Source organism: Lactuca sativa, chromosome 3 (assembly GCF_002870075.4).
Source record: "Lactuca sativa cultivar Salinas chromosome 3, Lsat_Salinas_v11, whole genome shotgun sequence".
Taxonomy (NCBI): Eukaryota; Viridiplantae; Streptophyta; class Magnoliopsida; order Asterales; family Asteraceae; genus Lactuca; species Lactuca sativa.
The window spans coordinates 64,613,806-64,685,894 of record NC_056625.2 but is presented as its reverse complement, the minus strand read 5'-3'; the positions used below and the strand labels follow the sequence as shown (position 1 = coordinate 64,685,894).

Genomic DNA, 72,089 nt, shown 5'->3' with positions numbered 1-72,089 from the left:
TATCGCTCTACTCCTGACCGAGTATCCTCTAAATAATACTCCCGCACAGATCCCGACAAAGATCCGGAATGATAACGGTACACGCAGAACCCACTCTACAAGATGTGTCCCTCTGTGGGTTCATCAAGGACCTTCCGGCATGTAGGATGACATATATGATCCTTGATAACCCAAACACTAGCAGAAAACCGACCCGAGATCTGACTTATCCAAACTTACTCACAATCCCGAAGTGATACGTATCCCCAAAATTCATCTATCAGCAGAAGAAGATGACATACTCACAACATCTGGAGGAATAATGATCACCTTCAGCTGACATGATCAACCCTGACACACCTGTAGCGGCCTAAACCCTTGGAGCGACAAACTCCCTTGTGCACTTTCTCGCACGTGCTGCACTAACTCCATCCCTACTGGCCTTTCACCCGATGATCAGAAGTCATGGGTCTCTCCCCGGGACCCACTACTATATGCACCTAGCACGAACCTCTCTTCTCAAAGTGCTCCAAATCGATCTTGTTTCCGCAAACTCATGGAAGTCGTATCCTTCAGGGTCTGACACCTTATCACGCTCACTAGCTCACTTTCCAATGGCTAAGGTGCAACAACTGGAACATCCTCTGTCCCCAAACCGAGTCACAAACTTCTCCCGGAAGCTTCTTAGATTCTCCAGGATTCTCACCGATTCGAGTATGGATCCTATGCTTTCAGTAGTACGGGCCCAATACTACCTTCCACACCTATCCAAACTTTCCTCAAAAATCCTCTCGGATCCTCCAAGTCACTTCCTCAATCTCATACACCTAAGTCTCACTAAACCTCGCTTCTAACCCACTGAAACATATCCTAGGCTTTCCTAGGTTCCCAAATTCACCCAGTCCTCAGCTACTGAAAGATTCCCAATAATGTCAACTAGCTACCTTATTAATATTGCCACATGTAACAGAGATCAGATAATCCTTCGAGTAAGATACCCATCCCTAGAACGGTTGGACTCAGACAAGAGTTGCGCAATAGGTCAAGTCCATCACTTTGAGATTATCCAGCCTGTGTCCCATGTGACTTAGCATATTCACTTAGTAGCTAATTCACATCACTAAAAGTCCCACAAGGCACAAACAAAACAACATTCATACAATGGAAAATCTAACCATCATATTCCAATCAAACCTTTCTATCCTCTAATCAGAAATTTGTACATGCATTTCAAAGGCTCATACAATCAGGCATAACCTAAACAGGTCATCCTATAACTGACTGATCAGTACTAACATGCAAGTCTACAAGCACATACAATAGGCATATAAGGCATCCTTCCTAGATCATTAGCCCTAATCTAGCATGCAGTTCTCATAATCATATCATAACATAAGATGTATGTGTTGATGGGTTTTAGCCATATGAACATTCCTATGTGCACATGCAACCCTAATGCTTGGATCTAGGTTTCTCTAATTGAACATACATTGAATCCAAGACTTCTAATGTCTAATAGAGTATAATAACAATATGAAATCAGAGATTAGAAGTTTACCTTGAATCACTTGCTTGATCTTCTTGTTCTTGGAGCTTTAGAGTCACAATTGTTACTCCTCTAATGGCTTACAAACACCAACTAGCAAGAGGATGATTTAGGAGAGATGAGAGGGGATCAAATCAGCCAGGGTTTCTTCTCTAAGCACAAGTGTCGATTTCGCTTCACCCTTGGGGTCTATTTATACTTGTAAGGCTCCTAGGGTTTCACCCTTAAACCCTAATTGGATAACTTAGGCACTAAGCAATCCAATACCCTAATAGATAACCCCTTGGACGAATTCTAAGCTTATCCTAAGCCCTAGAAATCGTCCACTATTATCCTTAAGGGATTTATAGCCCAAAGTCTAACTATCATACAATTGACAGTTTATACCCCTTTGTTTAATTAATCTCTTTAAGTCACCAAATTAATTCCTAATTAATTTATGACTTATATTAATCAAATAACAATATTATTATTCCTTATATTATTCTCATAACATATTAATAATATTTCTTCTCTCATAATAAATCATCCTGTCAAGTTGCTATGGTGAAGGTAACCCAAAAGGACCATGCACAACCGGGTCAAATACTTGCCTAATATAGTTTCAGCCTTAGACACTATTCCAACAGTCTCCCACTTGCATAAGTCTAGTAACTATATACAAGTATATTCCGATTAGCAATCGTAGCTCTCAAAGACGCTGTCAAACTCTGATCTAATCAATCTTGTCCTTCAGATAAGGAATCTTACAGTCCTCTGTTTAGATATCATGTTGACAATTCTATGGAACTAATTTGTCTAGCATTTGGTTTCTCGATCTCCGATTTATTTGACATAGAACTTAATCGAACACATCAATTCAGTTCTGACCGGTCCCGGCACATAAGTCAAATCAAATCATCGAGCGGCCGAGATATCGCTTTTACCCTCTTAGGATAAAAGTAACAGATAAACTTCGACTTATATGCATTTACTTATTCATTAATCAACTATGCACAACAATGTGTTTTATAACATCAAGTTACTGATGTGGTTTCACATTATCAATGTACAACCAATTAACAAATAACAAACCATATATCTTGGTTTTAAGACCATATGATATTATCGTCTTGCGATCACCCTTTTATCACATTCCATAAGGTGATTCCAGCAAGCGCGGGTTTGTTCCAATGCTCAAAACTAGTTCATAAGCACTCATGAACGTCGCAGTAACCTTTTGCTATGTCTAATACCATTTAGACAGTCTACACACCAATTCATGACAATCTTCATTCATACCTACTTCCAACATATGACAGATTGTGGACAATTTGAATAATTCGATTATTCTTAATAAACTCAATTATTCTGGAAGTCAAAACATGCAAAAAAATGAAACAACAGGTAAACAATTAACACAAGACAGTAACATTACTCATAAATAATACTCCTCTATTTAATCATCAAATGTTAATTACATTTATCTATTACACATTTCTAATACTGTCTAATCTATACTAATATCATCCTTCAGCCCAATACTCCTAGCATGCTGCAAGTGCTTAACCCAGCTCAGTCCCTACGTAAGCGGATCTACTGGGTTATCTTCTGATGATATCCTCTTCACCACGAGTTGTCCTTCTTCTACTCGATGTCTAATAAAGTGATATTTTCTGTCGATATGTCGTGTAACAGCCCGGATTCCCAGGTATTATTCATTTATTTATTTTGGTAATTTGTGAGGAGACTCGGCGATTTGGAGCCTAGACTCGCCAAGTATGATCGCGGATTTGGACGCGGGTTCGCGTCCGGACTCGGCGAGTCCAAGAGTGGACTCGGCGAGTCCACGCTGTTTAATGAAACCCTAATTTCTCGGGTTTGAGGCATATTTAAAGGGCCTTATGGCCGTCATTTGCACTCATCAGTCCCCAGAGTGAAACCCTAGAGCAATTGAGTGATTCAAGTGAGGGAAGGAGCCATTATTGATCTTAGAGTTGTTGTCTAGCAAGGAAAGAGGAGATCTAACTAAGAGGAAGCAAGAGAGGGGTGGACTCTTGAAGATTTGAGGTCCAGAACATCACAACTGAGGTACGATCTCGAATCATTCTCTGTTATTGTGATGTTCTGGTAGATTTAGGGCTTTTGAACCCATTTGTGGCTAGATCTAGTGTCCTCATGGTCCCTTAGCGAGTTAAGGTCCTTGATCTGGACCCATAGAGGTCCAGAGCACCTCTTTACCAAAGCTTTGTATGCATCCATGGAGGTATTGGCTTGGGATCAATGTATTTGAGGCTAAAACACCATTCATGAGCTATTCAATGCTTGATGAGCATCAAGACTTGAACTTTACGTAGTCAATAAGCTTAAGGAGGCTGGATCTATAAGTTAGTGAAGCGGATCTGACCTCAGAACGTCGTTTGGGGTTGTGCATGGAATGCACTCGCCGAGTCCATTCCCAGACTCGTCGAGTTGGTGCGGGTTGTTCAGTGATTACGAACCAGGGGTGGAGTAACCGAGTCGGGTGAGTGACTCGGTGAGTCGGAAGAGATTCAGAGGGATCGGGTTCCCGTAGGGACTCGGCGAGTCCACGCCAGACCTGGCGAGTCGGGTCAACCGTTGACCGTTGGCCAGAGTTTACCAGTGTTGACTTGATAAGGGTAGTCAACCTTAGTTGAGAAAGTGTTAATTAGAGATCTATGGTGTTATAGGAGGATTATAGCTCGGAGGATCGAGCGCGAGTGATTTCCGGGATTTGCGAGTTATCGAGATACGCGAGGTGAGTCTTCTCACTCTACGTTACCTTGAGTGGTAGTATTGTGTGACCGGAAGGTCGTATGTGCTTACATTGAGTATTATGTTATCCTATTGTATGTGACATGCTATGCATTATGTCTTTGTGATTTATGCTATGCGGAGTTATAGACCGGACCGGTGGGTCCAACGATTCAGATCGGGCCAGAGGGCCCAACGAGCTATGACTGGACCAATGGATCCAACGAGCTACGGGACTGGAGGGTCCCGCTGAGACACACCGACCGGAGGGTCGTACTGTAGCCTCGAGTGGCGTATGTGTTGTATGCGGTAGTTTGGGGAACTCACTAAGCTTCGTGCTTACAGTGTTTTGTGTTGTGTGTTTCAGGTTATTACAGTATCACGGGACGGCACCGGCTCGATTGTACACACCAGAGAATGAGTCATGTTTTGAGGATCCTGGTTTATCATGCAAGTGGAAATGGAGTTATGTTTTGTAATACGATCATGAATGAGACTTAAAACAAAGTGTTTTTAAGAATTGAACGATTATTTTAAATGAAAAATTGTTTTGAAATTTTCGGTGTTACAAGTTAGTATCAGAGCCTTGGTTTGAGGGATTCGGATGCGCCTTCGGGTAAATCTGGACTCAAACTGAGGAAGTAAGAAAATTTTTCAAAGAAATAATTTTCTAAAGCGAATAAGAGTTCAAAGAGAAAACGAGAAAGAGCAGTGTGAACAATCAGCCAGAGCCCGAACGGTGATTTCCCAAAATACCCTTACTTTTGTGACATGAGATATTTATGATGCACTTTATGAGAAATTATTGCATGCTAGAGACAGGCTAGGTATTTCATATCTTAGGACTAGAGTGGCCTGATTTGTGATGCCTTAGCCTAGGGATTGCTGTTATATGCGATGTGCTTTTGAGTATGTGATGAGTGAGAATATTTAGTTGGAATCCTTTAGGGGATTTGAGTAGAAATCTAGGAGAGATACCTAGATAAGTACCGTGGTACTTAGAGAATGAATAGTTAGAACCCGCGAGGGGAAGAGTTGTAGAGTTCGGTGGTACTTTCGAGGATGAGCAGAGCAAGCGGAATTATCACCCAGAGTGAGTCATATATATTCTTCGATGCTCAAATGCTGCTTGCTTTGTGCTTTGTGGAACTCTCGATGATGGGAGTCAGCTACCAAGCGAATATGACGATATTCGGGAGGTAGATGGCTGGCATCATTAGGAGCTCTTCAGCAGCTGATGGTAGAGAAGTGTAGGAATCTAGGAAGAGCCTAGGGAGTAACCTTAGCCAGATGAGTGCGCTGGCAGAGTAGAGAATTTCGCTGGGGGGCGAGCGCGCGAAGGAATTGGTGAACGAGAAGGTCGAGCAGCTACTTAGGAGCTCTGGGGTAGTCCGTGTGGAAAGTATGGGTAGATGTGGCAGGTAGTATGGGCCCGTACTACTGAAAGCAGTGGACCCATACTTGATACAGGGGGTATTCTGAAGATTCTAATGAGCAGATTGAGGAGCGATGTTATGGTTCGAGCACCATACATCGGAGCGGATTGAGGAGTGATGTTATGGTTCGAGTACCATACATCGAAGCGTATTGAGGAGTGATGTTATGGTTCGAGTACCATACATCGGAGCGGATTGAGGAGTGATGTTATGGTTCGAGTACCATACATCGGAGCGTATTGAGGAGTGATGTTATGCTTCGAGTACCATACATCGGAGCGTATTGAGGAGTGATGTTATGGTTCGAGTACCATACATCGGAGCAGATTGAGGAGTGATGTTATGGTTTGAGTACCATACATCGGAGCATATTGAGGAGTGATGTTATGGTTCGAGTACCATACATCGGAGCGGATCGAGGAGTGAAGTTATGGTTCGAGTACCATAAATCGGAGCGGATGAAGGAATGATGTTATGGTTCGAGTACCATACATCGAAACAGATGGAGGAGTGATGCTATGGTTCGGGTACCATACACCGGAGCATATTGAGAAGAGATGTCATGGGATGAGTACCATGGTTCGTAGTGAATGATGCTTGAGGTTCTCCGGTTATCCGGTCACGATTGATGAGGTAGAGATTGGACGCTACGGGTTTTAGGCATGTGGGCCATGATTGAGTTCGAAGAGGCATCCTTTGAGAGGGAGGTTGAGAGCCTATCAGAGTATTTTTGGTAAGGAGTTAGAGGGAGGGGAGAATTTCGGTCTGAGTTGAGCAATCAGTCGATAGAGGAGATGTCACCTTCGATGACCTGAGTGATGCTACGGGGAGCCGTAGTATTCGCCAGTCAGAGGGTGTTGTGATGCTACAGGGACCCGTAGTACTCACAAGACAAAGAGAGAGAGAGAGTAGTGATGCTACGGGGAGCCATAATAATCGCCAGTCAGAGGATGTTGTGATGCTACGGGGAGCCGTAGTACTCACAAGTCAGAAAGAGAGAGAGTCGTGATACGACGGGGAGCCGTAGTATTTGCCAGTCAGAGGGTGTTGTGAAGCTACGAGGAGCCGTAGTACTCACAAGTCAGAGGGAGGGAGTCGTGGTACTACGGGGAGTCGTAGTACTCACTAGTTAGTTGGCGTTGTGATACTACGGGGAGCCGTAGTACTCACAAGTCAGAGGCTGTCGTAATATTGTGGGAAGCCATAGTACCCACTAGATGACAAAAGAGTGTGTTGATGGAGTGTTATCCGATAAGTGCATGATGCAGAAGAGATTTAGGCTTGAGTAGCCCTAGTGTTGAGTTTTTGGAGCCTGGTGGTTAAAACCGGGGCGAGACTGGGTCTCTGTCTTTGTCGGGAGGATCAACGAGGCATGGGAGAATATGCACAGCAGACGCCAGAGGTTAAAGCTAAGTAGATCTTCGATTGGATTGTATTTATTTATGAGGAATAGGGAATTTCGTGACTTGCGTGTCACTGGGCCGTGATAGTGGTCACGGGGAGGAAGTTAGTGAGATGTTTTGGATCAAGTTATGTGTGACCTTTGGAGGTTCAGCTGTGGGGCCAAAAGCGGACCTGGTGCTCGGTATCGAAGATGAATATGAGAAATGAGCTAGAGTTTACCATGGTGATGTCTGTGGACACTTCAGAGCGAGCGAACGATTCAGATGCTCGAGGATATGCTTCGGGCATGTGTATTAGATTTCGGGAGGAAATTGAGGCCCGTATTTGCCCTTGACAGAGTTTCCTACAACAACAGCCATCATTAGTGCATCAGTATGCCGCCCTTTGAGTTGTTGTTGGGGAGGGGGTATTGGACCCCATTTGCTGGGAAGAGTTAGGGCAACGTGTGATGGGAAGTACAGAGATCGTGCTTCAGATGTCAGGGCAGATACAGTAGGTCAGACAGAGGTTGTTGACCGATCAGAGTCGCCAGAAGAGTTAGGCGGACAGGCGCCGGTCTGAACTCGAATTTTTGGTCGGTGACCTTGTACTCCTGAAAGTATCTCCTTGGAAAGGAGTGATCCGATTCAGGAAGAGGGGCAAGTTGGGGCCCCGATATATCAGTCCTTTTCGGGTGATCGCGAGGGTGGACAGGGTAGCATATCGCTTGGAGCTACCCGCGGAATTGGAACGGATTCATAATACCTTCCATGTGTCTCAGTTGAGGAAGTGTACAGCCGACGAGTCGGCGGTAGTGCCGTTAGAGGACATTCAGGTGGATGCGAGCCTGAACTACGCGGATAGACCAGTTGCGATTGTGGATCGAAAGATCAAGGTTCTGCGGAACAAGGAGGTGCCCTTTGTTTTGGTTCAAAGGCAACATCGGAGGGGGGGTCCGAGATGACTTGGGAACCGGAGTGTGAGATGCGTGAGCAGCATCCGGAGTTATTTGCAGAGCGAGACTTCGAGGGCGAAGTCTAGTTCTAGTGGGGGAGAATTGTAACAGCCAGGATTCCCAGGTATTATTCATTTATTTATTTTGGTAATTTGTGAGGAGACTCGGCGAGTTGGAGCCTAGACTCGCCGAGTATGATCGCGGATTTGGACGCGGGTTCGCGTCCGGACTCGGCGAGTCCAAGAGTGGACTCGGCGAGTCCACGCTGTTTAATGAAACCCTAATTTCTCGGGTTTGAGGCATATTTAAAGGGTCTTATGGCCGTCATTTGCACTCATCAGTCCCTAGAGTGAAACCCTAGAGCAATTGAGTGATTCAAGTGAGGGAAGGAGCCATTATTGATCATGGAGTTGTTGTCTAGCAAGGAAAGAGGAGATCTAACCAAGAGGAAGCAAGAGAGGGGTGGATTCTTGAAGATTTGAGGTCCAGAACATCACAACTGAGGTACAATCTCGAATCATTCTCTGTTATTGTGATGTTCAGGTAGATTTAGGGCGTTTGAACCCATTTGTGGCTAGATCTAGTGTCCTCATGGTCCCTTAGAGAGTTAAGGTCCTGGATCTGGACCCATAGAGATCCAGAGCACCTCTTTACCAAAGCTTTGTATGCATCCATGTAGGTATTGGCTTGGGATCAATGTATTTGAGGCTAAAACACCATTCATGAGCTATTCAATGCTTGATGAGCATCAAGACTTGAACTTTACGTGGTCAATAAGCTTAAGGAGGTTGGATCTATAAGTTAGTGAAGCACATCTGACCTCAGAAGGTCGTTTGGGGTTGTGCATGGAATGCACTCGCCGAGTCCATTCCCAGACTCGGCGAGTTGGTGCGGGTTGTTCAGTGATTACGAACCAGGGGTGGAGTAACCGAGTCGGGTGAGTGACTCGGTGAGTCGGAAGAGATTCAGAGGGATCGGGTTCCCGTAGGGACTCGGTGAGTCGGAAGAGATTCAGAGGGATCGGGTTCCCGTAGGGACTCGGCGAGTCCACGCCAGACCTGGCGAGTCGGGTCAACCGTTGACCGTTGGCCAGAGTTTACCAGTGTTGACTTGATAAGGGTAGTCAACCTTAGTTGAGAAAGTGTTAATTAGAGATCTATGGTGTTATAGGAGGATTATAGCTCGGAGGATCGAGCGCGAGTGATTTCCGGGATTTGCGAGTTATCGAGATACGCGAGGTGAGTCTTCTCACTCTACGTTACCTTGAGTGGTAGTATTGTGTGACCGGAAGGTCGTATGTGCTTACATTGAGTATTATGTTATCCTATTGTATGTGACATGCTATGCATTATGTCTTTGTGATTTATGCTATGCGGAGTTATAGACCGAACCGGTGGGTCCAACGATTCAGATCGGGCCAGAGGGCCCAACGAGCTATGACTGGACCAGAGGGTCCAACGAGCTACGGGACTGGAGGGTCCCGCTGAGACACACCGACCGGAGGGTCTTACTGTAGCCTCGAGTGGCGTATGTGTTGTATGCGGTAGTTTGGGGAACTCACTAAGCTTCGTGCTTACAGTGTTTTGTGTTGTGTGTTTCAGGTTATTACAGTATCACGGGACGGCACCGGCTCGATTATACACGCCAGAGAATGAGTCATGTTTTGAGGATCCTGGTTTATCATGCAAGTGGAAATGGAGTTATGTTTTGTAATACAATCATGAATGAGACTTAAAACAAAGTGTTTTTAAGAATTAAACGATTATTTTAAATGAAAAATTGTTTTGAAATTTTCGGTGTTACATGTCAAGATCTACCATGATCCCTCGGTTCCTTGGTCAAGGCAACCGCTCCTTCATTATCACAGAAAATTTCCATGGTCTCCTTTATGGCAAGTACAACTCCAAGATCACCGATGAAGTTCTTCAACCATATTGCCTCCTTCGACGCTTCACTCGCTGCAATGTACTTTGATTCACACGTCGAATCAGCTACGGTTTCCTGCTTGGAACTTTTCCAACTTACTGCTCCTCCATTCAGGGTAAAGACCCAGCCCGACTGTGAACGGTAGTTGTCCCTGTCGGTCTGAAAGCCGGCGTCACTATACCCTCGCACCTTCAAGTCATCACTCCCTCCGAGGACTAAGAACCATTCCTTCGTCCTCCGAAGGTACTTAAGGATATTCTTGACCGCAATCCAATGGGCTCTGCCAGGGTTCCTTTGATATCTACTAACCATGCTCAAAGCAAAGGCTACATCAGGGCGAGTACAAGTCATAGCATACATGATTGAGCCAACTGCGGAAGCGTATGGTACTCGGCTCATTTCTGTTATTTCAGCTTCGGTACTCGGACTTTGAGTCTTATTTAATTTGGCATTACTTTGTATCGGTAATTCTCCCTTCTTCGAGTTTTCCATACTAAAACGTTTTAGTACCTTTTCTAAGTAAGTGTTCTAACTAAGTCCTATTAGTCTCTTACTTCGTTCTCTCACTATCCTTATTCCCAAAATATAGGAAGCCTCTCCGAGGTCCTTCATAGCGAAGCACTTCCCGAGCCAGGACTTAACCTCTTGCAGAGTCGGGACGTCGTTTCCTATGAGTAGTATGTCATCGACATACAGAACGAGGAAGCTTACTATATTCCCACTGGCTTTGACATATAAACACGATTCATCTTCACTTCATACAAATCCAAAATCTTTGACTTTCTCATCGAAGCAAAGATTCCATCTGCGAGATGCTTGCTTAAGTCCATAAATAGACTTCTCAAGCTTACACACTCTATTCGGATGCTTCGGATCGACAAAACCCTCTGGCTGAGCCATGTAAACATCCTCAGCCAACTTCCCATTAAGGAAATCGGTTTTGACATCCATTTTCCAAATCTCATAATCATGAAATGCGGCAATGGCCAGCATCACTCTAATAGACTTTATCTTCGCAACTGGTGAGAAGGTCTCATCATAGTCAACTCCAGGAGTTTAAGTAAAGCCCTTCGCAACCAATCGCGCTTTATATGTGTGTACGTTTCCATCCACGTCGATCTTCTTCTTGAAGATCCATTTGCACCCAACGGTCTTACGTCCGGGCACATTATCAACCAAATTCCAAACTTGGTTGTCATACATGGACTGGATTTCGCTGTTCATTGCCTTTTTCCATTTTGCAGACTCCGGGCCTGCCATGGCTTCCTTATAGCTATTAGGTTCATCAAGGTTTATTAGTGTACCATCACTAATATACGTATCCGCTTCTGTAGTAATATGAAAACCATAAAACTAGGGTTGAACTCTAACTCTTTCGGAACGTCTAAGAGGTAAGGACTCGTCAATCGGTTCAACCGGAGTTTCCTCCTCGGGTTGAGTTCCAACGGTAGAGGTTCCTTCATCTATCGACTCTTGAATCTCTTCAAGCTCGATTTGCCTCCCACTGTCTCCTTGGCTTATAAGTTCTCGCTCTCGGAAAACTCCTCTCCTCGCAACAAAGACAACATTGTCCTTCGGTCTATAGAAGAGATATCCAAAGGATTTCTGCGGGTAGCCGATGAAAATACATCACTCACCACAAGGTTCAAGTTTATCGTGAGTATCTCGTCTTATGAAAGCCTCGCAACCCCAAACCTTGATATGTGCTAACGAGGGAGCTTTCCCTGTCCACATCTCGTGAGGTGTTTTGGCAACCTTCTTAGTAGGGACTCGGTTAAGGATATGGGCGGCAGTCTCTATGGCATACCCCCAAAAGGAGATAGGTAGTGAAGCACGACTCATCATAGAGCGAACCATGTCCAACAAGGTTCGATTACGCCTTTCTGCCACACCATTCAACTGCGGTGTCCTATGTGGCGTCAATTGTGAAACTATTCCACACTCCTTGAGATAGTCGTGGAATTCAAGATTTAGGTACTCTCTTCCTCGACCGGATCGAAGCATCTTGATTTTCCTGCCCAATTGATTTTCCACTTCATTTTTGAACTCTTTGAACTTTTCAAACGTTTCTGACTTTTGCTTGATTAAGTAGATATACCCATATCTACTATAGTCATCGGTAAAAGTCACATAGAAGCGGTTCCCATCCTTCATGGTTGATCTAAACGGTCCACATACATCGGTATGTATTAGGTCCAATAGACCCTCACCCCTTTCACATGTACTAGTGAAGGGTGACTTAGTCATCTTTCCAAGCAAACAAGACTCGCATGTGTCATCTTCCCTAAGGTCGAATGACTCCAACACTCCATCCTTTTGGAGTTGGGCTATGCGCTTCTTATTGACATGTCCAAGACGACAATGCCACAAGGATGCTCTATCCATACCATTGGAAGAATCCATGCATAAAACATCATTTCCTAAGTTATCTACAATCATATCAGTTTCATAAATTCCATTACACGGTATTGCTTCAAAATATAAGACACCATTTAGATAAGCAAGAATAGAACCATTCTCATTATTAAAAGAAAATCTAAAACCTTGTCTAAACAAACCATGAAAAGAAATGATGTTTCTTGCCATTTCTAGCGAATAGCAATAATTGTTCAAATCTAAACATAAACCATTCCTACGCACTAAAGAATACACTCCAATCTTGGTCACAGGCGACGATCTTCTGTTCCCCATGATTAGATTTATTCTTCCATGCTCCACATCCCTATTTCTTCTTAGTCCCTACAATTCAGAACAAATATGGTAACCACAACCAGTATCAAGGACCCAAGAAATAGCATGAGATGAATCGTTAGATTTAATTGTGTATATACCTGCGAAAGATGGCATGATCTTTCCTTCCCTTATGGCTTGCAGGTACTCTGGGTAGCTTCTCTTCCATTGCCCTATTTTATGGCAATGATGGCACTCTGCCTCCTTAGGGTTAGGACAGGGTTTAGCAGGATCAACTTTGGTCCCACTAGAAAAGGAACCATCTCGGGACTTTCCCTTGCGGTGGCTGTTAGACGGAGCCTTCCTCTTCTTGCCTCTTCCTTGCCCTATGGCCAAAACAGGAGCAGCGGATGGATTGGGAGTGGGTGCAACAGACTTGTCCTTGAGGTTGCTTTCAGCAACCCTAAGGAGACCTTGGAGCTTGCTTAGGGTGACCTCTTCTTTGTTCATGTGGTAGGTCGTCCTAAATTGATTGTAACACGGAGGCAAAGAGTGAAGCACCATGTCGATCGCCAAGTCTTCCCCAAAGTCAACATTCAACTTGTGAAGAAGGTCGACATACCTTTACATCTTTTGCAGGTGCACGGTAAGAGATTCTCCATGACCCATTTTGGCGGAAATCATGTTAGTAAAAATCTCGTAACGCTCTTGCCTCGCGTTTTGGTGGTATCTCTCCAACAAGTATTGGTGCATTTCGTACGGATACATGTCCTCATAGGACTTTTGGAATTCGGCATTCATGGTGGCTATCATGATGCAATGTACCTTCATTGTATCACGCTCATGAGTTTCAAAAGCGGTCATTTCAGCCGGAGTAGCAATTTATGGGTTGATTTTCTCGAGCTTCTCATCTAGGACATACTCCTTGTCCTCATAGCGAGCAATTGTGCTAATGTATCTTATCCATTCGCTAAAGTTCGTCCCATCGAAAGTCACCTTTTAACAAAGGCTCATTAATGTGAATGAACTAGCAGCAGCGTAGTTAGCGTTCGACACCTACAAATAGAAAGGACAAAGATAGATTAGAATATGAATCCCTAATTATCACCCAATAAGAAAAATTAGGGCTAGGATCCAACAACATCATTTAAATATTAGAAAAGGGATGCCGTAATCCAACATGCAAATAATATGAAGGTAAGTGAATGACGATTCACTAATTCTCCACCATGAAAACATAACTTTAAGTTCTAAATGTATTGAGAATTCCTAGGTTTGGATGAGATTTATTGAAACTTTTCAATGACATGTTTAAATCTCGATATTCCCCTCTCGTTTGTGACTGGGATACCGAGGATCACAAATGGGTGTGAATTACCATGCAAATTCACATGGTGCCTTCATTGTAACGATCACCTATTCGATGTGCCGGTAAACCACACACGCTCTATCGAACTATGATAAACAATGAATCACCCTTTGCCACCTATGCTTAGAACCAATTAGTGTGCCGGTAAACCACACACGCTCCACTAACTTCTTAGCAAGGGTGCAAAGTGTAATTTCATGGGATTGCATCAATTCACTTTTCCTAAAGTAACTAAGATTGGGAAATTTTAAAAACATGTAGTTACTTTGTATTTCATATTATACTTTTAATGAAGAAATGAGGTTGCCCTATCCTACCCATTCGGCTAACGACCATCCACCGATCAAGTAACCGGTGGGTGTGAGTGTACATCCATTAAGCGCCATTTTATAGGCAGCAACCTTATACTCACCTTATAGACCGGCTTCGTGAATGAGGCCTACTAACGGTAAGACTAGCATTTTAATTATACATACACACACACACACACACACATATATATATATATATATATATATATATATATATATATATATATATATATATATATATATATATTCGTGAATGAGGCCTATTAATCTTGTAATATTATATTAGTGTAGAGTTTAATTTTAAACTTGTAAAAATTCTAGGGTTTGAAATTTAAATTGTCCAAATTAAACTTTTAATTACAAAACATAAATTTCAAAACTCGAGGGCAAGTTTTAAATCTTTTCAAAACATAGAGGATCAAATAACAAATAATCTAAATTAAAAATTAATCACATAATTATCCAAATTTGATTTATTTAATGATTTCCTGCAAAACAATTTACCAATTTAATTAAAATAATTAATCAATTATCACATAAGGAAATAAATATTTTATTAATTGATAAATATCTTCAATTAGATCAAGAATATAGTCATATATATCATAAAATCGGATTTATATTGATCTAATATGATTAAGGCAAGTATCTCAAAGATAAACAGCAAGAAATCCCGAAGTTTCCTCTTTTTGGCGCTTGGACTCGCCGAGTACCCCAATGGACTCGCCGAGTCCACTTTGGGACTCGCCGAGTCCATCAGACAGAAACATAAAATTCGAATTTAATAAGCATCAAACAAGCAAACAATGCATCAATTCAATAGAAACCAATCTAGGCTCTGAAACCACTGATGGGTTTTAGCCATATGAACATTCTTATGTGCACATGCAACCCTAATGCTTGGATCTAGGTTTCTCTAATTGAACATACATTGAATCCAAGACTTCTAATGTCTAATAGAGTATAATAACAATATGAAATCAGAGATTAGAAGTTTACCTTGAATCACTTGCTTGATCTTCTTGTTCTTGGAGCTTTAGAGTCACAATTGTCACTCCTCTAATGGCTTACAAACACCAACTAGCAAGAGGATGATTTAGGAGAGAGGATAGGGGATCAAATCAGCCAGCGTTTCTTCTCTAAGCACAAGTGCCGATTTCCCTTCACCCTTGGGGTCTATTTATACTTGTAAGGCTCCTAGGGTTTCACCCTTAAACCCTAATTGGATAACTTAGGCCCTAAGCAATCCAATACCCTAATAGATAACCCCTTGGACGAATTCTAAGCTTATCCTAAGCCCTACAAATCGTCCACTATTATCCTTAAGGGATTTATAGCCCAAAGTCTAACTATCATACAATTGACAGTTTATACCCCTTTATTTAATTAATCTCTTTAAGTCACCAAATTAATTCCTAATTAATTTATGACTTATATTAATCAAATAACAGTATTATTATTCCTTATATTATTCCCATAATATATTAATAATATTGTTCCCATAATGACGCCTTTAGTCCCTCCATCCCCTATTTCTTTCAAAATAAATACGATATTTACCATTTAAACCCTTAGCATTAAAATCCTTTACATCTTAGGTACAAAATTTACCAAACAGCCCCCAATGTCTTAATCATGACATATTCAGCCCTTCCACCTCATTTCCTTTTAAATTAAATCCAAATAATTACCACGGAGCCCTTGTCTTCATAAATATTTACAAACTGAGTCCAAAACTCACATTTTTAACCCCTGACTTCTAAAACTGTGACAATTAAATCTTCGAGACCATCTTTTGATATACAATTATTTATTTTAGGGCTACTAATCGTTCATTAATTTTTTTATTTATTTAATAAATAAACATGGTGTTACAACATTATACTGTAAAACACTTTACAAAAAATTAATTTCAAACAAGCTGCGGAAATAAAATTTCGTAGCATAATATCGTAGGTAAAAAAAACTATGTATTTTTATTTCATAGCAAAGCAACTATGGAATTTTATTTTGTTGTAGATTAACCACGATATTTAGTTTCATAGCATAATTACAACGTAAATTATTTTCATAAAAAAGTTCGTTGCAACTTTGCTAGGAATGGTTTTTCCATAAAAATTTTGATATCAATATGTCAACGAATTTTGAGTTGGTGACAGTATCCATAACAATTCTCATGTTCGCTACCGGAAATTAATTCCGTAGAAAATGTGGTAGCAAATTAGCTATGGAGCGTCATTCCATAATACGATCAATTGCAAAATAACAATGGAAATACGTTTCATAGCAACCTTCCCTAACAATATCGAAATTTTCTTGTAGTGACCGCTCCTTTTAAGATAAACGATCCCTTCTGAGCAAAACAAAAACTTAACCAATGGGTTCATTGTTATAGGAAATTTTGATTTTGAGGCGAGTTGCTTATAGGACAACATAAAGATATCATCAAGCTAAAGTTTGAATGTTGTTGATGGGCCAAATATAAATTGATATTAATTTATTTAAATAGGAATAAAGATATATTAAAAATATAAAAGTAAATGTAATCGAGAAATGAAAACCAAATGGATCATCCTAATCAAATGAGAATAAATAAATAAACAAATAAAAATAAAGAGGATGATACGTGTAAATTTGGAAAACTATATGGACCACTTATGTAATTTTGTCTAAAAATAAGAGTAAATTACACGAAGCATCCCTCGTCCAGTGTCAAAAGTCATTTTGAATGTTTACTTTTAAAAATAAAATAAGATTGTCTTTCATGTCGTTAAAATATGCATGCCTAGTCCCCTAACGACATAAAATGACTATATTACCATTTTCAAATTATTTTTCAGTTATCTTTTAATATTTCAAATTTGTTTTATTAATTAGAAATATTTTAGATAAATGTTAGTGTCCCACCCTTTTATCCATTCCACCTAATAACCTTTTCCCCTTTTTCCCACTCGTGAAGTAGCCAACAACCATGAAACTGTTGTCAACCATGAAGTTGTTGACAACTATGAAGCCACCACCAACGAAATCTACTCACCCGCCTTCTTCTCTCTTCCGTAACCCCACCGACGAGCACACATCTCCTTCCTTTTTTCTTTATATCGCATAACCCTGCCTCAACCTCCATAAGAGCAAGGCCATGGTCCCAAAAACCGTCTCCACCACCGTCGCACGTCTATATACCACCCTGGTCTGCGCACCACCATTCATCTGCACTCCGACCAACGCTCTTCATCTTCTCACCACCATCACTGCCTTCGCCCTCATCCTTACCCAGTAGAAAAGGAAGAGTGGATTTGCTATTTTCCGCCTCCATTTACGTTCAAAACCCTATATCCACCTCCATCTCAGTTTAAAACCTTAGATCTAAGGTACATCTAGCCGAAATATTACCAGAGGGTTTTGTGTTGAATCAAACTCGCTACAAAGCTTCAACTTGGAAGAAATTGAGTATGACATTGTTAACCTCATTAGAAGAAATCAAGCCTACCACCATCTGGAGTGTAGATCTGTGAACAGGTGGCGATGGTGGCTCCATCTCCATCTCTCTTGCTATGCTTGGTGTTTCTACAAGACCTGGTGGTCGACGGTTGTAACACTCGTAGATCCGGGCTAATCAATTTAGAAACGATAAGCGTCCAAAATGACTTTTTGATAGAAGAGTGTTTAGAATAAATAATCTTAACCAAGTTTTAGTATATGTCACAAGGTTTCCATATATATAAAGAACGCTGAAATCCGAGTTATAATGAAGAAGTTATGATATGTCGAAGTTTTGTGACAGATTCGGCACGACGTCGTAGGACGTAAATGGTGAAATTACGATAGAGCGATATTTGACCTTAGCGATCTATACAAAAGTCGTAGAATACGTTAAACTGAGAGTGTGCATAAAAAGAACATCTAAATCTGACTTTGTATGAGGAAGTTATGATTTTTCGAAGTTTCGACTTAGCGATATGTAGCTCAAAGTTTGAATATGAGACCGAGTGGTTTCTAGCCGAAACAATCTAAACGAGAATCGAAGATCTCGTCGGTAGTAATGCAACGGTAAAAAGACAGATGAAAACGGACGTCAGATGAAGAAGTTATGAATTTCTAACGGAGTTTTCCTATCCCAGCCTACTAAAAATAATATAATAAAAATAAAGTTAAAATTAGCCGAAAGAGTTTAAACGAGAGTTGTAGAGCATAATCTCACCTACACGTGGATATAAAGAACGTCGAAAATGGAGCTCGTGTGCGAAAGATAGACATTTCTGAAGTTCGGGGCGCGAACCCCGACACTGTGTCAGAGTTCACGACGTGAACTCAGTGATGACGTCTCCTGGAGCCTGTCAGACCCAAGTTGCGAAGACGCACCTGATGACGACTGAACTCACGACGTGAATATTTGAGATTCACGATGTGAATCTAGAAATTCGACCCTATATACAGAAATCGAAGGCAACCGGTTTTGGTTGCTAATTTCTCAACCTCTTTCCTACTGTTCTCATCATTAAGACTACTTTTAGCCCCCCGAAGCCCCGGTATCACCCCGACACCCGAAGCAAGTTCCGAAGCCCCGAAGATCTCGAGAAGAAAAGAGTTTCAACTTGAAGCTCTGCCCATAAGAAACCCAGTGTGTGAAGATATCTCGGTTACATCAAAAGAATAGTACTTGAAGAGTCGTAGTGTTGTCCGAGCATCGTCTAATCAAGTGAGTGTGTAGTTACTTTCTTTTAACACATAGATATGAAGTATTTGCTATGAAATACGTGTTATGTGTTTATACGTTGTTTGTTTAATGGAGATGGATGTTAAATGAATGTTTTATACAGGTTTTTAAATGGTTTAAACTGTATATGTAATTTATATCTACAAATACATTGGGTAGAACATGGGTAGCCGAAATAGTTGGTGTGTGATGAAAGATGAGTTTGAGGATGAGACGAAAGATGATTTGGATCATGAGATAAAGGTGACAGGTGAAAAATGAGTGAAACCTTTACCCAAACGATGGCACGTCATTCAGCAGTGTAGGGATGACAACCACAGACTATTCTAGACAATCCTGTAGAACACTAGCAAGCGCGCAACTCGTAGGTGTTGTGAACTTTATATTCATCGGGGTACTCTAAAAACTCCGGCAGCTGTGGACTTAGTACCTAATATAAGTACGATGGTAGCTATGGATTTTGTAACGCCTGTGTTTCTGGGCTTGTCGTTAATGTTGATATAATAGTCTAAGTTAACCTTTGTAACCCGTTTTGAAATAATAGAAGTGTATTATTTGAGTATTATGTGTTTTGTGCTTAATTGCTTAATTATGTGATATGATGAATTAAGAATAAAATGAGCATCAAAATTTAAGTGTAAAATAAACTTGATATCATTGGATAATGTTGTAGTAGTTGAGACGAGGTTTCCGAATATATATAGAACGCCCAAATCTGACTTCGTATGAGGAAGTTATGATTTTCTGAAGTTTCGACTTAGTGGTATGCAGCCCGAATACTCGATTTGAGATCGAGCGGTTTTTAGCTGAAACAATCTAAACGAGAATCGAAGATCTCGTTGTTAGTAGCGAAACGATGAAAAGTTAGGCGAGAACGGACGTCAAACGAAGAAGTTATGAATTTATAACGAAGTTTTCTGTCCCGGCCTTCTAAAAATAAATAATAAAAATAAGTTCAAAATTAGCCGACGGAGTCTAAACGAAAGTTGTAGAGCGTAGTCTCACCTACGCATGGATATAAAGAACATCGAAAATGGAGTTCGTATCAAGAAGATATGAATTTCCGAAGTTTATTAAATATTTAATATTTAAATTTAATTCCAAATCTTGGTATTATCCGAAGAGGAGTCATCGGACTCATCCGAAGTACGCCCAGCATACAGCAAAGCGTGACGTCCCTCGCACTCGAGTTCTTCGAATACGTAAGCAATGACGAATTCGACTGCGAGGCTCCAGCCTCCTATAAATAGGATGCGAGGCTGCCGAGTTCTTTTGCTCTTTTTCTCTTTTCTCTCTCCCATTTTGCATCGTTTAGCGTGCCATTTATACCCCGAAGCCCTGGTAATATTCCCGAGCCCCGAAGCAAGATCCAAAGCCCCGAGAATCCCGAAGAGCGTTATTCCCGAGCCGAAGCTCTGACCGTGAGAAGTTCGATTTTTGTGAAGATCTTCCAGATCTACGGAGAATACTACTTCTGCAAGTCGTAGTGCTGCTCGATCATCTTCTGATCAAGTGAGTGTGTAGTTACTTTCTTCTAACGCATAATTATGAAGTATTTATATACGAAATACGTGTTATGTGTATAATTTTGTTGTTATGTGTGTGAATGTATATTCACTTTCTTCTATCTCATAGATCCGATTTGTTCTCTATGAAATACGTGTTATGTGGGTGTGCCTCATCTATTATGTGGAATATGTATTGAATGAAAATGTTATACATGCTTTAAACTATGTATAAAAATATATATTTTTATCTACTAATATGTTGGGTAGAACATGGGTAGATAGTTAGTGTGTAATAAACAGATGAGAGGCCTCGATGTTGTTGTTGTTGATCTAGTTATTCAGCGGAGTATGGATAACGACCACAGACTCTTTCTAGACAGTCCAATGGAATGCTAGCAGGTTCATAACCTGTAGGTGTTGTGAACGATGTGTTCACCGGTGTACTCTATCCCCCTCATGGTTGCCTTTAGGACATCTATTGTTAAGGAAACCCCTTAGCAGTAATGTCTGTCCCGATGAAAATCCTAGATTAGGTCCCTGGAGATAGATGTTGTTTTATGGACGTAAAGTGAGGATAACGGGAATGGGTAATCGGGTTGTTGTTGGTTGGTGAAATTAAATATAATTATTTATTGTGGGTTGAAAACCCTATATGTTCACCAGGCTCCCAAGCCTGACCCACTCAGTTTTATTTGTATTACAGGAAGTGGCGCAAGGGCATAAGATGGATGAACAATCGAGTTGTTTTGTTTACAAGTCTGTACATGTATATATTTTTTGAATGACTTGTAATGTTATCGATTATGCTTTATGGTCTGTATCGGAACATGACATCCCGAGTTTTGATTATATAATGAAAATGCATCTCTTGATGAAATGCTTTGATAAATATTATTTTATCATATTTTGTTTTGGAAACAAATTCCGCAACTCTTTTAAATCAAAAGGATTTACTCTGAAATTATTTTAAAAAGCATAAATGAAACCGATCTTTTCTGGTCGTGATATTGGGGATGTCACAGTTGGTATCAGAGCATTAGTTTAAGCGAACTAGGAATTTGTAGGATTTCTAGACTTAAACTTAGAATGCAAAGTGGAAATTTGAGTTAAGTGTCTATTGGATTTTAGACACGAGCACTAAATTATTTTAGGAAAGTTGCCTAAAATGCTTTTATGTGCTAAATGTTATATGTTGCCATATATGATATTAATTGTTCGGATCTACGGTCTGTTGCCGACCGGATCTGGAAACCTTATGTGTGTAGGATTCTAAGCGTATGCCTACGTTATTAGAACTAGCATGTAAACGTTTCGGAGTAATAAGGATGATTTGAATATCTATCGTGAATGAGGATCTAATTTCACCTTATTCGGTGTGTAGATAAAAAATGGTGAGAACAAGGAGTGGCGTTGGAAACGCGGATGAAAACAGGAATCAACCGCCAGTGATTGAGCAAATACCTGTTGTAGCAATAGCACCAGAACCAATAACGATGGATGGGGTGCAAGCCATGATTCGGGATATGTTAGCCGAACAAAGGGAAGAAATGCGACAGGTGTTGCATGATAATAGGGACGAACCTATCATACCTATTGAGGAACCTGAACTGATTCTCGAGCAATCGGAGGAAGGGAACAATAGTCGCATTATGAGTCAAGTTGGGACTCAAGGAGAATGAAGGAACGATCTGGAAAGGAGAAACAACAGGGATGGGCGAATGTACAAGAACTTCTTGGGCGGCAAACCGCCAAGGCTTTCTGGAAGCCCAAAGCTTGTTGAGATAATGGACTGGATCTCCGAAATGGAGATGGTATTTGAAAGTTGCGACTGTAGCAACAAACAGAAGACTGTCTTTGCAGTCAGACAACTGAAGACTGGAGTCTTGAGTTGGTGGAAGTTGTTGGCAGATACTATGCCATGAGGAGAAGCCCTGAAAATGTCATGGGAGGAGTTCTTGGAACAGTTAAGGGTACAGTATTGTTCAGAGATAGATTTGATTGATCTGAACAATGAGTTCCAAAACTTGAAGAAGGGGAGGATGAGCACAGATGACTATATTACTGCATTCACTGAGAAAATGAAGTTATTTCCGTACCTAGTGCCAACGGAACTCTCCAATATTAAAAGGTTTGCTAATGGACTGTCTGCCGACTTTGGTCCGACAGTCAAGATGGCAACTACTCTGAAAACGGCTGTTCGTGCAGCTAAGAATGTGGAGGCCCAGCAGAAGGAAAAGGGTCTGGAAAGGATAGATGTTGGTGAAAAGAGGAAGTTCGATGGAACTTCAGGGTCCAACAAGAAAAACAAGTTCTCAAAGTCTGGTTCGAGGGGAAGTGGAGGTGAAGCGAAATGGTGCGACAAATGTAAGAAGAAGCATCATGGAAGATGTGAGGTGGCGAACACATGCTACAAGTGTGGAAAGCCAGGGCACTATGCCAATGAATGTACCCTCACTAAGAAAGTTTGCTATGGTTGTGGTGAGGAGGGACACATGTCGAGGGACTGCCCGAAGAAGAAGGAGGCAGCTAGACCCAACATTCCACCAAAGCCAAAGGCGAGAGCATTCCAGATGACACTGGAAGCTGCTAAAGATGAAGCTGATTTCGCTTCAGGTACCTTTCTCGTTAACGAATTGCCTGCCCAAATTTTATTTGATTCTGGAGCCAACTACTCCTTTATATCGCATGAATTTGGTAGAAAACTAGCTTTGCCTGTTGTTAGACTAGATAATGCTTTATTAGTCGAAGTTGCTAGTGGCAAGTTTGTACCTGTTAGCCATCGTATGAAAAACATCTTAATTGATCTGAATGGAAATAAGTTCCACGAGGAATTATTGCCTATCAAACTTAATGGTTTCGACATCGTATTGGGAATGGATTGGCTTAGCGCCAATAACGCCGAAATTTTATGCAAGAAGAAAATAGTCAAAGTAAACCCGCCTGGGAAAGAGTCGTTTATGGTGTATGGAGATAAACGCAGAGTAAATTCTAGAATCATTTCATTGATGAAAGCCAGAAAGTGTTTGGCTAAAGGGTGTACGTCGTATCTAGCATTCGTGATAGATGCTAAGAAGGAGAAAAAGGCGATGAAGAACATTCCTGTCGTATGTGATTATCCGGAAGTATTTCCCAAAGATCTTCGCGGATTACCGCCTGATAGACAAGTGGAGTTTAGAATAGACTTGTTGCCAAGAACGACGCCAATAGCAAAAGCACCTTATCGATTAGCACCGACGGAGATGAAGGAGCTGATGATGCAACTTCAGGAGTTATTGGACAAAGGTTTCATTAGACCTAGTTCATCGCCCTGAGGAGCTCCAGTGTTATTCGTAAAGAAGAAAGATGGAAGTATGAGGATGTGCATTGATTACAGAGAGCTGAACAAGGCAACGATAAAGAATAGATATCCATTGCCGAGGATTGATGACCTGTTCGATCAACTACAAGGTTCAAGTTATTTTTCAAAGATCGACCTGAGGTCAGGATATCATCAGCTGAAAGTAAGAGAGCAGGATATAGAGAAGACTGCATTCAGAACACGATATGGACACTACGAGTTTTTGGTTATGTCGTTTGGACTAACCAATGCTCCAGCAGCATTCATGGATTTGATGAATAGGGTTTGTAATCCGTTCCTTGATAAATCCGTGATAGTTTTCATTGACGACATTCTGATTTATTCAAAGGCCAAGAAGAGCATGGCAGACACTTGCGAGAAGTGTTAGAAGTCTTGAAGAAGGAGAATTTGTATGCTAAGTTCTCCAAATGTGATTTTTTGATTCGAGAAGTCCAATTCTTGGGTCACGTGGTCAACCAAGAAGGTATAATGGTTGATCCAGCAAAGATTGAAGTTGTGATGAAGTGGGAGCAACCAAAAAGTCCCACGGAGATTCGAAGCTTTTTAGGATTAGCCAGATATTACCGAAGGTTTATCCAAGGCTTTTCTTCGATCGCTAGTCCATTAACAGCTTTGACCCACAAAGGAGCTACTTATGCTTGGAGTGATAAGCATAAAGAAGCATTCGAGAAGCTAAAGAAGAAACTATGTGAAGCACCGATACTTTCTCTACCCGATGGAGTTGAAGACTACGCTGTTTATAGCGATGCGTCTGGGGTTGGATTGGGTTGTGTTTTGAACCAACGAGAAAAGGTGATCACATATGCGTCTTGACAATTGAAAGAGCATGAAAACAACTACCCGACTCATGATTTGGAGTTGGCAGTGGTAGTTTTCGCTCTGAAAATATGGAGGCATTACCTCTATGGCACGAAATGCAAACTTTTCACTGACCATAAGAGTCTCCAATATCTCTTTAATCAGAAAAAATTGAATATGAGGCAACAAAGCTGGCTAGAGTTACTTAAGGACTACGACTGTGAGATACTTTACCACCCTACTAAAGCTAATGTTGTTGCTGATGCTCTCAGTCGGAAAGTCAATCTTGAAAGGAAAAGGCCAAGAGCGTTGAGAATTGAAGTTGTCTCGACAATTGTGGAAAGTATAAAGAAAGCTCAAGAGGAAGCTTCTGAGAAGAATGACCGAAAGGAGGAACGTTTGGGGAAAACGTTGGTGTTCGGTATAAACAGTCATGGACTGAAGGTGTTCCAAGATCGGATTTGGATACCTAAGACAAGAGGAATCTGAGATCTTCTGATGGAATAAGCTCACAAGACCATGTACTCGATTCATCCGGGTAGCACCAAAATGTATAGGGACCTAAAACCCTACTACTGGTGGCCGACGATGAAGCGTGATGTTGCAAAGTATGTAGCCGAGTGTGTGACTTGTGCGTGAGTCAAGACACAACATCATAAACCGTACGGGAGTTTAGAACCATTGCCTGTGCCTATGGGTAAGTGGAAAGACATTGCTATGGATTTTGTCACTAAACTGCCCAGAACAAAAAGTGGTCACGACATGATTTGGGTGGTCGTTGATCGATTCACTAAGAGTGCGCATTTCATAGTAGCCAAGGAGAAATGGTCCATGGATAAGCTTGCGAATTCTTACGTGAAGGAAATTGTGAGGCTTCACGGCGTTCCGTTAACGATTGTGTCAGATCGTGACAACCGTTTCACCTCGAGATTTTGGAAAAGTCTACAAGAGGAATTGGGTACCAAGTTGTGTTTAAGTACAGCTTACCATCCGCAGACTGATGGTCAGAGCGAACGGACGATACAAACACTTGAAGATATGCTTAGAGCATTTACCTTAGAATTCCTAGGTAATTGGGATGAACATTTACCTTTGGTAGAATTTTCCTACAATAATAGTTTCCACTCGAGCATTAAGATGGCACCTTATCAAGCTTTGTATGGACAGAAGTGTCGTACGCCATCTTGTTGGCTTGAGGTTGGGGAAAAGCAGTTTATGGGACCGGAGATAGTCCACCAAACTGCTGAAAAGTTGAACATAATTAGGGAAAGAATGTTAGCAGCTCAGGACCGTCAAAAGAGCTATGCTGACAACAAAAGAAGACCGATGACTTTTGAAGTTAGAGATTCGGTTTTGCTTAAAGTCTCGCCGTGGAAGGGACTTATAAGATTTGGTAAAAGGGGAAAATTAAGTCCAAGGTTTATTGGACCTTTTAAAGTTCTTCAGAGGATTGGGAACCAAGCTTACAAGCTCGAACTACCAGAAGAACTGAATGGAATTCATAACACTTTTCATGTGTGTTATTTGAGGAAGTTCATGGGAGAAGTTCCCGACATGATTCCACTTTCGTAGTTGAGAATCGATGAGAACAAAAGGTTGATTGAAGAAACAGAGGCAATCGTTGACCGAAAGACTAAGAAGTTGCGACGCAAGATGGTCAAGTTAGTGCTTGTCTGATGGAAACACACGAATGGGCCGAATCTCACCTGGGAGACGGAGAGTGACATGATGGGTCGCTACCCACATTTGTTTGTTGATGTGTGATTCCGAGGACGGAATCATTCTAAGGTGGAGAGAATTGTAACGCCTGTATTTCTAGGCTTGTCATTAATGTTGATATAATAGTCTAGGTTAACCTTTGTAACTCGTTTTGAAATAATAGAAGTGTATTATTTGAGTAATATGTGTTTTGTTCTTAATTGCTTAATTATGTGATATGATGAATTAAGAATAAAATGAGCGTCAAAATTGAAGTGTAAAATAAACTTGATATCATTGGATAATGTTGTAGTAGTTGAGACGAGGTTTCCGAATATATATAGAATGCCCAAATCTGACTTCGTATGAGGAAGTTATGATTTTCTGAAGTTTCGACTTAGCGGTATGCAGCCCGAATACTCGATTTGAGATCGAGCGGTTTTTAGCCGAAACAATCTAAATGAGAATCGTAGATCTCGTTGTTAGTAGCGAAACGATGAAAAGTTAGGCGAGAACGGACGTCAAACGAAGAAGTTATGAATTTATAACGAAGTTTTCTGTCCCGGCCTTCTAAAAATAAATAATAAAAATAAATTCAAAATTAGCCGACGGAGTCTAAACGAAAGTTGTAGAGCGTAGTCTCACCTACGCATGGATATAAAGAACGTTGAAAACGAAGTTTGTATGAAGAAGATATGAATTTCCGAAGTTTACTAAATATTTAATATTTAAATTTAATTCCAAATCTTGGTATTATCCGAAGAGGATTCATCGGACTCATCCGAAGTATGCCCAGCGTACAGCGAAGCGTGACGTCCCTCGAACTCGAGTTCTTCGGATACGTAAGCAATGACGAATTCGGACGTGTACGCCCCGCGTACTGCTATACGCCCAGCGTACTGCGAGGCTCCAGCCTCCTATAAATAGGATGCGAGGCTGCCGAGTTCTTTTGCTCTTTTTCTCTTTTCTCTCTCCCGTTTTGCATCGTTTAGCGTGCCATTTATACCCCGAAGCCCCGGTAATATTTCCAAGCCCCGAAGCAAGATCCGAAGCCCCGAGAATCCCGAAGAGCGTTATTCCTGAGCCGAAGCTCAGCTCGCAAGAAGTTCGATTTTTGTGAAGATCTTCCAGATCTACGGAGAATACTGCTTCTGCAAGTCGTAGTGCTGCTCGATCATCTTCTGATCAAGTGAGTGTGTACTTGCTTTCTTCTAACGCATAATTATGAAGTATTTATATACGAAATACGTGTTATGTGTATAATTTTGTTGTTATGTGTGTGAATGTATATTCACTTTCTTCTATCTCATAGATCCGATTTGTTCTCTATGAAATACGTGTTATGTGGGTGTGCCTCATCTGTTATGTGGAATATGTATTGAATGAAAATGTTATACAGGTTTTAAACTATGTATAAAAATATATATTTTTATCTACTAATATGTTGGGTAGAACATGGGTAGATAGTTGGTGTGCAATAAACAGATGAGAGGCGTCGATGTTGTTGTTGTTGATCTAGTTATTCAGCGGAGTATGGATAACGACCACAGACACTTTCTAGACAGTCCAGTGGAACGCTAGCAGGTTCATAACCTTTAGGCGTTGCGAACGATGTGTTCACCGGTGTACTCTATCCCCCTCATGGTTGCCTTTAGGACATCTATTGTTGAGGAAACCCCTTAGCAGTAATGTCTGTCCCGATGAAAATCCTAGATTAGGTCCCTTGAGATAGATGTTGTTTTTGGGACATAAAGTGAGGATAACGGGAATAGGTAATAGGGTTGTTGTTGGTTGGTGAAATTAAATATAATTATTTATTGTGGGTTGAAAACCCTATATGCTCACCAGGCTCCCAAGCCTGACCCACTCAGTTTTATTTGTATTACAGGAAGTGGCGCAAGGGCATAAAATGGATGAACCATCGAGTTGTTTTGTTTACAAGTCTGTACATGTATATATTTGTTGAATGACTTGTAATGTTATCGTTTATGCTTTATGGTCTGTACCGGAACATGACATCCCGAGTTTTGATTATATAATGAAAATGCATCTCTTGATGAAATACTTTGATAAATATTATTTTATCATATTTTATTTTGAGAACAAATTCCGCAACTCTTTTAAATCAAAAGGATTTACTTTGAAATTATTTTAAAAACCATAAATGAAACCGGTCTTTTCTGGTCGTGACTTTGGGGATGTCACAGATTTAGTACCATGTAGAAGAACCTTGGTAGCTATGGATTTAGTACTGTATAGATGAACCTTGGTAGCTATGGAATGAATGTCCCTTTTTGCACATTGACGAGGGACGATTCGTGTAATTTACTCTAAAAAAAGATTAAGAAAATTGAGTAAATTACATAAATCGCCAATGTGGTTTGGTAATTGACACTACACCGCAGGGTGTGGGTTCCATACCACGGAGGCGTACGCCAGGTTCTGATGGAGGAGGCGCACAAATCCCGATTCTCCATTCATCCCGGGCCGATGAAGATGTATAGGGATCCTCGTCTTGATTATTGGTGGCCTAGCAAGAAGCGATATATAGCATGGTATGTGGAGCGGAGCTTAACCTGCAGGAAGGTCAAGGCCGAGCACCAGAGGCCACACGGAAAGATGTAGCCGTTGGATATTCCCCTGTGGAAATGGGAAGATATTACTATGGATTTCCAAACTTCCCAGGACCGCGGGGGGTGTGGATTCCATATGGGTCATCGTGGATCGGTTGACCAAGAGTTCCCATTTTATAAAGATCCAGGAGAGTATCTCGGCCGAGAAGTTAGCCGACATCTACATTTGGAAAGTGGTGGAACGACACAGAGTGCCAGTCTCCGTGATTTCAGACAGAGATGTGCGGTTTACTTCCAGGTTCTGGAAGAAATTCCATGACGATTTGGGTACTCGTCTGCATTTCAGCACCGCCTGTCACCCGCAAACGGATGGTCAGAGCGATCGGACCATCCAGACTTTGGAGGATATGCTGCGGGCATGTGTGCTAGACTTTGATGGTAGCTGGGATACTTACCTCCCATTGGCTGAGTTCTCGTACAACAACAACTACCATGCGAGTATTGACTGTCCTCCCTTCGAGATGTTATACGGGAGAAGGTGCAGGACCCCGATATGTTGGGGTGAGGTTGGCTAGAGGGTCATGGGGAGCACCTAAGTGGTGCTCAAGACGACGGAGAGGACTCATCAGGTCCGGAGCAGGCTTCAGCCTGCTCAGAGTCGGTAGAAAAGTTATGCCGACAAGCGCCGATCTGACCTGGAGTTCCAGGTCGGGGACATGGTTCTCTCCTGAAGGTGTCTCCATGGAAAGCGTCATCCGATTTAGGAAACGGGGCAAGTTAGGCCCCATCTACATTAGACCGTTCAGGGTTTTAGCCCGGGTGGGAAAGGTGGCGTAAAGGTTGGATCTGCCAGCCGAACTCAGCCAGATCCATAACATTTTCCATGTCTCCCAGCTGCAGAAGTGCCTGGTGGATGACTCAGCAGTGGTACCCTTAAAGGATATTCAGGTTGATGACAGCCTGAATTACATCAAGCGACCTATAGCAATCCTCGACCGGGAGGCGAAGGATTTGAGGAACAAGAGGATCGAGCTAGTGAAGGTGCAATAGCAGCACCAGAAGGGCTCGGAATGGACTTGGGAGCCTGTGGATGAGATGATGGAACATTACCCAGAACTTTTCTAGGAACGAGCAGCAGACTTCGAGGACGAAGTCTAAAATGAGTGGGGGAGATTTGTAGCACCCGATTCCTGGTACGCATTTAATTCAAGCATTTTTATGTTTTTCTCTAGGACTCGATGAGTCGGAGGACCCACTCGTCGAGTAGAGTCAAGATCCGCAGACATCTTAAGTGATCTACTCGACGAGTCGGGAGACAGACTCGACAAGTAGGTGTTGTGCGAGTAAAACCCTAAATATGAGGGTTTGCACCTATATAAACACCTTAACTCAACCTCCCTTGTCCCTAACACTCCCTTAGAGTTGGATATCGAAACCCTAGCCGTTTGTGTGTGTTAAGGCCATTTTGGTGCTCTTGGTTGGTTTGTGAAGCTTGGAAGGAAGGAAGAAGCTGGGAAATTCGATTTGGGGCTTGTTGATTCAGAGGTCTTACTTCATCTTCAGCTTAAGCAAGGTAAATGCCCCTGTTTTGGTCTTCCTTTTTGGTTGTTCATATTTAGGGCTTAGATTCATGGTGCAATTAGGGTTTCTTAAGCCATTTTCAGATTTGTAAGGTGATTCATGGGGTTCTACATCCAGATCTGAGTCATTGGAGGGGTCTCATGGCATAAAGGTGCCAACTCTATGGCCATGAGAGCCCCATGCACATTGTAGAGCACCTTCTATGGACTTTTGAGCTAAAAACCCCATGCATGTGCATCAAGTTTGGAACTTTACGTATAAAATGGACATTAGGAGGCCAGATCTATGGTTTTGGTGTGTTAAATCCCATTTAGATCGACTGTATAGAAATAGTCAAGGTTGGACTCGGCGAGTCGGTGTGCTTTCAGCCATCTTAAACCCTTCTGCAATGGTCAGTTGTTAGAAAAGGGAGTCCCATAACTGTTTAGACGTGTTGGGAGACCTGGAGTTCATAGGACTCGACGAGTGCTAGAGCAGACTCGGCGAGCCCAAGGCAATCTCCTTATAGTTGAAGATGAACTCGACGAGTTGTTCATACAACTCGGCGAGTCGGATGAAGGTTCATTCGATGTTCATATAGATGAGGAACTCGTTGAGTTGTTGCTAAACTCGACGAGTAAAGTCATGGATAAGGACGGGTAAAGGGTTAGGGACTCGACGAGTTGACGGCCTAACTCGGCGAGTCGGGTCAACTGGAAGTTGACTTTGACTTGGACTTGGTTAGGGGTAAAATATTCATTTTACCCTAAGAGTAGATATCAGATTCTGACTGAGTGTTTTGTGGGGATTATAGTCGGAGGATTTCCGAAGCAGCAGCAGACAGAGGTTTCCCGCACAGATTATCAGCAGCTACTCGTATGAGGTGAGTTACCTTCCGGTAGCAGTGGGTCTAAGGCCACAATGTCGGCCCACCAGTAGGAATCTTATGTTACGTGATTGTCTTGTGATATTCAACTAGGATTGCTAATACCTGATATGTTTATATGCTAGCATGATATGTGTTTATGTGGTAGTAGTAGGGTGAAATAGTCCCCGGTAGTCGGGTGAAATAGACCGACGGGTACGTCAAGCACCCAAGAATGGCTTGACCTGGGTACATCAAACACCCCAGAATGGTTTGACCTGGGTAAGTCAGACACCCCCGAATTGTCTGACAGTACATTATGTTATGTTATGTGTTTATGTGGTAGTAGTAGGGGCGAAATAGTCCCCGGTAGTCGGGTGAAATAGACCGACAGGTACGTCAAGCACCCCATAATGGCTTGACCTGGGTACGTCAAACACCCCAGAATGGTTTGAACTGGGTAAGTCAGGCGCCCCAGAATTGCCTGACAGTATATTGTATGGTATGTGGTACGATGGGGGAACCGATGGATTTTATGCATAAGAACAATCCTATGTGCTCATACAAACCCTAATGCTTGGATCTAGGTTTCTCTATTGTACATGCTTTGAATCCAAGACTTAAAAACCTAGATCTATCATATATATATATATATATATATATATATATATATATATATATATACAAAATTATCATAAAGAAAACAGATCTAAGTGGTTTACCTCTTTCAAGTAGCTTGAATCCTTGTAATCTTCTTGATCTTGAGCTTAGAGTCACAATTGTAACTCCTCTAATGGTTCACAAACCCTACAAGCAAGAAGGCAATATGAGAGAGGGTGAGAGATTCTAGAAATCGGCCCCTAGGATTCCTTTGGAATCATGTGTAGCCGATTTCCATAGCCTAGGGGTCTTATTTATACTTGCAGGCTGCTAAGGTTTCAGTCTAAACCCTAATGAACAGCTTAGCCACCAAGCAGCCCAAGGAACCTTCTGGAATAAGGCCTTGGACGAAAATATGATGGATCCCCATCATAATTTCGTTCTCCCCTTAGTCCATTAGGTTCTCCAGCCCAAAACTCAACTATCATACATTTGACAGTTTATACCCCTTTATTTAATTAATCTCTTTTAGTCACCAAATTAATTCCTAATTAATTTATGACTAATATCAATTAAATAAATATGATTTCTTCTTTAATATATTATTCTTATAATATATTAATAAACCATAATATTCTCTCTTTCTCCTTAAATTACCCTGCCAAGTTGTTTTGGAGAAGGCAACCCAAAAGGATCATGCACAACCGGTCAAGTACATACCAAATATAGTTACGGGCTTAGACACTATTCGAATAGGAACTCATTAAGCTTCGTGCTTACAGTTTTCAGTTTTGTTTCAAGTACTTCTTCAGCGAAGGGGAAGGAGTCGGCGCGGTAGTTACACATCATACACACACCTTAGATTCCGCATTATGAGATTCCTTGGGATTGTACTCTGACATTATCACTATTTTACGATTTGGATTTCCAGACATTATACAAAGTTTTATGAGATGTTAGGATTTGACAATATTTTCCTACGAATGTTGATTAAATTAATTAATTAAAATGAAAACTTTGGATGTGAAAATTGGGTCGTTACATCTGATGTAGATGTGCTATAATCAATTTTATGCTCCTGGATTCTGAAATCAATTTTTAATTTCTGATTTGCTGAAATGGTGTTTCTAATTTGCTAAAATATATAGGTGTTGTTTCAGGGTAGTAATTTAAGAGGGAAAAAAGTTCTTGAACGTATTGCACAAAACTTTCTCTAAAATAGTTACGGTTTTACAAATTTGCATAAAAGAGCCAATAGGAATGAACATATTGCAAGTTCTTGACTAGGATGGATTTGTATACATCTTGTGATAGTAATTTAATAAGGTAACAAGTTGTGCACCGGATGAAAAGTTTGAGAGAATATTGAAGTTTAATTTAAAACAATGTAATTTTAATGTTAATTCATTTAATATGTAAATAGCATTTAATAGTATTAAATGTTTTTATAGAAAATATAATGAATTTTATTTCAATGTTGTAAAACAAAAATTATTGAAATTTTAGTGTTGAAAAAATATTTTAATTTTGTAAAATCAGTTTATTTAAATTTTAGTTTTTTGCAGTAGCCTGGAAATGTTAAAAAACAAACAAGATTTTTGTTACAGGTTGCAGCCGTTTGGTCCACCTCTTCTGCTGCAGAGAGTTGCAAAGATGGTCTATAGACTTCAGGAATTTTCGTTTCGAAAAAACAAACGGCACATAAATAACAATATAATGTAGCAGTATATGAGTATTGTAGAACATCCGTTACACATGATGCTCTATTTTACTCATGGGTGGAGCCACATGAGAACCAGGGTGGTCCAAGGCTCACCCTCAATTTTTTTCCGTTAATTTGTTATATATATATATATATATATATATATATATATATATTGTAATGCCCGTAGATCCGGGCTAGTCAATTTAGAGATAATAGGGGTCGAAAACGACTTTTTGACAAAATATTATTTAGAATAAATAATCTAAACCAAGTTGTAGAATATGTCTCATGGGTTTCGTACATATAAAGAACGCCGAAATCCAAGTTATAACGAAGAAGTTATGGCTCGTCGAAGTTTTTCGGCAAAACCGGCACGGCACCGGGAGACGTAAATAGTGAATTTACGTTGGAGGACATTTTAGCCTTGGTGATCTAAACCAAATTCGTAGTATACATTAAACCGAGAACATCCATAAAAAGAACGCCCAAATCTGACTTCGTATGAGGAAGTTATGATTTTTCTAAAATTCGGCTTAGCAGTGCACGACCCGAAACTCGAATTTTAGTTCGAGCGGTTTTTGGCTTACGTGACCTAAATGAGAGTTTAATATCTCATTAATAGTAACTCAACGGTAAATATATAGACAAAAACGGAGTCCGTATGAAGGAGTTACGAATTCTTCGCGCTCATTTAACAGTCTAAACGGCTCCTACTGTTAAATTTGAGATCGGTTGAGAATTAGCCGACGGAGTCTAAATGAAAGTTGTAGATCTTGATTTTACCTATGCGATGAAAAAAAGAACGTCGAAAACGGAGCTCGTATGCGAGAGATATGATTTTTCTAAGTTTGAAGGCTGATACGCGATAGGGGTGACGTGGCACCACCAGAATTGGACACGTGGCACCACCAGAAGGCTGCCACATGGCCCAACTCGGCGAGTAGGTCCTCCTACTCGGCGAGTCCATCAGGATTTCACACTATAAATAGATGTGTCGGGTTCCATTCATTCTCACACCTTTCCTCTTCCACTTTCTCTCTCTAAACTCTCTCTCTGGCTTCCCTTAAACCCCCTAAAGTCTAGGTAAACCCCCTAGCACCCGAAGGAAGCCCCGAGGCTCCCGGAGTCCCGAATTGTCTGACAGTACATTATGTTATGTTATGTGTTTATGTGGTAGTAGTAGGGGGTGAAATAGTCCCCAGTAGTCGGGTGAAATAGACCGCCAGGTACGTCAAGCACCCCATAATGGCTTGACCTGGGTACGTCAAACACCCCAGAATGGTTTGAACTGGGTAAGTCAGGCACCCCAGAATTTCCTGACAGTATATTGTATGGTATGTGGTACGATGGGGGAACCGATGGATTTTATGCATAAGAACAATCCTATGTGCTCTTACAAACCCTAATGCTTGGATCTAGGTTTCTCTATTGTACATGCTTTGAATCCAAGACTTACAAACCTAGATCTATCATATATATATATATATATATATATATATACATACAAAATTATCATAAAGAAAACAGATCTAAGTGGTTTACCTCTTTCAAGTAGCTTGAATCCTTGTAATCTTCTTGATCTTGAGCTTAGAGTCACAATTGTAACTCCTCTAATGGTTCAAAAACCCCACAAGCAAGAAGGCAATAAGAGATAGGGTGAGAGATGCTAGAAATCGGCCCCTAGGGTTCCCTTGGAATCAAGTGTAGCCGATTTCCATAGCCTAGGGGTCTTATTTATACTTGCAGGCTGCTAGGGTTTCAGTCTAAACCCTAATGAACAGCTTAGCCGCCAAGCAGCCCAAGGAACCTTCTGAAATATGATTTCTTCTTTAATATATTATTCTTATAATATATTAATAAACCATAATATTTTCTCTTTCTCCTTAAATTACCTTGCCAAGTTGCTTTGGAGAAGGCAACCCAAAAGGATCATGCATAACCGGTCAAGTACATACCAAATATAGTTATGGGCTTAGACACTATTCCAACAGGAACTCATTAAGCTTCGTGCTTACAGTTTTCAGTTTTGTTTCAAGTACTTCTTCAGCGAAGGGGAAGGAGCCGGTGCGGTAGTTACACATCATACACACACCTTAGATTCCGCATTATAAGATTCCTTGGGATTGTACTCTGACATTATCACTATTTTACGATTTGGATTTCCAGACATTATACAAAGTTTTATGAGATGTTAGGATTTGACAATATTTTCCTACGAATGTTGATTAAATTAATTAATTAAAATGAAAACTTTAGAGATAATAGGGGTCGAAAACGACTTTTTGACAAAATATTATTTAGAATAAATAATCTAAACCAAGTTGTAGAATATGTCTCATGGGTTTCGTACATATAAAGAACGCCGAAATCCAAGTTATAACGAAGAAGTTATGGCTCGTCGAAGTTTTTCGGCAAAACCGGCACGGCACCGGGAGACGTAAATAGTGAATTTACGTTGGAGGACATTTTAGCCTTGGTGATCTAAACCAAATTCGTAGTATACATTAAACCGAGAACATCCATAAAAAGAACGCCCAAATCTGACTTCGTATGAGGAAGTTATGATTTTTCTAAAATTCGGCTTAGCAGTGCACGACCCGAAACTCGAATTTTAGTTCGAGCGGTTTTTGGCTTACGTGACCTAAATGAGAGTTTAATATCTCATTAATAGTAACTCAACGGTAAAAATATAGACAAAAACGGAGTCCGTATGAAGGAGTTACGAATTCTTCGCGCTCATTTAACAGTCTAAACGGCTCCTACTGTTAAATTTGAGATCGGTCGAGAATTAGCCGACGGAGTCTAAATGAAAGTTGTAGATCTTGATTTTACCTATGCGATGAAAAAAAGAACGTCGAAAACGGAGCTCGTATGCGAGAGATATGATTTTTCTAAGTTTGAAGGCTGATACGCGATAGGGGTGACGTGGCACCACCAGAATTGGACACGTGGCACCACCAGAAGGCTGCCACATGGCCCAACTCGGCGAGTAGGTCCTCCTACTCGGCGAGTCCATCAGGATTTCACACTATAAATAGATGTGTCGGGTTCCATTCATTCTCACACCTTTCCTCTTCCACTTTCTCTCTCTAAACTCTCTCTGGCTTCCCTTAAACCCCCTAAAGTCTAGGTAAACCCCCTAGCACCCGAAGGAAGCCCCGAGGCTCCCGGAGTCCCGAATTGTCTGACAGTACATTATGTTATGTTATGTGTTTATGTGGTAGTAGTAGGGGGTGAAATAGTCCCCAGTAGTCGGGTGAAATAGACCGCCAGGTACGTCAAGCACCCCATAATGGCTTGACCTGGGTACGTCAAACACCCCAGAATGGTTTGAACTGGGTAAGTCAGGCACCCCAGAATTTCCTGACAGTATATTGTATGGTATGTGGTACGATGGGGGAACCGATGGATTTTATGCATAAGAACAATCCTATGTGCTCTTACAAACCCTAATGCTTGGATCTAGGTTTCTCTATTGTACATGCTTTGAATCCAAGACTTACAAACCTAGATCTATCATATATATATATATATATATATATATATATATATACATACAAAATTATCATAAAGAAAACAGATCTAAGTGGTTTACCTCTTTCAAGTAGCTTGAATCCTTGTAATCTTCTTGATCTTGAGCTTAGAGTCACAATTGTAACTCCTCTAATGGTTCAAAAACCCCACAAGCAAGAAGGCAATAAGAGATAGGGTGAGAGATGCTAGAAATCGGCCCCTAGGGTTCCCTTGGAATCAAGTGTAGCCGATTTCCATAGCCTAGGGGTCTTATTTATACTTGCAGGCTGCTAGGGTTTCAGTCTAAACCCTAATGAACAGCTTAGCCGCCAAGCAGCCCAAGGAACCTTCTGAAATATGATTTCTTCTTTAATATATTATTCTTATAATATATTAATAAACCATAATATTTTCTCTTTCTCCTTAAATTACCTTGCCAAGTTGCTTTGGAGAAGGCAACCCAAAAGGATCATGCATAACCGGTCAAGTACATACCAAATATAGTTATGGGCTTAGACACTATTCCAACAGGAACTCATTAAGCTTCGTGCTTACAGTTTTCAGTTTTGTTTCAAGTACTTCTTCAGCGAAGGGGAAGGAGCCGGTGCGGTAGTTACACATCATACACACACCTTAGATTCCGCATTATAAGATTCCTTGGGATTGTACTCTGACATTATCACTATTTTACGATTTGGATTTCCAGACATTATACAAAGTTTTATGAGATGTTAGGATTTGACAATATTTTCCTACGAATGTTGATTAAATTAATTAATTAAAATGAAAACTTTAGAGATAATAGGGGTCGAAAACGACTTTTTGACAAAATATTATTTAGAATAAATAATCTAAACCAAGTTGTAGAATATGTCTCATGGGTTTCGTACATATAAAGAACGCCGAAATCCAAGTTATAACGAAGAAGTTATGGCTCGTCGAAGTTTTTCGGCAAAACCGGCACGGCACCGGGAGACGTAAATAGTGAATTTACGTTGGAGGACATTTTAGCCTTGGTGATCTAAACCAAATTCGTAGTATACATTAAACCGAGAACATCCATAAAAAGAACGCCCAAATCTGACTTCGTATGAGGAAGTTATGATTTTTCTAAAATTCGGCTTAGCAGTGCACGACCCGAAACTCGAATTTTAGTTCGAGCGGTTTTTGGCTTACGTGACCTAAATGAGAGTTTAATATCTCATTAATAGTAACTCAACGGTAAAAATATAGACAAAAACGGAGTCCGTATGAAGGAGTTACGAATTCTTCGCGCTCATTTAACAGTCTAAACGGCTCCTACTGTTAAATTTGAGATCGGTCGAGAATTAGCCGACGGAGTCTAAATGAAAGTTGTAGATCTTGATTTTACCTATGCGATGAAAAAAAGAACGTCGAAAACGGAGCTCGTATGCGAGAGATATGATTTTTCTAAGTTTGAAGGCTGATACGCGATAGGGGTGACGTGGCACCACCAGAATTGGACACGTGGCACCACCAGAAGGCTGCCACATGGCCCAACTCGGCGAGTAGGTCCTCCTACTCGGCGAGTCCATTAGGATTTCACACTATAAATAGATGTGTCGGGTTCCATTCATTCTCACACCTTTCCTCTTCCACTTTCTCTCTCTAAACTCTCTCTCTAGCTTCCCTTAAGCCCCCTAAAGTCTAGGTAAACCCCCTAGCACCCGAAGGAAGCACCGAGGCTCCTGGAGTCCCGTGAAAAGAGCCTTTCGGCTCGGTAACGTTGCTCCAGCGAAGCCCGGTTTTCGAGAAAACCCGCTGTAAGTGAGCTACGCCTAACCTATCTTTAGTATGGCTTATGTTTCAATATAGTGATGTTATTAGGACCTTAAAATAATTATTTGGGCTTTTATTATGAGTTATATAGGGTGTTGTTTAACGCTTATATAATAATAATAATAACAGCTAGACTATTAATTAGTCGCGGTTAACGTTAGACTAAACTCTAGTGGTAATGATACTAGGTTTTGTCGAGGAAAATTATTTTTAAGAGTAACGAAGTGTTGTCCGAGTGTCGACTCTCCACCTAATCAAGTGAGTGCATAGTTACTTTCATCTTACACATAGATATGAATTATTTTATATAAATTACGTGCTATGTGTGCATATTATCTGAATACTTGTTGTCTATGCTGGATGAACGATTTTATACATGTTTTAAATGATTTAAACTGTATATGTATTTTATATCTACGATAATGTTGGGGTAAAACATGGGTAGATGTAATAGATGGAATATGAGTTGGATGATGAGTTTAGAGGTGTTATAGACCACGAGGTGAGGGTGAGAGGTGGACGATGTGAGAAGCCTTTTCTCAAACGATGGCCTCGTCATTCAGCAAAGTATGGATGACAACCACAGACTATTCTAGACAGTCCAGTGGAACACTAGCAGGCTTGCAACTGTAGGTTTGTGAACGATGTGTTCACCCGGTGTACTCTAAACATAGGTGATCATGCAGACTTGATGCTTAAACCCTGTTGATCATGCATACTTGATGCCTAAACCCCGGTGATCATGCAGACTTGATACCTAAACCTTGGTGATCATGCAGACTTGATGCCTAAACCCTGGCGACTATGCAGACTTACTGCCTTTTGTGTAAATCGTGGCAACGATGGACTTCGTGCCAATTCCTTAGGAAGATCCTTAGGAATGAGTGAACGAGAAATAGCTTATTCTTAGGGTAGATCCTTAAGAATAAAGAAGATAATGGGGTTGGGTAATTGGGTTGATTGCTTGATTGTTTAAACATAATAATTATATTATTGTGGGTTGAAAACCCTATGTACTCACCAGGTTTCCCAACCTAACCGACTCAGTTTATTTATATCACAGGTGTCGATATAAAGTGACATTACACTAAGAGATTAAGGAGATATAGATCACTAGTGTAAATGAATGTAAGTTTTGTTTATGCTTATGTTTCTATATTGACGATGACATCCCAAACGTTTTAAAATGAATAAAATACGTTTCTTCTAAAGTGTTTTGATAATGTATTTATCGTGTTTTCTAGGAACAAATTCCGCAACTTTTTTATGAAAAGAAGTACTCTAATTTTTAACAAAGCATAAACAAAACCGGTCTTTTCTGGCCGTGGAAAATGGGGATGTCACATATATACAATTTTGTGTAAATATTGGCATGAAATTTCTTTAGTTCAACTAGTAGAAAGTTCTTTCCACCTTCAAGATAGTAGGTTCGATCCTAATTGTAAACAAAATTTTAAATATACTAATGCATTTAATTCTCCTTCATTTACATCATTACTCCAACTTAGGCTATGTTTGGCGTATTAGCTGAAAAGTTGGTTGATAGCTGAAAAGCTAGTTGTTAAATAAAAAGTTAACTGATAATTGAAAAACTAGCTGATAATAAATGACGTTTGGTAAAACTAGCTGATAAAAAATGACGTTTGGTAAAACCAACTGAAAAGCTAGCTGAAAGATATAAAATTACATTAAAGGGCATTTAAGAGAATGTGTTTCTATAATTAATTAAAGGGTATATTTAAAAAAAATTTAAAAAGCTCCTAAAAAGCTAGTCTAAGTAGCTTTTTAAAAAACTAGTTTATAAGCTACTTTTTGGTTTGTCAAACACGACAATATAAAAATGCTCGAAAAATAAATTAACTTATCAGCTAGTTGTGGCATGCCAAACACAGCCTTAGCCACTTGTTTATGCTTTCATTTTCACAATTTAACAGATCTTCCAATTCTTTAAAAAAATCAGCTTTAGAAATTTGTATATTTTGCCCCTCGTTTTTTATAAAATTTAATTTTTCTAATTTTAATTATTTAATTACTTTATAAGTTTTCTCATATTACAATTCACTCCCTTAAATTTGTTTTACTTATATTAAAAAAAGGTTGTATTTAAAGGGGCCCAATTTTAATTTGGCTCGAAGCCTTCAAAATTAATGTACTCTCTCTCTCTCTCTCTCTCTCTATATATATATATATATATATATATATATATATATATATATATATATATATATATATATGTGTGTGTGTGTGTGTGTGTTTTCCAACTAATTTACGAGGAACACCCTAAAAAAAATTTCTGGCTTCGCCAACTTGTTTTTCCTAATATCTTCGTTTGTTGCTTCTGCTCTAGCATGATCACTCATGTCATGTCCCTTTTATTTACAATCATATTTTCGGTGTTACTGTACGTATGTCTCCTTTTCCCTTTGTTACAACTCACATACAAGTGATTATCCTTTCACATGCAGGAGCTCATTTGCAAGATATACGTCTCAACCGCTCTTTTTTTTCCTTTTCACAAACCTACTTTCTGAAGATTACATGATTTTCCTGTAGATTATAGCCAGAGGGTTTCCGGAGCAGTAGAAGCAACAGCAGTAGACAGTCAGTTCCCGATCAGATCAGCAGCTACTTCGAGGTGAGTTACCTTCCAGTAGCGGTGGGTCTACGGCCACAATGCCGGCCCACCAGTAGGAGTTGTATGTAGATGATTCTCTCCGTGATATTCATCTAGGGATTACTACTACCTGCGTTATGTTTATGTGCTAGTATGATATGATGCTATGTGCTAGTGACAGTAGGGGGAGATAGTCCCTAAGATATCCGGTCGGTAGGGTCGAAGGGGTAGCCATACCCAGCTATGCTAGATAGATTATGATATTGTAGTACATGTTATGTGGTAGTAGTAGAGGGGAGAGGTAGTCTCCAGTATCTGGTCGAGAGGACCGAAGGGGAAGGCCAGCACCTAGATATGCTAGGCAGTATCCGGTCGAGAGGACCGAAGGGGAGGCCAGCACCCAGGTATGCTAGGCAATATCCGGTTGAGATGACCGAAGGGGTAGGCCGGGCACCCAGATATGCCTGACGATATATGTATGATATGTGATTATTATTGGTATGTGGTACAGTGGGGGAACTCACTAAGCTTTGTGCTTACGTTTTTCAGTTGTTGTTTCAGGTACCTCCTCAGCCAAGGGGAAGGCGCAGGTGCGGTAGCGGCTCATCACACACACTCCTTGATTCCGCATTTATGAGTTTACCCTGGGATTGATACTCTGATATTTTGGTTGTTTAACTGTTATGGATTCCAAATTCGGTTTTTGATGTGAAATGGTTTAATTAAACAATGTTTTAATTATTAATATTTTCTAAAGTAATGTTTTAAAAACAAAATTTTTGGACGTGAAAATTGGATCGTTACAAGTTGGTATCAGAGCCCTGGTTTGAGGGATTCGGACACACCTTCGGGGGTGTCTGAACTCAAATCGAGGGATTAAAAGATTTTCTAAAAGAAAATGTTTTCTAAAAATTGAGAAAAGAGTTTTGAGAAAGAACGAAGTGTGTGATGTGCACGACCGGCCGAGCTCAAGTATGTATTCCCCAAAGTACCCATACAAGTTTATGTTATGTTTATCAGCTTTTGTAGAACAGCATGCTAGAATAGGACTAAGGATCTAGGAGTGATGCCTTATGTGCCTGCTTTATGTGTTTCAGCTGTATGAGAATTGCATGCTAGTATTGAGTAGACAGCAAGTAGGATAGCCTGATTAGGTTATGCCTGATGGTATGAGCTTAGCATTGTATGCTAGTACAGTTCCTGTAAGCAGATAGAGATGATTGAGATTGTTCCCTTAGTTCGAATGTTGCTTGCTTTGTGCTTTGTGGGACTCTGAGTGGTGGGAGTTAGCCATTAGGTGAATACGTCACGTCACATGCGATCAGGGTTGAATAATCTTAGAGTGCTGGATTTGGCCCTATTGCACAGCTCTCGTTTGAGTTTAACCGTTGTAGGGATGAGCCTGTTACTCGAAGGATTATCCGAGCCTCACCACATGTGATGGTATTCAGGTAATAGTTAATTGGCACTACTAAGAGGCCTTCAGCAACTAAGGACCTGGTAGGGTGGAGCCTGAGATTTCCCTAGGGCAAGCCTAGGATGAGTATAGTGGTGATCAGCCGTAGTGGAAGGGATCTGGTGGAGTCGAGGCAGTCCTTGAAGAAGGTACGGATAGATGTGGAAGGTAGCATGGGCCCGTACTACTGAAAGTAGAGGATCCGTACCCGAACCAAGGGAGGCCAAGACGAGACCAGGGAACTTGTGATAGATGTGATCCCTCCAGAAGTATTAGTATCACTAACAGTTATTATTCCTGTATTGCAGAATGGTGGTACTACGTTCGAGGCCGGTAGATGGTGGTTCAGGTGAGGGGTCAGGTTCGGGATCAGGTTCCGAGCCAGTCGATGAGGGACTACGCGAGTTCATCGCGTCAGAGATTACCAGAGGCATCCTTGAGTCGACCCCCATCATCTTTGGGTCGATCAAGGAGGGGATCATCAAGTTGATGGAGGATCGCCATAGGGCGTTCAGGAGCGACATGGCATCTGGCCAGTCGGGGCCTCGCACGCTGTCCTTTAAGGACTTCCGGGGCAGTGGTGCGCCATATTTCCACGGGGTGAAAGACCCCATTGCTGCCAGACGATGGATTGTAGACATCGAGTTTGCACAGTTGACTAGCTTCTGCCCCGAGGGGTCGAAGGTGAGGTATGCAGCAGGGTGTTCACGGGACCGAGCTCGAGATTGGTGGGAGTCAGTGGGTGACTCGTTGGGAGCCTCAGCTATCGAAGCTATGACCTGGTCGGACTTTGTGACCAGGTTCAGGGCGGAGTTTGCGCCGGCTGTCGAGCGTCAGCAGCTGGCCAGGGAGTTTTTGGACATGAGACAGACGACGGAGACTGTGGCGGAGATCACCGCCAAGTTCCGGGAGAGGGCACTGCTGGTGCCCCAGTATGCGGGCGATGAGGACATGAGGAGGACCCGCTATCATGACATGCTCCGGGCTGATATCCGGGAGCACGTTAGTTTTTCTGCTTGCCCCACCTTGGACTCCATGATTGCCAGGGCGAGGGAGAGGGAGATAGATTTGGAGCATATCTGGAAACAGAAGTCCGAGGAGGGACAGACAGGAGGGGCTTCGGGGAAGAAGCCCACGGGATCAGATGTGGGGCCGAAAGGCCAACAGGGACGGGGACGCTGCAGGAAATGCGGCAAGATGCACGAGGGGCGTGTAGGTTGGGATCATCAGGCTGCTACAAGTGCGGAAAGTCTGGGCACTATAGCAGGGATTGCAATGCTCCGACAGCAGTTATTCAAACGTCTGAGTTGTTGTGTTTCCACTGCAACCAGAGGTGAAACGACCCAAAAATCACGACTAAAAATTTCTTTTAAAACATTACTAAAAATGGATTTATAAACAACGTATCATAAGTCAAACATAACTTTTGAGTATTAAATTCAAAACATAATAGCATTATCAGAGTCAAACATTCCCAGGCTAACTGACTATGGTGTGTGCTCTGCAATCTTCCCGAGCTCCTCTTTTGAAAACCGAGTACCTGAAACCAAAACTGAAAACCGTAAGCACGAAGCTTAGTGAGCTCCCCCAATCTACCACATATCGCACAAAAACATATAAAGCACATATTGGGCCTTGCCCACTGCATCGGACCGAAGTCCGGACTAACGGGGCCTTGCCCCCTACATCGAACCGAAGTCCAAAGCTGACATCGGACCGAAGTCCGAAGCTAACTGACTGGAGCCTTGCCCCCTCCATCGGACCGAAGTCCGAAGCTGACTGTCTGGGACCTTGTCCCCTCCATCGGACCGAAGTCCGAAGCTAATTGTCTAGGACCTTGTCCCCTCCATCGGACCGAAGTCCGAAGCTAACTGAACACAGCATATCATAACATATCAACTGGCATAAACTCACATATACTGCATACTACATCGGTCCGTAGCCCGGAACACATAACAAATAAATCCTGTTTGAGCCACGAAGGCATCAAACATACTAACTACTGTATCAAATCAACATCCGAAACTACTGCTAGCTAAACAGGCCGGCATTGTGGCCTTAGACCCGTTCCTACTGGAAGGAAACTCACCTGAACTGCTGAGCCCTGCTGATAAACCTCTGGCTGCTACTCGACAATCCCCTGAACCGCTGCTCCTCTAGCTCTCCGAGCTATCAATATACATATAACACTTAGTCTGACAGTCAACTAAGCCAACTCTGGTCAAAGTCAACCTTCCAGGTCAACCCTACTCGCCGAGTCTTCCTAAAGACTCGCCGAGTTCATAAGCTCAGGGTCTTTCTTATTCGCGACCCGACTCGCCGAGTCAGTCCATGACTCGCCGAGTCCAACTAGTTCCAAGTCCTGTCCTGCCCAACTCGCTGAGTCACCACCCGACTCACTGATTCGAGTCTCAACTCAAAGGGTTTAGGGTTTCGCGATCTGACTCGCCGAGTCCAAGAACAGACTCGCCGAGTCCAAGACAATCTTCAACCAACTCGTCGAGTTGCTCGTCCAACTCGCCGAGTCCATGCCTAACTTCAACCGACTCGACGAGCTGTTCATCCTACTCATCGAGTTCCTCCTCATCTTCAAGCTACTCGCCGAGTCCACTCAAAGGACTCGCCGAGTCTATCCAGTCCTCAATCCATGCAGTGGCTTTTCGAGCCAAACAGAACTTCCAACTCATAGATCCATACTTCTAGGGCCTATTCCCCACGTAAAGTGGCAAACTTTACGTGTAGATTGAGAGATCTATGCTCAAAACACACTAAACTAGGGTTTATGGCAAACATGCTTCTTCAACATACCAAGGGCTGATACTTTAGGGGATCCAAGACCAAAACCAACATGGATCTGAGGTAGCAACCTCAGATCTGAACCTCCAACTCGAATTGGTTACATATCATACCAACAATGACCAAAACTCACACATAAGAATACATCTAGATGCAAAGGGAGTCCAAGCAACAGCTTATTACCTCCAATTGGTCTGAAGTGACTCCACAATCCCAGATCTACAGTCCCTTCTTGCACCTCCAAGGTCTTTCTTTCTCCTCCAAGCTTTAGTGCATTCTTCAAGGCAAGATCTAGCTCAAAAACGGATATGGCGGCTAGGGTTTGGTGTTCTGGGGTAGAGAGGCAGTAAAGGAACCCTAGGAAAGAGAATGAGACGCTTAAATAGGCTCCAAGTCCCGGATTTAGGGTTTTCCTCGATCAGACCCAACTCGTCGAGTCTCCTTGGCCGACTCGCCGAGTCGGTCGCTTCCACCACAACTCGGATCCCGCTCGGACTCGCCGAGTCCCTCCATGGACTCACCGAGTCTCCCCTAAACTTGAGGTTTTCTTTCTTTTCTTGGCTTTCCAAACTTTGGGGTGTTACAACTCTCCCCCACTTAAACTAAACTTCGTCCTCGAAGTTTGCTATGATCAACTGCCTGCGAACTGCCTCCAATTCTCTGTCTGGAAAATCTAACACCCTTTTGTCCGTCACTCCAGCCACTCACCATGCCGATCATTACCGTTGGAACATACTAAATCCTTCTCTTTTCCATAATTTCCTCAACGTTACTTCCTCCGACTGAAAATCCTGCTGCCTCCCATCCGCCTACCGGATGCACTGAGACTACTCTGGTCTAACCAATCTCCCGATATCTGAGTTACCGGACTCCCACCGGTCACTACACTTCATCGCAAACTCCTAGTCTCTTCCAGCAACTCCTGAAGATACTTCGACTATCTATAACTGTTCTATCCATTCTGCCGCTCATACTGAAACGATGCTGCTGGAACCAGCTTGCTTTTATCCCACCTGATTACTCATCTCCTACTAACTCGAGCCTTCCCTCCTGAATGAAAAGCTACCTGCCTAGCTATCCTTACAGATCACTTATACTCGGCAAAAGGCTCAACTGATCCTGCTGAGAGGGACTTGCCATTTCCAAATCAACCAACTATATCGTCAGCACTTGTATTCCAACGCAAATACAATACTGACCCAAAACCCTGAAACCTTCCAAACACTGAACTACCTGCAATACTGAACATGCCTGAAACACTAAACTGCCTGAAACGCTGAACCGACTGAAACGCTGAACGGCCTGAAACACTGAACTGGCTGAAACACTGAGCTGCCTGGAACACTGAACTGACTGAAACATTGAGCTGCCTGAAACACTGAGCTGCCTGACACACTGAACTGGCTGAAACACTGAGCTGCCTGAAACACTGAACTGGCCGAAACACTGAGCTGCCTGAAACACTGAACTGGCTGAAACACAGAGCTGCCTGAAACACTGAGCTGCCTGACACACTGAACTGGCTGAAACACTGAGCTGCCTGAAACACTGAACTGGCTGAAACACTGAGCTCCAACCCAACTGTGGAGTCAAGGGACTCCTCACTTAGTCGCTTCCACGACTTCTGAACGAAATCTTCCTCTAGGACTAGTTTCCACTAGTTATCCTGTCACTGTGGCTCTAGCAACCTTCCGATCCAACCGATCGGGTCCATACGTCACATCCTGACATCATCAATTCCACGACTAACAACATGATGGCTCCCAGACTGACGGTAGCCTGCAACATACCCGAACCCCAACGGTCCACTGCTACTCTGATCTCATAACTATCTATAGCCCAAATTGCTGACTTAGCCATAACTGATCCATTTGGGAAATCCGAAATCTAACCCGTGGATTCCCATATCCTCACTGTTGCACCCGAACTGGTGGGTACAACTGCTTTCCCGCGTCTAACACGCGCTCATGCTACCTACCAATCTGATAAAAGGCTACGACTACGCTCGCGGACTTACAACTCTCTAATACTATCTGGCTGCTAGTGGATGCTACGGCTACCCCCGCAGACTTACAACACCACTACTACTATCTGACTGCTAGTGAATGCTACGGCTACCCCCGCAGACTTACAACACTACTACTGTCATCTGACTGCTAGTGAATGCTACGGCTACCCCCGCAGACTTACAACACTACTACTGCTATTTGACTGCTAGTGAATGCTACGGCTACCCCCGCAGACTTACAACACTACTACTGCTATCTGACTGCTAGTGAATGCTACGGCTACCCCCGCAGACTTACAACACTACTACTATCTCAAGAACATCCTGACTATCCCTAGTCCTGCTAGTGATTCCTCATCCCGATTTCTAAAAAAACAGCCCTTAGTCTTCGAATATTGTATCAACCTTAACATCTTATATCCTTGATATTCTTAGCGCTTCGTCGAGGAATTCTTCGGCTTGGTTCCCAAACCAACCGTCTACTAATCTGGATACAAGAAGCTATTGTTGGGAAGTTTCCAACCTCCCAACTCCTGAATCTACGCAACCTGCATGCTGCCTCAGACACTGGCTACTAATACGAAAACATCTCTTGTTACCCGTTCTCAGGATCTTCATTCCGACTCTCATGCGTCCGACAGGTGGTCCTCCAATCCTGGATTCCCAACCAGCTTCTAACCATCTCGATTACATGAACTAACTGCTGGGAAAAGTTCTCGAACTCCCAATTCTGAACTTCTCAATCCATCCATCACTGTGCTACTACCATTTCTTCTCAGAGGCCGCGCACTCATTCTGAGTCTACGAGACTCTTATCCATGTATCCTCGGAGGGTTCTCCCCCACTTTGATCCTGCTTACCCCTTGCTGCTTCACACTCAAAAGAGATCCTGATCTTCACTACCATTCCGGAACATCTATTGGGGAAACCAAGCCCGCCAGGTAGGAATTTAACCAATCCATCCCAATCACTAACCACTCCGAACTAGCGAAGCGAACCAAATCTCTCTCAACCATGCTACAGTTACTGCATCCTCCGAAACCTTCTCCATAAGAGCACATCCCCTAACTACCAACCAATTATCCGAGGTATGCAAATGGCATATAACATAATCACAAGCAAGCCACACTAAAATACAACACTTATACCACAAATTGATGCAAAACCATAACAATATAATCATGACATAAGCTGACAGAAAAACAAAAGTTACGTACCTTCATTATTCAGTGCTGCTCGAATCCCTGCTGAAATCTACCGGAAAACTCGGCTCTGAGCCGTAGGCACCCTTGCCCGGCCTCGACAACTGCTGGCGGTACTTGAAGTCCCAAGGGCAGGAGCTGGCACCTGCCCTGCTGGATAGAAACTCGGACAGTGGGCCTTCTTGTGGCCCCTCTGACTGCAATGGAAACACATCGGATCAAGTCCCTGGGCGATGGTAACAACACAGTCTCTGCTAAAATGACCAATCTGGCCGCACTTGAAACACCCAGCATCGCCACCACTTCTACGCCTACACACACCCATGTGCGTCCTTCCGCACTTCCCGCATCGACTGCGGCTCTGATAGTTCCTCACCCTCAAATCCGAACCCTTGGGCCTCTTTCCCGAACCTGAGGCTACATGAGTCTCATCCGCTTTCCTCTTCCTTTCCGATTCCCTGCCCGCCGACTGGGCAACAGCTGTCTGATCCTGGAGCCTCTCGATCAATCGATCAGTGATCCTCACGACCATGTCAGGCAGATCCTCGCGAATGGCTCGCGAAACTTCCTCAACTATCCAATCATCCAAAGGTCTCTCTTGAAGACAGGATGCCCGGCTCACTCCTGTCCCCTGATGGCAGAAACTAGAAATGGGATCTCCCTCCCTGATGGATCCCTGAACTCCATAAGATTCGGGGCCTAGACGAGCCCCAAATTGCCCTGAAACTATCCCGGCCTTAAAGGCCTCAAGATGACTGTCCATGAGCTCCACAATGGCCTCTCTAACTGAACCGAAAATCACTGGAGTCTGATCAATGATGTTGCGCATAATCTCTGCGGAAATGAAATCCCTCATCTGATCATCAAGCTGCCCGACTCTGAAGCCCGAGCCAGACCCCTCCTCGACACCTGAACTGCTAACTGGTATCTCGCGCAACGTCACCATGCTGAAAATATAACAAAATCCTGATCAATTTTCATACTACTGCTGAGGGATCTCTCACATACTCTACTAGTTCCTTGGTTTTGCCTCGGCCCCTCTTGAATCGAGTACGGATCCTCTGCTTTCAGTAGTATGGGCCCCTACTACCTTCCACATCTATCCGTACTTTCCTCAAGAGTTACCTCAACTCCACCAAATCCCCTTTCCTCTACTACTAATCTCTGCTGCTCTCATCCCAGGCTTGCCCTAGGGAACTTCTGACTCTACTCAAACCAGTCCTCAGCTGCTGAAGGCCTCATTGTAATGCAAATTAGCCACCACCTGAATACCATCACATGTAATGAGGCTCGGATAATCCTTCGAGTAAAAGTCTTGTCCCTACCACGGTTGGACTCAAACGAGAGCTGCGCAGTAGGGCCAAATCTAGCACTCTGAGATTATTCAACCCTGCTCACATGTGATGTGACGTATTCACCTAATGGCTAACTCCCACCACTCAGAGTCCCACAAAGCACAAAGCAAGCAGCATTCGGATGAAGGAAACATACTCAGGTAAAACTATTCTCATAACGAGAAACTACACTAGCATACAATGCTAAGCTCGCGCTACCAGGCATAACCTAAACAGGCTATCCTGCTGCTGTCTACTCAATACTAGCATGCAATTCTCATAAAGCTGAACACATAAAGCAGGCACATAAGGCATCATCCAAGATCCTTAGTCCTATTATAGCATGATGTTCTACTGAAGCTGGAACCGAAACCGAAACTGAAACTGATACTGATAATCATAATATAACTTGTATGGGTAAATTGGGAGTACTTACTTGAGCTCGGCTGATTGCATGCACCACACCCTTTTCTCTTTTCAAAACTCTTTTTGCTTTTTCTAAAAAAATTGTATTCTTTTCTCAAAATTCTTTTGTAACTACGATTTTTCTTTTGAAAACTATATACCACTTCCTTAGTTTGAGTTCAGACACACTCAGGAGTGCGCCCGAATCCCTCAAACCAAGGCTCTGATACCAACTTGAAACGACCCAAAAATCACGACTAAAAATTTCTTTTAAAACATTACTAAAAATGGATTTATAAACAACGTATCATAAGTCAAACATAACTTTTGAGTATTAAATTCAAAACATAATAGCATTATCAGAGTCAAACATTCCCAGGCTAACTGACTATGGTGTGTGCTCTGCAATCTTCCCGAGCTCCTCTTTTGAAAACCGAGTACCTGAAACCAAAACTGAAAACCGTAAGCATGAAGCTTAGTGAGCTCCCCCAATCTACCACATATCGCACAAAAACATATAAAGCACATATTGGGCCTTGCCCACTGCATCGGACCGAAGTCCGGACTAACGGGGCCTTGCCCCCTACATCGAACCGAAGTCCGAAGCTGACATCGGACCGAAGTCCGAAGCTAACTGACTGGAGCCTGCCCCCCTCCATCGGACCGAAGTCCGAAGCTGACTGTCTGGGACCTTGTCCCCTCCATCGGACCGAAGTCCGAAGCTAACTGTCTGGGACCTTGTCCCCTCCATCGGACCGAAGTCCGAAGCTAACTGAACACAGCATATCATAACATATCAACTGGCATAAACTCACATATACTGCATACTACATCGGGCCGTAGCCCGGAACACATAACACATAAATCCTGTTTGAGCCACGAAGGCATCAAACATACTAACTACTGTATCAGATCAACATCCGAAACTACTGCTAGCTAAACGGGTCGGCATTGTGGCCTTAGACCCGTTCCTACTGGAAGGAAACTCACCTGAACTGCTGAGCCCTGCTGATAAACCTCTGGCTGCTACTCAACAATCCCCTGAACCGCTGCTCCTCTAGCTCTCCGAGCTATCAATATACATATAACACTTAGTCTGACAGTCAACTAAGTCAACTCTGGTCAAAGTCAACCTTCCAGGTCAACCCTACTCGCCGAGTCTTCCTAAAGACTCGCCGAGTTCATAAGCTCAGGGTCTTTCTTATTCGCGACCCGACTCGCCGAGTCAGTCCATGACTCGCCGAGTCCAACTAGTTCCAAGTCCTGTCCTGCCCAACTCGCTGAGTCACCACCCGACTCACTGATTCGAGTCTCAACTCAAAGGGTTTAGGGTTTCGCGATCTGACTCGCCGAGTCCAAGAACAGACTCGCCGAGTCCAAGACAATCTTCAACCAACTCGTCGAGTTGCTCGTCCAACTCGCCGAGTCCATGCCTAACTTCAACCGACTCGACGAGCTGTTCATCCTACTCATCGAGTTCCTCCTCATCTTCAAGCTACTCGTCGAGTCCACTCAAAGGACTCGCCGAGTCTATCCAGTCCTCAATCCATGCAGTGGCTTTTCGAGCCAAACAGAACTTCCAACTCATAGATCCATACTTCTAGGGCCTATTCCCCACGTAAAGTGGCAAACTTTACGTGTAGATTGAGAGATCTATGCTCAAAACACACTAAACTAGGGTTTATGGCAAACATGCTTCTTCAACATACCAAGGGTTGATACTTTAGGGGATCCAAGACCAAAACCAACATGGATCTGAGGTAGCAACCTCAGATCTGAACCTCCAACTCGAATTGGTTACATATCATACCAACAATGACCAAAACTCACACATAAGAATACATCTAGATGCAAAGGGAGTCCAAGCAACAGCTTATTACCTCCAATTGGTCTGAAGTGACTCCACAATCCCAGATCTACAGTCCCTTCTTGCACCTCCAAGGTCTTTCTTTCTCCTCCAAGCTTTAGTGCATTCTTCAAGGCAAGATCTAGCTCAAAAACGGATATGGCGGCTAGGGTTTGGTGTTCTGGGGTAGAGAGGCAGTAAAGGAACCATAGGAAAGAGAATGAGACGCTTAAATAGGCTCCAAGTCCCGGATTTAGGGTTTTCCTCGATCAGACCCAACTCGTCGAGTCTCCTTGGCCGACTCGCCGAGTCGGTCGCTTCCACCACAACCCGGATCCCACTCAGACTCGCCGAGTCCCTCCATGGACTCGCCGAGTCTCCCCTAAACTTGAGGTTTTCTTTCTTTTCTTGGCTTTCCAAACTTTGGGGTGTTACAAGAGGGGTCACAAGAAGGCCAATTGCCCCCAGTTGACAATTTCAGCGCCAGTGAAGGCGCCAGCTCCAGCGACCCTGCGGATCACGGATGGCCGGCAGGGCAAGGCAGAGGCTCCAGTGGTGAGGAGCCAGGCATTTCAGCTGACTACCGAGGAGGCATGCGCCTCACCCGATGTGGTGACGGGTATGATTCTTTTCCCCCTCTATTTTTATTTTATGATGCTATGATATTGATATGTGCTTGATATATATATATATATATATATATATATATATATATATGTGTGTGTGTGTGTGTGTGTGTGTGTGTTAGGATCGTTCCATGTGAACGGTATCCCAGTTCAGGTGTTGTTCGACTCGGGTGCTACCCGATCGTTTGTTTCTCTTGCGCTTAGCAAGAAGTTCACTGAGTCTTCGGGCATGTTAGATCGCCCTTTGGAGGTAGATATTGCTGACGATCGATCGGTGCGAGCATCGATGGTGTTTCGGGATTACGTATTGCGTTTGTTTGAGGAGCGCTACTTGGTAGACTTGGTTCCCATTCCGTTGCGTGGGAACAAGGTGATTATAGGCATGGATTGGTTGAGCCCCAATGGGGCGGTGATAGATTGCGCGCAACAGCTAGTGCGAGTCAGGACCCCAGGTGGGGGAGAGTTAGTGATTCATGGCGAGAGGCCACATTGCGGACCCACTGTATGTTCGGCAGCGAGGGCTAGGCGCTATCTTCAGCAGGGATGCGCAGGATATGTCGCGTATGTGATGGATACCCGGGAGGCGGGTAAGGCGATAGTGAGCGGGGTTCCGGTAGTTCGGGATTTCGCAGATGTTTTCCCAGAGGAGTTTCCTGGGATACCTCCGGAGCGACAGGTGGAGTTCAGGATTGACCTCGTTCCTAGTGCTGCTCCGATAGCCAAGGCACCGTATCGGTTGGCTCCTCCTGAGATGCAGGAGTTGTCTACACAGCTGTAGGAGCTGTTAGACAAGGGATTCATTCGACCGAGCACTTCACCCTGGTGAGCCCCGATTATGTTCGTGAAAAAGAAGGACGGGTCGCATCGGATGTGTATAGATTACCGGGAGCTGAACAAGATAACGGTGAAGAACCGTTACCCACTCCCGAGGATTGATGATCTCTTTGACCAGCTTCAGGGAGCATCTTGGTTCTCCAAGATTGATTTGCGTTCGGGTTATCATCAGACGAGGGTCAGGGAGGAGGATACGTAGAAGACCACGTTTCGGACGCGCTATGGCCACTATGAGTTCGTGGTGATGTCGTTTGGGCTCACCAATGCTCCTGCCGCGTTCATGGACCTCATGAACCGCGTGTGTACACCGATGTTGGATCGGTCTGTGATAGTCTTTATCGATGACATCTTGGTTTATTCCAAGACACAGGAAGAGCATGAGGAGCATCTGCGAGAGGTATCGAAGACCCTGAGGAGGGAGAGCTTGTATGCCAAGTTCTCCAAGTGTGAGTTTTGGTTGCGCGAGGTGCAATTCCTCGGACACCTTGTCAACCAGAACGGGATTTTGGTCGATCCGGCCAAGGTCGAGACCGTGATGAGATGGGAGGTTCCGAAGTCTCCATTTGAGATTCGGAGTTTCCTAGGATTGGCAGGCTACTATCGGAGATTTAATCAGGACTTCTCCAAGATAGCCATACCCCTGATGCGGTTGACGAAGAAAGCCGTAGTCTTTCGGTGGGGACCCGAGCAGCAGGTTGTGTTTGAGACGCTGAGACGGAGATTGTGCGAGGCGCCAATCTTAGCCCTGCCAAAAGGCGTAGAGGATTTTGTGGTTTACTGTGATGCGTCCATTTCAGGGTTGGGCGTGGTACGGATGCAGAGGGGGCATGTCATTGCCTACGCTTCGAGGCAGCTCAAGCCTCACGAGGCGAACTACCCGACGCATGATTTGGAGTTGGGGGCGGTGGTTTTTGCTCTCAAGATTTGGCGACATTACCTCTACGGGGTTCGATGTACCATCTACACGGACCACAAGAGTTTGAGGTACCTCATGGATCAGCCGAATCTGAACATGAGGCAGCGTCGATGGTTGGACGTGGTGAAGGATTATGATTGCGAGATCCTTTACCACCCGGGGAAGGCCAGCGTGGTGGCCGATGCGCTTAGCCGCAAGGCGGCGCCGATCAGGGATGTTTGCATGAGGATGACCATAGTGACTCCCCTGTTGGAGCAAATTCAGGAGGCTCAACAGGAGGCTATCAAGGAGGAACATCGAAAGAGCGACCGTGTGGTGGGCCAGGTTTCCTCCTTCGATTATGATAGCCGAGGACTTTTGACACTACACCGTAGGGTGTGGGTGCCGTATCACGGAGGCGTGCGCCAAATCTTGTTGGAGGAGGCGCACAAGTCCCGATTCTCTATTCGACCTGGGGCGACGAAGATGTATAGAGATCTTCGTCCAGATTATTTGTGGCCCCGCATGAAGCAGGATGTGGCATGGTACGTCGAGCGGTGCTTGACTTGCAGGAAGGTCAAGGCCGAACATCAGAGACCGCATGGCAAGATGCAGCCGTTGGATATTCCACTGTGGAAATGGGAAGATATCACGATGGATTTTATCACGAAGCTTCCCAGGACTGCGCGTGGAGTGGATTCGATTTGGGTCATCGTGGATCGATTGACCAAGAGTGCTCACTTTATCCCGATTCAGGAGAGCATATCGGCCGAGAGATTGGCCGACATCTATATCAGGGAGATCGTGGCGCGGCACGGGGGTACCAGTATCGATTATCTCGGACAGGGACGTGCATTTTACTTCCAGGTTTTGGAAGAGATTTCATGACGAGTTGGGCACTCGTTTGCATTTCAGCACCGCCTTTCACCCGCAGATGGATGGTCAGAGCGAGCGGACCATCCAAACTTTGGAGGATATGTTGCGGGCATGCGTGTTAGATTTCGGTGGTAGCTGGGATACCTACCTTCCCTTGGCCGAGTTCTCATACAACAACAGCTACCACGCGAGTATTGATCGTCCCCCATTTGAGATGTTGTACGGTCAGAGGTGCAGGACCCCGATATGCTGGGGTGAAGTTGGCCAGAGAGTCATGGGGAGCACCGAGGTGGTGCTCAAGACGACCGAGAGGATCCAGCAGGTCCGGAGCAGGCTTCAGACTGCTCAGAGTCGGCAGAAAAGTTACGCCGACAAGCGTCGATCCGACTTGGAGTTCCAAGTCGGGGATATGGTTCTCTTGAAGGTGTCGCCTTGGAAAGGCGTCATTCGATTCAGGAAGCGAGGCAAGTTGGGCCCGAGATTCATCGGACCATTCAGAGTTGTGGCCCGGGTGGGCAAGGTGGTGTATAGGCTGGATCTGCCGGTCGAGCTCAGCCAGATCCACAGCACTTTCCATGTTTCTCAGCTGCGGAAGTGCCTACTGGACAATTCAGCAGTAGTGCCGTTAGAGGATATTCAGGTTGATGACAGCCTGAATTACATTGAGCGCCCAGTCGCAATCCTCGACAGGAAGTCGAAGGATTTGAGGAACAAGAGGGTGGAGCTCGTAAAGGTGCAATGGCAGCACCGCAAGGGTTCGGAATGGACTTGGGAGCCGGTGGACGAGATGATGGAGCATTATCCCGAGCTGTTTCAGGATCGAGCATCAGACTTCGAGGACGAAGTCTAAAATAAGTGGGGGAGATTTGTAGCACCTGGTCCCTGGTACGTAAATCTTATTTGATATTTTCCATTTTTAGCCTTGGACTCGGCGAGTCATAGGTCCGACTCGCCGAGTAGAGATGGGACCCGGGACATGTTTAAGTTGGCGATTCGGCAAGTCCATATTCCGGACTCGACGAGTCACCGCTGTTGGATGAAACCCTAAGTTTCAAGGGTTTGCACCCTATTTAAGCCTCATGTCCGCCCCAAGCCAGCCCCCATTCACCCTCAGAGCCCCCAACCCTCGTTCAAAGCTTATTTCCTTGAGAGTTTGAAGCATTTTTGTGTGCTCTTGAAGGTTTTGAGAAAGAAGTGGAGTAGATCAAGAGGAAGGGAAGGAAGCCAAGCCTCTTAGTGTTCTCTCAGTGATTCCTTGAGGTATAACCCGTTTTCCCTCTGTTTCTATGCTTATTACTCCATTAAGTCATTCTTGAGCCCTTCCCCAAGCTTGTATGTGCAATATAATTCGTAATAAGTTGATTGGCCTTTAGATCTAGGCATGGTTGAGCTCCAGGAGCTCAGATCTGTTGCCTTTATGGACCCATATTGCATGAAGACCCTAGATATACCCTTTTGGGTGCATTTTGAACCCTAAAACCTTTATTGGTGAATATCTACACATAAAGTTGGAAACTTTACGTGTGATTCATGCTCTAGGAACCCAGATCTGTGAATGGCATGGACTAGAATAGAGCAAAACCGCGTATTTAGTGATTGCATGGCAACGACTCGACGAGTCGTTCATCTGACTCAGCGAGTCTGCTCGCGAGTCTCCGAGTTTGTCCCCTTTTCGTAGTGTCGAGTGTGAGCAGTGAGTCACGAGGTGTGACTTAGTGAGTTGGAAGCCGAACTCATCCATGGAGGAACTCGGCGAGTCATTGCCTGACTCGGCGAGTTCAAGGCAATCTCCTTAGATCAAGAACAGACTCAGCGAGTTGTTCATACAACTCGACGAGTCGCAGCATAAGTGTTCATCGGATGAAGATGAACTCGGCGAGTTGTTCATACAACTCGGCGAGTAGGATGAAGGGCTTGAACCTCAGTTTAGAAGGAGAACTCGTCGAGTCAACGCCTAACTCGACGAGTAGGGACGAGATTCAGGACAGTCGATTTGATAGGGACTCGGCGAGTTGGCGAGCCAACTCGGCGAGTCGGGTCAACTGAAAGTTGACTCTGACTTTGACTTATGTCATGATCAAGGGTAAAATGGTCATTTTACCCAAAGGGACAGTTAGCAATGATTGATTGAGTGTGTTGTGGGAATTATAGCCGGAGGGTTTCCGGAGCAGCAGCAGTAGACAGTCAGTTCCCGATCAGATCAGCAGCTACTTCGAGGTGAGTTACCTTCCAGTAGCGGTGGGTCTACGGCCACAATGTCGGCCCACCAGTAGGAGTTGTATGTAGATGATTGTCTCCGTGATATTCATCTAGGGATTACTACTACCTGCATTATGTTTATGTGCTAGTATGATATGATGCTATGTGCTAGTGACAGTAGGGGGAGATAGTCCCTAAGATATCTGGTCGGTAGGGCCGAAGGGGTAGCCATACCCAGCTATGCTAGATAGATTATGATATTGTAGTACGTGTTATGTGGTAGTAGTAGAGGGGAGAGGTAGTCTCCAGTATCCGGTCGAGAGGACCGAAGGGGAAAGCCAGCACCCAGATATGCTAGGCAGTATCCGGTCGAGAGGACCGAAGGGGGAGGCCAGCACCCAGATATGCTAGGCAGTATCAGGTCGAGAGGACCGAAGGGGAGGCCAGCACCCAGGTATGCTAGGCAATATCCGGTCGAGATGACCGAAGGGGTAGGTCGGGCACCCAGATATGCCTGACGATATATGTATGATATGTGATTATTATTGGTATGTGGTACAGTGGGGGAACTCACTAAGCTTTGTGCTTACGTTTTTCAGTTGTTGTTTCAGGTACCTCCTCAGCCAAGGGGAAGGAGCAGGCGCGGTAGCGGCTCATCACACACACTCCTTGATTCCGTATTTATGAGTTTACCCTAGGATTGATACTCTGATATTTTGGTTGTTTAACTGTTATGGATTCCAAATTCGGTTTTTGATGTGAAATGGTTTAATTAAACAATGTTTTAATTATTAATATTTTCTAAAGTAATGTTTTAAAAAAGAAATTTTTGGACGTGAAAATTGGGTCGTTACACGGGTGACCAAGACGTTGATGTCATATAGCGGGAGTGATGGAGATGAATGCTTGAGTAGTTGGAGAAGTAACGGGGTAGAGATCACCAGTGTTATCACATCGAAGTAGAGTTTGTTTTGTGCGGAAATCCTTCACAGAAAATCCAAACAAGTCAAATTCAATGGAACAATTATTTTCACGAACAAAACGACGAACATAAATTAAATTTTTAATGATGGAAGGGGTAATTAAAACATTTTTAAGGTGCAAAGTACGATAATGATTGGAAAGAGGAAGGGTGGTATCACCCATGTGAGTTACAGGAATAGAAGATTCATCACCAACTAACACAGATGAAGAACAATTACTATTTTTATCAGAAACAAACTTGAGATAATCGTATATTATGTATATGTAATTATATTGTTTGGTGTTCGGCCCATGTGTTTGGCCCGTGTATTATTATCTTTGTAGATTGTATATATATTGAGGGTAATTAATGAAAGAAAGAAGAAGACTGAAAGAAAAGAATATGATCAACCAGAAGAGAAGTTGTCGACAGGAAGGGTTCGACTGGTAGGGTTTATTTGGATCGCTTTGATACCATGAAGATTACTTGATTTTCCCGTAAAACCTTTTCATTAATTACCCTCAATATATATACAATCTGCAAAGATAATAATACACGGGCCAAACACATGGGCCGAACACCAAACAATATAATTACATATACATAATATACGATTGCTAACACTTTCAACCTTATTGCTGGTATTCGTCTCTTTTTCACATTGTTACACAATAAATAAACATGAAGAAGCATTACCAACAAATTAAATCTTGCGATTTGTAACCAAATATCTCCGATCCATATAGCTTGAACAATTCAATTATGTACTCAATTTCCCTACCAAAACAAAAGGATACAAATATATCCACGAATCAATACTGATAAGTACAAGAATCAGTCAAATTCACATGCTTGCCTAGGTGGTTTCCTCGTAATGTGACTTGGCACAAAACATGTCTATAGAACTTAGGTTTGACTAGTCTCCCCAATATGTAAGCTCTTGACCTCATCACAAACGTTAGATTAACAGGAACTATTACATTCTTGAGGTGTCCAATGGCAGCATTGAAAGGCGACACACCACCATACATTGGCAATTGATTCCCTAAAACTTGTGCAACGATCACTCTTTGGCTCTTTCTTGATTGGTAAAATTTCTTCACCTGTTTCAATCAATCATCAAAACAAATGAACAAACTGTTGAAAAGACTATATTGCCCACTCATGAAAGTCACGTGACAAAGGGATGACAGGGGGTTTCACATTTCATTTTCAATGTGGGGCCCATTAGCTACAGTGTAATAAAACTTAAGGGCCCTAAAATGTCTAGAAAATTGTACCTCTATCTATCACATGAATCAAAACTTGCAACAATCTGCTGCCTTTGGAATGTGACTTCACTTTCTTGAATCTATAATCAATAATACTACGTACCCCCCGAAGCATATATTCTTATTAAATTCAACAATGTTGACCACAGGGTGGTGCCCATTACATTTCGATATAATTGAAATGAATGCTTTTGTGCTTTTTATGCAAGATTAATAAATAAATAAAAAAAAGGTACATCAAACATAACTTTAGTTTTTTATGTCTACTCTTTATCCTATTTCAACTAGTTTAAAAGATTAAAAGCTTTAAAGTTATGTGACTTATGTCCAAAGTCATCAAGAACCTGTAACAAAATTGCATTAATTACAAGTGCCCGTACCATCAAGATTCTTGTTATGGGTAAAAACTTAGGTTGTAGTGAAAGTCCAATCGTATAAAGAGAATCAAGAATGTACAACTAAAGTTACACAAATAACAAGCTCACACTGCATGCACTCATGATTCTAGTGTTGGGAAAATCCTTCAAGTTGTAGTAATCATGAACATGACATCATGCCACGTAGGCATATAACAAATATATTATACAACAAGCCGATCAGATTTGTTGAAAAAGAGCATGTAGTTGGCTCTTTTACACTAATCTTTAAAGGAAATATGAAAATGTGCAAATATTATATTCTCAAAGTTCTAATCTTTAAACTTTTCCTTTTTATAACTTTTAAATCCTTTATAACCTTTAAGATGGTAGATCAAACCTGAATCTAAAGTGTTGGATAAAATTTAGTGCATGATGATATAATCCATAATTTTTTTTTAAATAAAAAGAAAAGTAAATATAAGAAGAATCCATTGATGAATTGAACTAACTTACATGGCCGGAAGCAAGCTTGAGTTGATAATAATGGATTTCGAGAGGAGTGACGGTGACATGGACGCCAAAGAAAGTCGCCGGATTCCGGTAAAAGATCCTGACCGTTGAATTCAAAGTTAACATATCCGTTGGTACTCCGGTCGCATCCATCCCAGATTGGACATTAAAGTTATCAAACACAATGCTCTGCACAACAGAAAAGAAAAGCACCCAAATTATTAATGACAAGTCTTTCATATTTAAATTCTGATTAAAGCTGCTACTGTTGACAGAAAGCAACGAGTGAAACTGAAGAGTCAAATCACTGAGTTAACTCAGACGTTAAGAATCCTACGTCCGAGTCAACTCAAATTTGACATAAAACTTGTAAATGAAGAACTTTGTTAACCCGGAATTCTACCAAATGGGAACCTTTTTTTCCATTTTTGACAACGTAAAAGATAACCCATAACTAAAGTCAACAAAGACCCGTTATCATATTACAGCTCCTCAACCGAGTTGACTCAATAGGTATAGTTAGTAACCTAAGAAACGAACTCAAACGATTCAACTTCATAATGTTAAAAACAACACTCTATGAAGTATGAAGTGTAGTTCGAGGAGATCAAAATTCGCACCTTAACGAAAATCTTGGGTTTGTAGGGAACGCTAGCAGCCCATAAAATCAAAGAGAAGATCGTAAACAAGACGACGAATGACAACAGGAACCAAACGATGTAAAACCTCAGAGGAATCCCACCAGTTTTTTCATCGTCGTCGTCCTCCTCCTCCTCCAAATCACCATTCTCAATCCTCTTCCATGGAGAGAGAGCTCTGCCACCGTTGCCATGGTGGTGGGCCCTTACGACGGCGTTCTTGAGGGAGGCGGAAAACGTTCTGGAAGTGGAAGATTCACGGGAATGGTGAATGGGAGAACAGTGGTAGTGTGCGGGGTGACCCGGAGACCCGAATGGGCTGGACCCGTATGACATCTTGTCGTTGCCATCGTGGTTGGATGGGCTCTGGACGTAGTAGAGCGGCCGGCGAGGTGATCGCGGCGGCGATAGAGCTTCAACACTGGTCAAATCAGAGTCAGATTTCACATGCATTGTGGCACCCATAGATCAAATTATGACATACAAAATCGATTAGAAGACAAAGGGTTTTGTTTGAAATAAACGAGACACGGCTTCCCTCTCGAATGGTTTTCTTAAAGCTCGTGCCAACGTTTTTCGGGATGAAAATGGGGTTCGTGTTTTGTTTTCTACTATTCTTTATAAGCCCATCGATTTTAGTTTAATACTAATATTTAATATTTATCTTTATGTTTTTATAAGCAAAAATATATTGTTTTATTTGACAAATATTTAGAGCGTAAACTTATTAATTGCAACTTTACATATACAAATGAAATTTAAAAAAAAAAAAAAGAAAAAAAAAAAATCAAATTAGTGTCTTGTAATAATGTTATCGTTTGTCCAACAACATTTATTTTTCAAAGGGAACGCTATCCATCTATTTAAGTTATTTATTCTTTATCTTTAATTCGTTGATATACCTGCCTAGTATAAAGGGATTGCGGTTCATTTCCTTTGTATTTATATCATTGTTGGTTGCATAATAAATTACTTGTGACATTACAAATTATCCTCTTATTCATTTTAAGGATGACATGTGTCATGTTAATATTCTAAAATATCATTAAATTTACACACGATTTTATTGTATAGAAAGATATGTACGCCTTGTTCCCCAGTTTTTTTGTAAATTCATCAAAGGAAAGGGAAGGAAAATTTTGACCAAAAGAAAGGGGGGGGGGGGGGGGGGGGGGGGGGGGGGGGAATATTCATTATACCATGTTCCCGAGTTCGAAGGAAATGAAAAGAAATAAGAGGAAAATTTTATGTTTTCGTGTTCCCGAGTTAGGAGAAAAAAGAAAATAAAACTTGAAATTTTCCATCCCCTCACTTTCTTCCCAAATCCGCCCAATTTGGGAGGAAAATTTGGAAAGAAAATATGACTCCAAAATCTTTCCCCTCCCTTCACTTTCCTTCCATTAATGAAACTCGGGAACACGATTTTCCTTCGATACCCCTCACTTTCTCTCCGTATCCTCCAATTTCCCTCCTTAAGTAGAACTCGGGAACAAGGTGGTAGGAACAAAAAGTAGGAGGATAATTAATTTTTCCAAATTGAAACTATGCACAAATCTACCAATGTCAGATGCACGTAAATTATACACTTACATATCCAAATTAAGGAGAACGGTCACAAACTCAACAAATGGAGAATTTCCTCTTAGCCTAGAACAAGATTAGGTTCGTTAATGGAAGCATCAAGAGAATAAGGACACGAGAAGCATACATGGAAATGATGCGACACAGTGATAAAGGGATGCTCACCATGTTTGCGACATGCAAACATGTGCTAGGGTCCGCAATAGTAATAGTAGTCAATATTTGGGTAAACGTTATTGGACATCCAACATAATAAGTCAAATATCCATGGCGCAGGTCATAACCCGATGTGGAATACACATGAGGATGGATGTTGCATACTTTGTCCCATAAATCCATAATTTAGTTAATTAGAAAACATATACAAAATACCATAAAAACTTTTGACTTAACCGACGAATGATGATTTATATATCATTTTCTACAAATAATTTGTATGGAATTTATTACAGAAATCTATGAAAACAAATAAGATAAGAAATTGACAGAGAATACAACAAATAGATTGTTTCTTAGGATACAACAAATAGAAAATGTTCTTCTATACTGTCCCGAACCTAGCAAAGTCGGATATTACCTTGGTACAAGCAAGAAAACACAGTAATAGAAAGGGGAGATTAGAAGTTTCAACTACGGTTTTTTGTCTTAAAATGGTTGGAGAGGAAGTGTATTTATACACCAACTTTATAACCGACAAATATTTAATTATGTTTTTAATGGGTTTTAAATTTAAATTTTTAGTTGCATAAAAAAAATATTTTGCAAAAGGTCTTAAGTTTTTTTGATCAATCAACAGTGCATTTGCATTCACAAGACACTTGTTTATCATGATATTACAACTCGAAACAGCTATTCTATACCGCTCGATCTAGCAAAGCCCATATATTATTTCGGTAGAAGCAAGAAAGCACAACAAATGAGGAGATTAAGGATTTTAACTTTGATTTTTGAGAAAATAACAAAAATAGCCATTTACACTAATGGCATTACAAAAATAGTCAAAAAAAATCGAAATTACAAAATTAGCCAACGATTTCGCAGATAGAGATATCCCATCTGCGAAATGAGCTTCTCATCTGCGAAAGTACAAGCACCTAAAGCACAGCTGTGCTTTAGGTGCTTGTACTTTCGCAGGTGCTTTTAATTTTTTTTTTTATATTTTTGCTGTTTATATATAGGGGTAATTTCGCAGATGGAATAGGTCCATCTGTGATTTACTCTCACTCTATCTGCGAAATCGTGGTATTTTTTGTATATATATATATATATATATATATATATATATATATATATATATATATATATATATATATATATATATATATTAAGTTTGACTATGAAATGAATTGGTTTGACTACGAAATCATGTTGCTATATAAAAAATTTTATAGAAAAAATATCATTTTGGTTGTTATTTGTTTAGGAACTCTCTCTCTCTACAATTTGCTCAAAAAATGATTGAATATTTGGTTTGTCTTGTAACCGGTGGGAGATGGCAAGTTAATGGAACTAATCTGGAATACATATGTCCACAGGGAGGTATTTCTGAACTTGCTTTGATATTTTCTGAGTATATTAGTTATAGTGATTTTGTATCTTTGGTAAGAAGCAAAATTGGTTTGTTAGACAAATATAGAATTAGTCTTCGTTTCCACCATCCTGAATTAAATTATTATATAGCTATAGTTAAAGACATGGATGTTAGAATGTTGATAAACGTAATCAAATGTAGTGGAGGAAGGGTTGTGAAAGTGTTTGTGGTGGTTGATGAAGTTGAGGAGGTTAATGGGGGTGGTGAAATTGGAAACCAGCTTGTTAGTAATTTATGCAGTTATAAAGGGAGCAACGATCCGATAGGTACTTTCAATACTCCTAGTGTACCTCAGTTTCACAGTGTTGCTGAAAATGTTAATGTTAGTTATTCATCTATTCACTATGTGGATCCCGAGAATTACAAGTCTGTTGGTGATGATGATGTTGGTATATATCTTAATCATGTGGGTGGTCGTTGTCATGATGTTGTCGAACAAGAAGTTAAACTTATGAATAGGCGTGTGGTAGATAAAACTAAAAAGAAAAAAATTCAAGTCAAAAAAATGAAAAAAATCATGTTTACAGGCATTATGTTGATGTTGGTGATGTATGTTTAGATATAACCGAGCTACAAAGCAATTCCGATAGAGATGAGTTGGGTGATGAAGTTAAAGCTAAGTTTCCCGATAACCTTTTTCACGGTATGCCCCCTGTAAACCAGCATGGCCAGTTGATATTAATGAAGATATCCCAACACAGATGGTAGACATGAATCTTCAAAAGATTCAATGTGAGAGTATATTTAAGAACAAAGAACTTTTAAAGCGGTGTATTGGTAAAAAAATGTCTTCGAGAAGGTTTCCATACGAGGACAAGTAGATCCACCAAATCAAGGTATGAAGTTGTGTGTGTTTTGAAAAATTGTTCTTGGTTACTAAGAGCAAAAGCAATTAAAAATTCTGATGAACTTTTCCAAGTGAATAAATTTGTTGATGTACACACATGTTCTTCAACATTGTTGCAACCTAATCATCGACAAGCAAACAAATATGTTTTGGGTGAATATGTTGCTGATGTTTTGGCTGAAGACTATAGTAGAGTTTATCGGGGAAAAGAAATTGTTAATGATATGAATGCTCAATTGAATATCAATATCTCATACCATCAGGCATGGCGTGCGAAGCAATATGCATTGTTGTCGTTAAGGGGTACGAAAGAGGATTCTTTTACCAAACTTTCGGTGTATTGTCACAACTTGGCCAAACATAATTCGGGTACTGTCACACATATTAAAACAGATGTTGATGATCGCTTTGAGTTTTTGTACGTCGCACTCGGTTGCTCGGTTAGTATTATCATATCCTAATTTAATTTTTTAATATTTATTTTGGTGTATTTGAATAGATATACAATGTATTGTAGGTACGCGCTTTTGTCAATTTTTGTAAGCCGGCCCTAGTAGTAGATGGAGCTCACCTAAAGGGCGAGTTCAAAGGTACCATGTTACTTGCAATTACTAAGGACGGACAAAACCAAATATTACCGGTTGCATATGGTATATGCAAAAATGAGTGTACCGATTCTTGGACATGGTTTTTTCAAAAACTACATGATTGCATAGGAAATATGCAGGAGCTTACAATTATATCTGATAGGTCTCCATCTATAGCAACATCCGTTGCCAACATTTTTCCTCACGCTCATCATGGAATATGTGGTGTCCATTTGTATTTCAACATAGTATCTAGATTCGGCAAGAGTAAGACGGTTAAAGGAATTTTTTGGGAGGCGTGTAGGGCGTACACAGTTGATGCTTTTGATGCTGCCATGGATGTTATGAAAAAGACAAAAGAACCAGTATGGGAGTACTTAAAAAGTATAAATCCAGAAACCTGGTCAATGGCACATTTTAAAGGGAACCGATACAATCTTATGTCGTTCAACACTTATGTTGATCGATACAATACAATCTTATGTCGTTCAACACTTATGCGGAGTCTATAAATGCATTATCTAGTCACGCACGTAAGGTGCCAATACTTATGTTGATCGATTTTTTCGTGCTACAATGCAACAATGGTGGTTTCAAAGACGTAACTTTGCAAGTATTAAGTAAATTTGTAATATTAATGTTTTATTAGTTTTGATGTTATTGATCTTAACTTCTTCATTTTGGCTGTTTTTTTAGCGGAAGCAACAACAACACTTACCCCTTGGGCGGATGAAGTTGTAAAAGAAAACAAGAAAACTTTTACCAAATGGGATGTTCGCATGATCTCAAATACGAAATGCGAGGTCAAAAAGGGGGCACAAAATGTGATTGTTGATTTTCAACATATGACATGTACATGTAGGCATTGGCAACTTGATGGGATGCCTTGTGGTCATGTCATAAGATGTTTAACAGTGAACAATTACCAAGACTGCTCGAGGTTTGCATTAAATGCTTACCTTACCGAAACACTGAGGAAAACATATGAGGAATCAATAAACCCTCTGCCGAAGCCATCCGAATGGGAGATCCCCGATGATTTGATGATTGTTAAGCCACCTATAATAGATAAACGTCAGCCAGGCAGGCCAAGAAACACATACCGCATTCCATCCCAAGGTGAAACAATTTCAACGTATTTATAACGAGTTAGATAACGAACATGCAAATACGGATGAAGACATTCTACGGCAGGTGGCTTTGGAACTATACCGTTTTGAATATGATGGTAGCGAGTTTACCCACTTAGATGCATGGAATCTTTTAAAGAATGTCCCTTATTTTTAATATGCATGTTGGTTAAGTTAATTGTTTTTCGTTATTTAAGTTGCTTGTTGTTGTATGTGTGTAGTCATTACTATTTAATAAACGTCCATTTCTTTTAATGTATGTTGTTTCCTCAATAGTCAATACATAGAACGCCATAAAATATAAATGGGGTACATAAATAACTAATACATAATACGACATAAAATATAAACTGGGTACATGGATAACTAATACGTAACACAACACTAAAATAAAAACGGGGTACATAAAAAACTAATACATAATACTACATAAAACATAAAGGTGCTACATGAATAACTACTGCATTGAGGGAGGTAACAGGACCACCGTTTCATTTGGTATTTCCCAATGCACATGTGATGGTATAGTATTCACCAACTCAGATCCATATGCAAGTCGATACACATAATTAGAGAACTTGTAATCAACCATTCTGTGAATGGACTCAGATGTACGGGTTCTTAGACATGCTATAGCATGGCCACATGGTATACCGCTTTTTGCCATTTACCACAACTACATACCCTTCGTTCAAGTTGTATGTTGCTGGTGGCAAAATTGTCATCGACTTCAAATGTATCCCCATACAAACGTTTTGCATTACAATTATAAGACTTGTCGAGACATTTTTGAACCTTACTCTCAACGTAAGGGGTCAACCCACCAGACAACCTCCCTGTAAAATTTGATATTTTAATAAAAATAGTAGCACAATAAAAAAAACTAAATATAACAATCTCCCTTACCCGCCACTTCGGCCCGTTCAGCATACTTTGATTGTATCGACGTGGTGGTTAACTCAATTATCGTTGTTATAGGAAACTCACGTGTGGATATAATTTGCAAAATTTCAGGGACGTCAATTGATTTAACATTGTAACGTATTTTTGGGAAAAATGCTCTTGTCCATTTTGAAATCGGTATATCGTCAAGCCAGTAAATTGGACTCATAAGCAAGGTGCAGAAAGGTGGTTTCCTACATGTACTTTGCAACCTTTCCAAACACAAGTAAAAATCATCAACGCTATATGCATTACATGACTTCCAAAACAACGATTCGACTTCCGTATTGTTATGTCCGACAGACTCACGTATCTTTCGAGCTATATCTTTAGGAAGATTGTTTTACGTTTGCCCATATTTGGTATCATGTTGTTAACGTCATTCAAATTTAAACCCTCGTGTTTACATCACAAAAATTTATTTTCTTACTGTCAATGTTAAATTTAACAGGGACCAAAATGTGGGTTTATCAGTTGGGTTGATGAAGAGAAGGACCAATCATTTATGGTAATAGCTAAAGTAGCTAACTCTAATAAGCTTTTTCAATCAGAAAATAAGAAGTTAAAGATAGCGTTGGTTTGTAGTTGAGTGTTGTTCTTGGCAGTTCTTGTTTACAAGTTGTAAGCTTTTCAATATTGTTTTTATGGTTTTGAAGTTGTTAGGTCAATAAATTGTTGTATTTGTAACGTTAAAACAAATGTTGTAGTCGTTCTTATGTTGTATGTATTAATAAGTAATTAGTAGGTCATTAATTTGTTGTAATTGTCGTAACGTTATATTTTTTGCCATCCGTTGAGTAAACTGTAAAAATAAACTAATAATCAAATCCAACATTAATTTATATATACAATTATATAATCCAACTACATAGGACCAAGACTAGACCCCCAAATAATTTTTGCCATCCGTAGACGGAACTCTAAAGTTGCGTTCTTTGGGTCAATAAGAACACGTATTGGTTGACCTGAAACGAATTGTTCCATAAACATACAAACAAAAACACCGCAATCACCCAAATGACTACTTTGTTGGGGAACATTTTCTTCATAAATGAATTGCATATTCAATGGAAACCTTGGGATGTTCCTCCGGGCCCAATACTTAATCTTGTCCAAATAATTTGCCACCCGACGTTCAAATTTGGAAAAGATTCCTTCAGATTTGAATTTTTCATAAGCCCCTCTACCAAGACTGTCATAAATATGCACTTCCATTGACGCTAATCGTAGTTCCCCAAATAGCCAATGATTAGGGGATGAATGAATCGGCAATAACACCTGTATAAGGATCAGAAAATAAAATTATGTTTATTTACATCACAATACAAAAACATAACAAAAAAAAACGATATTATTTTCAATATAAACAATTAAGTTTACCGTATCAACATCCCACCAAGCAACCATGAAGTTGGGGTACGTAGCAATACCAGCCATAAACGCCCTCCAGTCATGTCCTTCTTCCAAAGCATGAGAAACAAAAAAATTTGGAGACATTATTGTATGTCGGTCGCTCTCAAACCGTCTCTCCATCAATAGTCGGTACCAAATGGTTATATGCTGCACACATGATAGTTTTGTTATTGACTAAAAAACAATTAACTTTTAAAATAATTAATTAACAATTAATTTACCGCTGACTCCAACCATCCGTCGTGTGTATGCCCAAACAATGAGCTCCAAAAATCTCTATCTAACACGAAATTAAACAAACGATGTTGGACATCATATGAATGAAATATATAATTTTGGATGACAACCTCACCGCCTGCTACGTAAGGTTGCATGCGCAACATGGAGAAGTCATGAGCAACACCAAAAACTGGAGGAGGAACGGGGCTTGTTGATTTGATATCAACCTTTTTTTTTGTTCTTCTTTTTTGCTTCGGTGTCGTGTGCAACTAAAAACAATATTCAAATGTTTAAATCTATATCTTTCAGATAATTCACATAAACATAAAATCATCAGTTTATAAATAAAACGAATACCTCGGTGTAAGGAGGGCACAAATATTGTGATGATTTTCGAGTCCTCGGTTTATCGGGTGTAACTTATTTGCCATCATAATCATCAAAATAATCTACAATTCCCGTTATTATTAGTTCGTCTTCGTCCGGCACATCATCATCAAATTTGTTCCCCGCATTGTCATTCCTCTCCTCCCACTCCTACATTAAAAATAAAACTTTATACTTAATAACGAAATACACATAATTTAATAAGCAATAATATCTAATTAAATAAATGATTTAATCTACTAAAAACAAAATATTTATATTAATGTAACTATAAGAACCTCTTTAACTTCACTATAATCATTTACATCAAACACATCATCATCAAATTTGTTCCCCGCATACTCATTCCTCTCCTCCAACACCTACATTAAAAATATAACTTTTTACTTAATAACGAAAGACACTTTATTAAAAAGTAATTATTAAAACCGTAAAGGTAATATCTATAACAACCTTGTCGTCTTGAATATCACCAAAAACATTTTCAGTTGTATTGTTTTTATTCATCACTTCATCTTGCACAACCTATATTTTCAAATATAAAATATGAACACATGTATTCATATATGTTAATAAAATTTAAAAAATAATGTAGCGTGTAACTAACCTGTTCATTATATTTTCTTTGTGACACTATCGGATCATCAAAACTAATGTCGTTCCAAAATTGTTCAGTATTCACTTCTTCAACAAAAACCTCTGTAGGTTGTCGGTTCATAAACACATGCTGCTCTAGTGCATGTAGCCGTTTCAACACCTCGTCTAGGTTGTGTTTCTCACTGCCCCGACCTCTACCATGAGAGCGACCACTGGACGACATACTAGACGAAGATTCGTCTTGTCTCCTAAAATGGTCTCGTACTAGGGATGGAACTGCTTTCCCTTCACCATATACATACTCTTGAAATGACATAATAACAAGATGTCATCTCACCATCACCCGGTAACATGTTTTGTCTTGGTGGTTGCCCCTCCTAAAAAATTAAACATATTAAAAATGCATATAAAAGTATAATAATCAAGTTTATTAATAATAAACGAAATATTTTTAAACATGCATCTTTGACCAAATCTTGTTCACGTCAACCCATTTCAATTTTTTTGTTCCACTCCATCGTTTCATCCGAGGCAAGTCTTTATTTTTTCTCGATGCAAATCCACATGCACGAACAGCTGGAATCATCTCATATATCCATATCTATAATTTTTTACAATTACAGTAATAAAAGTTAAAATTAAAATAAAAAACATAACAATAAAACAATTTAAATATAAGAAAATTTTTATACCCTTATTGGAGTCGTAAATCCTGAGACGGAGTACTTTAAAGTTTGATCACGCTCAGAAAGTGATAAATAATTATGTATTTTGTTCCATGTATCCTCAAGGTCAACATAAGTAAAATCCCAGAGAGAGCTACCCCAAGCGAAGCTAACAAAACAAAAAAACAAAATTGGTTATTATATAAATTATAACTTTAATAAAATAGAACTTTTAACGTAAACAAAATATACATGTTCCAGAGATCCAAATTC

General features: G+C 41.5%; 1 protein-coding gene across 1 annotated transcript; it reads right to left on the bottom strand.

Moving 5' to 3' along the window:
- Positions 1 to 59,771: 59,771 nt before the first annotated feature.
- On the bottom strand, positions 59,772 to 62,604 carry LOC111884254 (uncharacterized). Its single transcript, XM_023880568.3, has 3 exons — positions 61,840 to 62,604; positions 61,223 to 61,408; positions 59,772 to 60,182 (listed from the first exon to the last, which is right to left on the bottom strand). Exons 1-3 carry the CDS (start codon positions 62,320 to 62,322, stop codon positions 59,892 to 59,894), a joined length of 960 nt encoding a protein of 319 aa, XP_023736336.1. The 5' UTR covers positions 62,323 to 62,604; the 3' UTR covers positions 59,772 to 59,891.
- Between the last annotated feature and the right edge of the window lie 9,485 nt (positions 62,605 to 72,089).

Coding starts and splice junctions, on each gene's coding strand:
- LOC111884254 (XM_023880568.3), bottom strand. CDS start 62,322: ATGGGTGCCACAATGCATGTGAAATCTGACTCTGATTTGACCAGTGTT. Junction 61,409..61,839: donor AACCCAAGATTTTCGTTAAG/GTGCGAATTTTG, acceptor TCTGTTGTGCAG/AGCATTGTGTTTGATAACTT. Junction 60,183..61,222: donor TCAAGCTTGCTTCCGGCCAT/GTAAGTTAGTTC, acceptor TGATTGAAACAG/GTGAAGAAATTTTACCAATC.